General features: G+C 39.3%; 5 protein-coding genes across 12 annotated transcripts in view; 2 read left to right on the forward strand and 3 right to left on the reverse strand.

Moving 5' to 3' along the window:
• The window catches only part of LOC104595075 (P-loop NTPase domain-containing protein LPA1 homolog 2-like), an 8371-nt gene extending 4145 nt beyond the window's left edge, over positions 1–4226 (forward strand). For all 4 annotated transcript variants that reach the window (XM_010255652.3, XM_010255653.3, XM_010255654.3 and 1 more), the window contains exons 5-8: positions 160–576; positions 1487–2215; positions 2463–2573; positions 3598–4226. In XM_010255652.3, coding sequence (XP_010253954.1) covers positions 160–576; positions 1487–2215; positions 2463–2573; positions 3598–3981 — 1641 coding nt within the window. In that variant the 3' untranslated portion in view covers positions 3982–4226. The remainder of the gene's footprint in view (positions 1–159; positions 577–1486; positions 2216–2462; positions 2574–3597) is intronic.
• An 8840-nt stretch (positions 4227–13066) lies between these two features.
• Positions 13067–28423, reverse strand: LOC104595076 (pumilio homolog 4-like). Of its 5 annotated transcripts, none has more exons than XM_010255655.3 (12): positions 28221–28423; positions 27883–27960; positions 27055–27762; positions 21851–22694; positions 21146–21737; positions 20875–21016; positions 20680–20787; positions 17576–17788; positions 17382–17492; positions 14324–14518; positions 13657–13831; positions 13067–13574 (listed from the first exon to the last, which is right to left on the reverse strand). In XM_010255655.3, exons 3-12 carry the CDS (start codon positions 27745–27747, stop codon positions 13546–13548), a joined length of 3102 nt encoding a protein of 1033 aa, XP_010253957.1. In that variant the 5' UTR covers positions 27748–27762; positions 27883–27960; positions 28221–28423; the 3' UTR covers positions 13067–13545. The 5 variants fall into 5 exon arrangements, with proteins under 5 accessions (XP_010253957.1, XP_088754259.1, XP_088754257.1 ...); XM_088898133.1 differs by having other exon boundaries at positions 27055–27757; positions 27904–27960; positions 28221–28385; XM_088898131.1 differs by having other exon boundaries at positions 27904–27960; positions 28221–28385.
• Positions 28424–43805: 15382 nt separating this feature from the next.
• EMS1 (Leucine-rich repeat transmembrane protein kinase) lies at positions 43806–47904 on the forward strand. The gene has a single exon (XM_010255657.3). The coding sequence runs from the start codon at positions 43806–43808 to the stop codon at positions 47748–47750; it is 3945 nt and encodes a 1314-aa protein (XP_010253959.2). The 3' UTR covers positions 47751–47904.
• Positions 47905–48022: 118 nt separating this feature from the next.
• Positions 48023–58030, reverse strand: LOC104595078 (thioredoxin-like 3-2, chloroplastic). Its single transcript, XM_010255658.3, has 5 exons — positions 57543–58030; positions 55314–55388; positions 49786–49852; positions 48381–48398; positions 48023–48290 (listed from the first exon to the last, which is right to left on the reverse strand). Exons 1-5 carry the CDS (start codon positions 57875–57877, stop codon positions 48174–48176), a joined length of 612 nt encoding a protein of 203 aa, XP_010253960.1. The 5' UTR covers positions 57878–58030; the 3' UTR covers positions 48023–48173.
• A 3722-nt stretch (positions 58031–61752) lies between these two features.
• The window catches only part of LOC104595080 (amino acid transporter AVT1C-like), a 10804-nt gene continuing 467 nt past the window's right edge, over positions 61753–72089 (reverse strand). The window contains exons 2-14 of the mRNA XM_010255659.3: positions 71902–71989; positions 71424–71633; positions 70719–71059; positions 67257–67471; positions 65883–65906; positions 65596–65776; positions 64783–65002; positions 64203–64338; positions 63626–63645; positions 63190–63335; positions 62741–62784; positions 62575–62637; positions 61753–62098 (exon numbers count right to left, since the gene is read on the reverse strand). Of these exons, the coding sequence (XP_010253961.1) occupies positions 62003–62098; positions 62575–62637; positions 62741–62784; positions 63190–63335; positions 63626–63645; positions 64203–64338; positions 64783–65002; positions 65596–65776; positions 65883–65906; positions 67257–67471; positions 70719–71059; positions 71424–71605 (1668 nt within the window). The 5' untranslated portion in view covers positions 71606–71633; positions 71902–71989 and the 3' untranslated portion in view covers positions 61753–62002. The remainder of the gene's footprint in view (positions 62099–62574; positions 62638–62740; positions 62785–63189; positions 63336–63625; positions 63646–64202; positions 64339–64782; positions 65003–65595; positions 65777–65882; positions 65907–67256; positions 67472–70718; positions 71060–71423; positions 71634–71901; positions 71990–72089) is intronic.

Below are 72089 nucleotides of genomic sequence, written 5' to 3' on the forward strand. Positions count from 1 at the left end.
AAAATGGCAAATAGTCCTTCCCAGAACTTGTTCGTACAAATTTACATTTGGTGTATGCCATTCTTTATTTAACATCTAATTCACACATTCAACCTGTAGATATGTAATTTCTATGCATTTTTAGTTAGAAATTTGAGCCTTAAGCATGTTTTCTCACAGGGTAGCAGGTTGGGCATCACAACTGTAATTTCTACAGATTCAATTAGGCACATGATGCGTAGCTTTGTTGATGAAAAGCAAAACCCATTACTCTGGGCATCTACATATCATGCTGGGGAGTTCCTGGATCCAGTGGCAGTTGCAGTAGCAAATAGCAAACGGAAAGCAAGGAAATTAGCACATGTTTCTTACTCACAGTCCAAGGATGAAATCTCTAATGGAACTGGACCTGATACCAGGACACCGGATGTAGGTCCCAGTACTACTGAACTGATTGGAACAAAACAAATGGTGATTGGGGGATTTAAAGCACAAAGTGAGATGGTAATTGACAGTCTTGATCGGTTGATAACTGCATGGGAAGAAAGAAAAGAATCAGTAGTTGTTGAGGGTGTTCACTTAAGCCTCAACTTTGTGGTGAGTAAATTCTGTTGGAAATGAATAATCTTTGTACTCCCTTCTCTTTCTTACTGTTTTTCATGTCCCTAAAGGAAAAGGTAGGGAAAGGAAGGGAAATGTAGGGGAACCTTTACAAACTTTGTATAGATTTCCCTAGCTTTCCCTTCCTTTCCCTATATTTTCCTTCAAACCAAACATAGCCTAAACAAATGGTTCTTGAGGGATGAATAGGATAAATCCAATTGTTCTTTTAATCTTATTATTATATTGATGAAACTTTCTATCAAATGGTAGTGATTGACTGATCATTTAGTTGGAATTAAATTATGAATTTCTTCTTTTAATTTTCTATTAATTGGTGAAAAGGGAGATTGTTACATAATATTATTTAGTGCAATTGCTTTTTGTAACATAAAACTATGCTTCTTTTGTTCTTTGAATACTCAGTGGCAAGTACTTGTATAAATATATACCACGGCCATTGATAATATATATATATATATATATATATATACCACGGCCTGCCTTTCAATGAATCACACCTAGAAAATTGGGTAGTTAAGGATGAGCTGCTATTGAGACAACCAATCCATTTCATTCTTTTGGATTGTCAAAGGAAAGAAGGAGACAATGAACAAGAGAAAAAAGATCTGTTAAATTCCTGGTTATTATTATTATTATTTCTTTCCCCTAACTTCCCTCTGTGAAAAAATGGATTCTGTGCATGGTTTTATATCCAACATTATATGGTTGTTAAATATGGTTTAACTTGATCTCCTGGTAGACTTGATTTCAGCCGAACTAAGCCAATTGGGGGGCTGAGGGGTGGGGGTGGGGGGCAAAAGAGATCATTTCAGTTTTCCAGAGTTCTGCAGTAGTGTAGCATAATTTGGATGTTCTGACTGCAATTAATTTTCTGACTTGCCAGATGGGGCTTATGAAAAAGCATCCTTCAATAATTCCATTCATGATTTACATCACAAATGAGGATAAACACTTGGAGAGATTTGCAGTTCGTGCAAAGTACATGACACTAGACCCAGCCAAAAATAAATATGTGAAATATATCCGCAATATCAGAACAATACAAGAGTATCTCTGCAACCGTGCCGATAAGCATCTGGTTCCCAAAATAAACAATACCAATGTTGACAGGAGTGTTGCAGCCATCCATGCTACAGTCTTTAGCTGTCTTCGCAGACGTGAAGCAGGGGAGCAGTTGTATGACTCTGCTACAAACACAGTTGCTGTGGTTCAAGAGGAGTACAGAAATCAGTGTGCTGCCAACTCATTAAGTTCCAAGGGGATGTTTCAACTGATCCAGAGAATAGGGTCTTCTAGGCATCTAATGGCTCTTCTCAATATTGATGGCTCTGTGGCGAAGGCTTGGCCTGTAGATTCAATTGTTGATAGTGGCAAATTGATCACGTCCCCTGAGAAAGGCATAGGAACTCCTATGTATGGACCCTTACAGATTGATAAGGCGGAACCAGTTAACCTTCAATTTGGTAGCTTTGGAATTAGTGCTTGGCCCAGTGATATAGGTGGTACAAGTCACACCGGAAGTGTTGATGAATCAAGGGCTGATGAGACTGGGAGCAGATATCATTCTTCATGCTGCAGCTCTCCACGGATATCTGATGGACCTGCCAAAGAGGTACCACCTACTCTCCTGACTCGGTCACTATTTGTTTTATGCTGGATTATATTTGAATTACTTTCACTTGGAAGATGTAGTGGCATGTGAGTTGTGAAATATGATCAGGCAAACACAGCAATGTTGATCATACATCAATATTGCTGGGGCCTGAGATATAGGTCTTTTGTTAGCCTTCATTTTCTATTACACAATGGTTGTGGATTTAACCTCTTTTGTCCCTTGTGTTCTACCCTCATACTTCCAGCTCAAAGAGGAACTTTCAGTTTCTGGTAGTGATGAAGAAGCTGATGATCCAACTGAAGCGGGAAGTGATGAAGATCTAAGTGATATAGATGACAAGCGAATTGACGAAGAGGTATGCTTGAGTATAATATGATATTCTGGTTTTTTGTCATTTTTTGATATATAAGAGGTTCAAGTCTAGTTCGTATCAGTATACCCCTCTCAAGAAAATGTTGGAAGCATCTCAAAAACTAATGTTTTATCTCCGCTTTGAGATGATCCGTAAGTACCAATTCTTTTTTCATTTTTTGCTGCAATTTTTAATCCCGTACTTTCAGACATTTTTACTTCTTTCCAATGGAAAAAAATAAATAAATGGAATTCTTGTCGAATTCTGTTACTGCAAGTGACTAGGTGTTTGAGTCTACAAGACTATAAGCCATTACCCAAATTTGGTTCCAGCTATTTGGGGTCTTTCGAGGGGTACTGGAACTACAAATTCAGCTTGAGGCAATTTAGCTTACTTGTATGTGGGTCACACGCCATCCTTTTTCTGGTCATCCCAACAGTTTGAGGTCAGACCATTTTAAATCTCTTTCAAGCTTTTTTTATGGTTTTGATATATATCTTTGAATGACCTTAAACGGAAGGCAGCTGATTCAAATGCACATCGGCATCAGCAGCCTTGGTTTATACAACTATATTAATTCGTCTTCCTTCTGTTACTGTTGGGACCTTTTCTTTTTTTCGTAGAAAACTTCTGTGAGTCTCTTTGGTGGCATGATTTGGTTTTCTAGATCGAGTCTTGTCGCTTGAGTGAATTTGCTCCTAGATGTTGGCTGAATATTTGGATCTGATATATTATTGCATTAACCAAGGTTTTAAAAACTGGATCGGACATGGAACCGTTTTAGCCACCGGTTCCTGGACATCCTGTTCTGATTTAAAAAATAAAAAATAATTAAAATAGAAAAACAGTCAAAAACCATTGTCAGGGTCAATGGGTTGATGGTTTGACCACCAACGGTTTTTTGCCCAAGAACGATTTTAGGGTGAAACGAAACCGGTTGCCTGAATGTTTCTGGGTCAACCGGTCTGACCATCCGGTCCGGTCTGGTTTCCAAAACCATGGCATTAACCATTAATTATTTTCTCAGATGGAGGGTTCAGTAGATGAGGAATCAACAAAATCTGATGAGGAATATGAGGATCTTGCCATTCGAGATGGGTTGGAGAATGGATACTGGTCGGATGATGAAGATTCCAATAGGAAACTTGTGCCTCCCCACAAGGACCTAACAACTGACGAGGGAGAAAGTCTAAGAGAAAAGTACAAGAAGAATTTAGATATGTTCATGAAAACCAGTAGTGAGGCGACGGCAGAGCCACCATGCTCTTACTCCTCTATTCTCGTGGAGAAAAACCAGAAGAGCCCACTGGCTGCTGGCAATGCCAAAATGAGAAAACGCTCACTCAGCATTCCAGCTTTTGGAAAACAAGGATCATTGGTCAATGGGCCCATCCTCTCTGGAGCACGATAGATGTAGCGAAATGCTTTTGTTTTTTCTTGTCTTTGTTTTTTAATCTCTGAGGCTTTTGTAGAGAGCTCCCAGCTGGGTTATCGAGGCATCTTAGGTTTATTGTTTTCTTTTTTCACGTTGTAAGTTCTATTATTTTCTATTCTATTTCTTTCTCTACTTGTAAATATAGTTCTGATGTCCCAAGTATGGACTTCGCCCTGTTTATTATCTCGTTTTATTTTTATTTTTTTTTTTTTTTCTAATAACCCAGTGGGCTGGACTGGTATTGTGTTGGTGAGATATTGTGTGCAATTATCATGAACGATGTTAACTAATACTATGGAAGAACGCTGAATAAGCCAAACCACATTTTGTAGCCCGATCTCGGACTGGCCTATTTCTATCGGATTTAATATGTATTTGGGACTGCTATTCATGCGTTGGGATTCTGCCGTACATTGGGACTGCTATTCTACACTGAAAACATGGGAATCCTGCCGTACATTGGGAATCTCTTCCCACGAATTTGACATAAATATGGGGAGATATTCCCAATGTGCGGCTGGGTACTAGGAGATCCGGGTTCGCTATTCATGGTCTTATTGGTTTGGACTTTGGAGCGAGGTATCGGAGATTTGTTACCACGTGGGAATTTTTGGCATTTTTTTCTTAGGAGTTAATTGTTTTAGTTCCAAATAAAGTGTAATCACTTTTCAGAATGAGTTTTGACGAAAAAAAAAAAAGAAAAAGGTTCCGAAGACTTTGGACATCTATAACTGAAAATGATTCTTATATTCACAACTTATCAAAATTAATTCCCTTAAAGCATACTAAATGCAGCATAACATCTGAGATGAAACAATGTGCCGGGTAGTTGTACCGATAGCATTTTAGATGAAACAATGTGGGTTTTCTACTTTCTAGTAGTGTGAGTGGGGACTGATAAGATACAATCATACAAGTAGTAGTCAATAAATCAACTGGTTTCTGTTTTTTTTTTCTCGTCATTTTAGGATTCAAAATATTGGTAAAGTACTAATTTATATTAACAAGGGTTGGAAATGGATTACTATACGTTTTGATTAAGCATGTATACGGTGTAGGATGCAACTTGGGTGGCCCAGCCTAAGCCTGAAACCGACCAGCCCAGTTTTACATGGGCTGGGCTCAGATTTTTAGACCTTGGACTGGGCCCTGGCCTAGTCCTTAGGTAGTGCAAATCTGGCCCAAGTCCAATCCAATTATACACATTCATACATATATGATATATGCATACAGATTCACATAGATGCATATATACATGTATAATTTTAAAACTGGTTCATTGACCAACACAAGCCCGGCCCAGGCCTGAGTCCAACCTGAGTGCATCAAATTACAATGCGGGCTGGGCTTGGGTTGGGAAGACGGGGCTCAATTTGGGCTTAGCCTTAAGCCTAAATTTTAGGGTTGGGCTTAGGTTGACCACAAATCTCACCCAACCTGCCAAACTTGCACCCATAATACGGTGGAAAGATTTGGACATTTAAAGATAGGGGTGCAAGTTGGCCAAGGTCGTGGGCTGGGTTTATGGTCTCAGGCCCAACCCTAAGATTTGGACCTAAGGCCCAAGCCTAGATTGAGCCTGAGGTCAAGCCTGATCTTCCCAACTCAAGCCTAGCCTGCACTGTAATTTGATGCATTGAGGTTGGATTCGGGCCAGTATGGGCTTAGGTTGGTTAATGAGCCCATTCTAAAATTACATGTATGTATGTATGTATTATATAAGTTTGACTATCATATTGGAAAGACATGATACTAGAAAAATTTACAGCCAATCAACCGGTATCATAGAAAAACTTCCTTTTTACAAGTGTTTTTGCAGAAACTCTAACATGTGTCCAGGATGAAGAAGCTTCGAATGGAAATATGTTGAAAAAACAGTCATCTACATTTACTAAAACCCACCCATAGTTTATATTTTATTGAAACCAATTTATTTAATCCTTATGTTAAGAATCCTTTGTATTTTTGTCTAAAAATGGTAAAGTGACCATATAAATAGAGTGGAAAATGTTTGAGGGCATGGGTCCATGCTTTTTTATTCCAAAAGTGTCCTTAAAACGACATATCAGGCTTATAGAAAGAAACAAGGTTTGATTTTCATATCTATCAAAGAATGTTTGGCTTCAGCAGAATGAAAAGAGAGAACAATGGCAACTAGGGTTTCTTTGTCAGCAATTTGTCTTCTTTCTTCAAATAGACAACAAATTTTACCAAATAGAATATGTGTTTGGTTCCGTTTACGTTTTTTCATTCAACGTTTATACTTTATTTTCTTGCAAAACCAAGAAAGATAATAATTACAACCGTTTATGACAAATAGGTGCCACTAGGCTCCACATAGGCGTAACAGTGAAAAAACGCCTAACTGTTTGTGGAAGCTTTAAAAAATAACTTCCCTAAACGGTAGGCGTGCACAAAAACTGAAGTCCACTTTTGCCATTCTCGATGCATATAGAAGAGCAAAACTGCTGAAGTGGCACCTATGTGGCAGTGTTTACTGAATAAACGCCCATGGAACCAAACACCCTAAGAGTTGTTGCCTGCATTTTACTAGGGACAAGAGTGATGTTTCATTTTTGTTTTCTGTAGATTCAATTTGTTTAAAGGGATGTTAAGGTCAAAATTGTTATTTTCCACTTCCATTAGGTCAATTAATTACAAACTATAGGGTGTGTTTTAGTAAAATTCAAGTTAAAGGATAGGCTTTAGTAAATCTATGAAATTACAAGTGTTTTAGTAAATAACCCTTAAGAAAATGAAACAAATATAAACCATTCCGCCAACATGTGATCTGTATCGACCCATATCAACCAAAACAAGTAAAAATACAGTGCGATATGGATGATTTCAACCAACAACCATATCCCTATGATTATATGGATGATTTATACTGAGCATATTGTATTGATATTTTGAATCTTACTCTTTTTTTAAGGCTATTTTAGATCATGCTTTGGGTACAAGGGGAGAATATAAGTAGGTTTTCAATTCATTTGAGATTCAGCTGGTAAAAGTATTATGCTTTTATATCTGGTAAAGTATGCTCGCAATTCAGAAGTCGAACACAAAAAACTTCAGGATTTTTTTCCAGTTTTTAGGAAAATCCATGATCTATTAATACAAAGAAAAAGCATCATATATCCAACAACAAACCAATATATCTATGCGTCTCAAGCATCAAAATATGTAGATTTATAATTTATTATTGAATTTTAAAAGCTTAAATGATTGCATTATTATTTTCCTTTCGGACTCCCATGAGTTTCGACCAATACAAGTTGAATAAGACGTGATACAAACGATTTGGGCACCAAAGCCACTCCACTTATGTGACGTGCCTGTCTCTATTATAATTGATATAATCGACTGAATTAAGTATATAGTATTGATTTAAACCTTGCCTCTTTTAGTGGTGGGGATTGGGGAAGCATGTAATTAGTTTTTTTTTTTTTAATTCATTTGGGTATCAGCTGGTAAAATTAAGACTATTACATAGTAATAGCCAACATACATCTGGTAGACACAGCTCACAGCTCTCCATGATGACATCTAAACATGACAGGGAATTGATGGTGGCCAAAGAGCTCTCAGAATCGGAAGACGATGGAGTCCGTTAGTGATAATGTTTATAGTGGCGACGGGAGTTCAGTCAAGTCACCAGAAGGCAGGAAGCCCACAGAGAATGAAGATGCCCAAACCAGACAGACCTCTTGGGCTTGACGAGGTGGAGCAGGAGGAGAGTGAATCCCAACAGTGTGGAAGGATCATTTCAGATTGGGTAGTGGCAAATATTAGATCAACTTCTTCGGTGTATCTTTCGGACACGAAGAGGAAGTTCTGGCACAACTCTCAGCAATTGAAAAGCATAACAACGGTGAAGGAGATGAAGCATTAAATGCCTTATGCACAAAGCACTAAAGTTGAACATAGAAAAAGAAGGCTGAGATGGACCCTACAAGAGGGGAGCAACAATGGTGGTGTTGGGGGTGGAGGACAAATTACATGATGTAACAAGGTAGAACTAGGGGAGCCAGAAGGGGATGAGGAACTTGATGAGGGCAGATTTGGCCCTCCAGTGAAATTGTGACACCTGGCACCTCATGCCAACTAAGTGTAGCCTCTTGACCATAGGCAGCTCGCCATAGGCAACTCGCCATAAGCAGCTTGCCATGGGCAGCTCGCCATAAGCAGCTTGCCATGGGCAGCTCGCCATAGGCAACTCGACATAAGTAGCTTGCCATGGGCAGCTCGCCATAAGCAGCTTGCCATGGGCAGCTTGCCATAGGCAACTCGCCATAAGCAGCTTGCCACAGGCAACTCGCCATAGGCAGCTCGCCATAAGCAGCTCGCCATAGGCAACTTGCAACTCGCCATAAGCAGCTCGCCATAGGCAGCTCGCCATAGGCAGCTCGCCATAGGCAGCTTGCCATAGGCAGCTCGCCATAAGCAGCTTGCCATAAGCAGCTCGCCACAAGTAGCTCGCCATAGGCAGCTCACCATAGGCAGCTCGCCCTAGGCAGCTCGCCATAGGCAGCTCGCCACAGGTAGCTTGCCACATGCAGCTAGCCACAGGCAGCTCGCCACAAGAAGCTCACCCTTAGCCTAGCAACTTAGACAACTCGGCATTGCATAGGCAGCTCGCCACTAAGCAGTTCGTCCCCAAGTATCGCAGGAAGATCTCCTGCCTGACAACCTGGCCCAGACATCGACCCGCCGACTAACACAGGCACCGACCTGACAACCTGGCCCAGACACCGACCCGCCGACTGACGCAGGCGCCGCCCTGACAACATGGCCTAGGTGCCGACCTGGCCGCCTGACACAAGCGCCAGCCTGACGACCTTGAGGAGTTCAGCACCGTACCCCGGTTCTGACAGGATGTGACAAGTCTTACCGTTTGGAGGCTTTTCACCCACCTAACTCGCGAGGACTCCGGTATATAAAGACCTCACCCCCCAAAGGGGAAGAAGAGGAAAAAGGATTGTAACCCCTGCTCTCTAGCTCTCTCATTTCTCTCCAAGCTCTCTGTAATCAGAATGCTAACTTAGGCATCAGAGAGTCCCCGTCAGGAAAATACCCCCGGGTCCTCTGATTCAGTTCTCGCAGGTCCCTCAGCTCCCGCCGCCTACAAAGGGGAGGAAATCACCTCACGCGGAGGGTAGTCGGGTTGCACTACACCAGGGAGCTCCACCATCCTCTGAGTTGCAGGCCGCCTAGGAGCAAGTCAAGTGACGAGTCCACCAGGCAGTTCGCCACCAGGGAGTTCACCACTAGGCAGTTCGCCACCAGGCAGTTCGCCACCAGGCAGCTCGCCACCAGGCAGTTCGCCACCAGGGAGTTCGCCACAGGCAGTTCGCCACCAAGCAGTTCGCCACCAAGCAGCTCGCCACCAGGCAGTTTGCCACCAGGCAGTTTGCCACCAGGCAGTTCGTCACCAAGTAGCTCTCCACCAAGGAGCTCACCACCGGGCGGTTCGCCACCACGTAGCTCATCACCAAGGCACGTCACCAACGGGTCAAACAACGAGGTACTTAGCCAAAAAATTTATACATCACAAAAAATTGGTACGTGACCAGAAATGGTTACATCAATTGGCGCCGTTTGTGGGAACACGCTACAAAAAGCTAAGTTCTCATCTTACCAAAGTTAAGTCCTTACTTTTTAGAAATTGAATCTATCACTCTATAGTTTACATTTTTTATGAACTCAAGGACTATGCAGGGAGCTAACAAACTAAGTAGCTCTACCAACCTTACTTTCAATTCAGATAATGCCTCATCAGTCCTCTCCGCAAGGTCCCCCCTACAAAGATGAGCTCTTCGTGGCTTCCGTGAGAGTTGACGGCCAACAGACTACATAGGCGCCCTTACCGGTCGAGCCTTCCAAGGCTCCCGTGTGAGCTGACGGCCTAAAGTTAGTAGTGCTGCCCCCGAAGGTCGAGCTCCTAGTAGCTTCTTGTAGGAGTGGGTGACCGGCATTACAAAGTTGATGCAGCACAATCATAGCTCGACACCTCACAGGCAAAGCCTACGGGCCACATTACTGCTTAAGACCCGGTCGCCTCTCCGGCACGGGCAAAGTCAAAAAAGAGTAGACTACGAGTCACTCCCAAAGCCTACGGGCCCCATTACTGCTTAAGACCCGGTCGCCTCTCCGGCACGGGCAAAAGTCAAAGAAGAGTAGACTACAAGTCACTCCCAAAGCCTACGGGCCACTATTGCTAAATATCCAGTCGCCTCCTCAGTAGGAGCAAAATCAGCAAAAGTGAACTATAAATCGCCCCAGAGCCTAAAGGCTACACTACTGAACTGGCGGAGACCCCCTCGCCACATACAGGCAACTCCCGAAGCCTAAGGAATTGGATCGGCACTTACTAACTCATCAACTTACGGGCCAAAATAAATCTACTCCCTTCGCTGAGTTACTCTCAGCTCGGGAGTGGGGGGCAATTGATGAGGGTAGATTTGGCCCTCTAGTGAAATTGTGACACCTGCCACCTCATGCCAACCAAGTGTAGCCTCTTGACCATAGGCAGCTCGCCATAGGCAACTCGCCATAAGCAGCTTGCCATGGGCAGCTCGCCATAAGCATCTTGCCATGGGCAGCTCGCCATAGGCAACTCGCCATAAGCAGCTTGCTACAGGCAGCTCGCCATAGGCAACTTGCCATAGGCAGCTCGCCATAAGCAGCTCGCCATAGGCAACTTGCCACAGGCAGCTCGCCACAGGCAGCTCGCCACAGGCAGCTCGCCACAGGCAGCTCGCCATAGGCAGCTCACCCTAGGCAACTCGCCATAAGCAGCTTGCCATAGGCAGCTCGCCATAAGCAGCTCGCCATAGGCAACTTGCCATAGGCAGCTCACCATAGGCAACTTGCCACAGGCAGCTCGCCACTAAGCAGCTCGAGCTCACCACAGGCAGCTCGCCATAGGCAGCTCGCCACAGGCAGCTCGCCACATGCAGCTCGCCACAGGCAGATCGCCATAGGCAGCTCGCCACAGGCAGCTCGCCACATGCAGCTCGCCACAGGCAGATCGCCATAGGCAGCTCACCCTTAGCCTAGCAACTTAGACAACTCGGCATTGCATAGGCAGCTCACCCTTAGCCTAGCAACTTAGACAACTCGGCATTGCATAGGCAGCTCGCCACTAAGCAGTTCGTCCCCAAGTATTGCAGGAAGATCTCCTGCCTAACAACCTAGCCCAGACACCGACCCGCCGACTAACACAGGCGCCGACCTGACAACCTGGCCCAAACACTGACCCGCCGACTGAAGCAAGCGCCGCCCTGACAACCTGGCCCAGGCGCCGACCTAGCCGCCTGACACAAGCGCCAGCCTGACGACCTCAAGGAGTTCAGCACCGTACCCCGGTTCTGACGAGATGTGACGAGTCTTACCGTTTGGAGGCTTTTGACCCACCTAACCCGCGAGGACTCCGGTATATAAAGACCTCACCCCCCAAAGGGGAAGAAGAGGAAAAAGGATGGTAACCCCTGCTCTCTAGCTCTCTCATTTCTCTCCAAGCTCTCTGTAATCAGAATGCTAACTTAGGCATCGGAGAGTCCTCACCGGGAAAATATCCCCGAGTCCTCTGATTCAGTTCTCGTAGGTTCCTCAGCTCCCGCCGCCTACAAAGGGGAGGAAATCACCTCACGCGGAAGGTGGTCGGGTTGCACTACACCAGGGAGCTCCACCATCCTCTGAGTTGCAGGCCGCCTAGGAGCAAGTCAAGTGACGAGTCCACCAGGCAGTTCGCCACCAGGGAGTTCACCACCAAGCAGCTCGCCACCAGGCAGCTCGCCACCAGGCAGTTCGCCACCAGGCAGTTGGCCACCAGGGAGTTCGCCACAGGCAGTTTGCCACCAGGCAGTTCGCCACCAGGCAGCTCGTCACCAAGTAGCTCTCCACCAGGGAGCTCGCCACCGGGCAGTTCACCACCAAGTAGCTCATCACAAAGGCACGTCACCACCAGGTCAAACAACGAGGTACTTAGCCAAAAAATTTATACATCACAAAAAATTGGTACGTGACCAGAAACGGTTACATCAGAACTTTTTCTAGTAGCTCTTGATGAAGCTCAAAATCATGTTTTACCGAAGCAAGGAGCTGATTTTACATGGAACGATTTCAGAAAGCACCCAATACTATCTAAGCAAAACAAGTTTTTAATCGACAACAGATAGGAAGAACTATCACGAATGGAGAGATTTGAAAACAAGCTATAACAGTTGAAAACTTGTATTTCAAAAATAGAATGAGGTGGGTTGGATCTATCACATAAAAGAGAAAATGTTTGGAGCCAATAAAAAACTGGGCGCCAAAGAGGAATAACAACTCTCACTCTCTGAGTTGGGATAAGGCCGAAGATGAGGTCTCTAGGCTGACTAGAATGGAAGAGATTCTTGGTGGCAAAAATCAATGGTGCAATGGCTAAAGAGGGTGATAAAAACACAACTTTTTCCCACAAAATAATCTACAAGAATTTCTCTTAATCAATGAGTCTCTAAAAGCTTACTTTTCTGAGTAAGATCTATTGAGTTTCTTGAAATAAAGTCTATTCCCCGAAGGAGTATGGTGGTACGAGAACTAGTAACCTAATTGATTTGAATAAGACTGCTACGCAAGTGGTGGCACAAATATGGCAATGATGACTCTGAATGGGCAGTAGCTACCCGTTCGAATTCGTATGGCATTAGCGTGTGGAATGGGGTAATGAAATTCAAAAAATTGTTTTTAAAGGTGAGGTTGGAAAAGCCCTAAAAGGTTCTATTCTGGAAAGATCCTTGGTGCAGCTCTGAACCCCTTGAAGAAGCTTTTCCAGAATTATTTAGTTCTGCTATAAATTGGGAAAGCTCAGTTTCTGATTCTCATGAGATCCTGGGCAATCAACCCAATCTGGGACCTAGGTTTTGAAGAAATTTCCAGTATCGGGAAGCTAAAAGGTTGTTGCTTCTGTGGATCAATTAACCAGAATTTAACGAAGACCAGCGTTTTCTGATGAAATAACAAATAAGATGTAATATGTTTTATGCACAAATAATTTCTCAACATTACAGGAAGATAAGAAAATGTTTATTTATATTTAATAGAAGTAAAAACTTGACAGAGTCGCAGTCTCAGACCTGATAACTGACCGCATGTACTCTGCTCCCTTTCTTTACAATTCCATTTACCATTACACTGATTTTCTTTGTACAGTCATTTCTTACAAAGGCAGATCATCCATTGATCACCCACCTTTGACCTCCATATCCTAAAAACATGGAACCTAACAATCCTCTCTTCGTCATTGTCAAATTACAGTGTGCGGAATATACAACTGGGGGGAAGAGAGGGTGACAAGAAGCAAAAAATCTTATTTCAGCAGCCCTAGATTATTTTTATTTACACATTTATAGCCTAGTAATTTAAATGTGCTACGTCTCTGATACTCCGCTCTGCAGAAGATAAAAAACTCGGGTTCATGAATCCCATCATGACCATTGGCCTTGTTATCTGTACAAACTACAAAGGTGTTCTTTTCCCTTCTCCAATAGAGAATCAAGAAGTTGAGACCCCCATGCGTCTTTCTGCAAGCAACAGTGTGGTGCATAAACAGTATATGAAATAATCACTCTGAGTAACAATTCAAAGGTACAACGTGATTCTTACCTCCAGCTGTTATAAGCTTTTCAACACGGGCAACGATATGTTTACCATATGTGTATCGCTTCAGGGCATTCAAATGGACCTTAATACGAGAGAGAATCAACTCGCGGCTCTGGTCATCACAGGTCTCAAGGACCTTCTGGACAACGTAGTTTGCAAATGGATCTTTCATCATGGCCTGCCAGTTTCCATTTTCAGTCTCCATTATTCAGAATTGAAAAATAGGTGGACGTATGGAAAAAATGCAAATTCAATAGTTAAATTTTCATATGCTGTAATAAAAGCCATCACTAAGAACTGCTAGACAGACCTGAAGTCTGAGGAGGCAGATAAAAGAACATAAAATGTGATCAAATTAATATTTGGGCATTGCAGAGTAACCCAAATTCATTTCATGGATGAGTTGTGTGGTGCTCAAGAAATTAGGGTAGGGGATTGAAAGAGGCATTCACACACACAGATAGCATTATTTACTGTCCTGAGTGTTTCTTCGCTGTCACATGTGTATTTTCGCAAATCCCAGTACCTGGGACTTTGTTAACACATATCTTTTTTATTTTTTGAAAAGTTAAAATGTAATAAGCTTCTAGGTATCAAAATGTATGTAGATTCATCACCAAACTTGTCAACAAACTTGGAATCTAAAATGCACAAGTTTTGTAATACAAACCTGCAAAGGTTCATTCTCATCTGTTGAACCAAGCATCTCATTCACTAGAAGTTGACGTTCTTCAGGACCACCAAAAGTCAAGCACTTCTCCACAACATTGGAAGCAAATTTCTGCTGACTCATCTTTACTATCTGTCCTGCAAGCTTGCTAATTATAGCAGATCGTTCATGTGGTTTACCATGTTGCAGCACATGCTGAAAAAGCAAACAATAGCAACATCAGGGAACACAAGAGAATTGTATGGTGGGAAATAAAACAAAGAGAAGGATTATCATATCAAGACAATGGAGACAAAATGAGCAACGTCTTTAGAAATTAAGGAATAAGATACACCTGATATGAAGACTAATTTTGCATAAACATCATTTTTGTAGTGGGTGAACACCCAAATGGAGTAAGATACACTTGACAATATATCTTTCCCTTTTATTTCTTCCCCATTTTCATATATAATTTAGGGCTGCAAACATATAGGATTGAATTGGATATAAGTAGATCCAAATGTTTTTTTTGGCAAGTAGATCCAAATTTGATTCATTTATATTCAGATTCAAATAAAATCTTATCCATCAGATTCTAGTCAAATTTGGATTGCACTTGGATATTGAATAGTATTAATAAATTAAACTCAAAATGATCAAACCTGGAATCTATGACTAAAAATAACTTTGATATTGTATGTCATGAAAAAATTGAATTGAAAATAACTTGTTTGAAACTAGAATCTATGACTCCTTTTTTTTATCAGTAACAGAAACATTTCATTAATTATGATTTACAAGAATATACAACTTTGAAGATAATCCAATGGAGCAGAGCACCAGCTATCTCCCCTAATACATATATTACAATTCAGCCCAAGGTTCAAAGTATCAATACACCCCAATGGCGCAAGGGGTGAATCGACGGTTTGAACCTTGCACCACTTATTTTTTTAGTTTTTTTTTCAGAAACATGTCAGTGGGCAGGTCTTAGGCCTGTCTACCCCTTGAAATAGGCCAAAACCCCAAAACAACCCTTATTTTATGTATCAGTGACCCATCGATACAATACATATTGGCCAACACATGACAGTTTTGAACCTTGATTCAGCCCAGTAACTCCCCCGCCCACAAATCCTCTCAAATTTTAAATTTATTCCTAGAACAAACATCATATCTTAAAAGATTAGAGAATATAAGAAGGATACCATGAATAGATTTGTAGTATTGAGCGAGAGTCCAGCATCCCATCCAATTTTCTTTATCTCATGAATGCTTACCACCACTTTGTGACACAAGTTTGCTTTCTCAATTAGCAGTTTCCATTGTCATTTCCCTAGCAAATCCACATTCTTATTGTCCGCATTCTCGATCCCCAATCGACCTTGTTCCTTCCTACTGCACACCTTTTCTCACTTAATCAAGTGATCTCTTTTACTCTCCCTTGAGTCCATAGAAAATCCCCTGTTACCTTTTCTATTCTTTTCACTACCGATTGAGGCATTTTAAACACTGACATTTAGTAAACTGGAAGATTACCTAGCATCACATTATAAGAGTTACCCTTCCACCCAATGAGATGTACTTTCTCTTTGGGAAAATCTATGACACTGGAAAGGCATGGTACCAGAAGAACTTTGACCAACCAAAGCACCCCTGTGAATTTTAATGAATACCACCTCATTGATCACCTCTTCTATGATACCAGTTGTTTAGCTATAAGTTTTTCAGGTATCATGTCTTTCCGGTATCATAGTCGAACCCTTTCTCTTAAGACCACCAGCCTCTTAGCAAACCTTTCCAACACCGCTTCCCAAAACATATTAGACCAAGGATTGGCACCTAAAGGGAGGCTAAACAATTCATTGGCCAAGACGTTGAACACACCCCAAGAATTCATCAATTAAGTCAATTTCTTCCTTCTCCATGATTACTCTCACTACCGCACTTTTCCTCCAAATTTACCTTCAAATTTAAGAGTTTTTCAAAAAGCTCAACCACCATTCTCAAGCTATTCAGCCCCAAATCATTATCACTGTCCCTAAAAATGATAATACCATTCGTAAACTGTGAGTGACCATGACAATGTTCCTTCCCACTCTCCAACCTTTGAACATTTGCATTCTATTCATTCTGGAGAAACAGAAACTATGGATCCCCTTGGCACTAGACCTATATAAGCTTCAAAGAAAAGTAGTGGATTTAGGAAAAAGACAATATTCAATTATTGAGAAGTGAATTTAGGAAAAAGACAATATTCAAACCAACTTCACTGATAAATAAATAAATTTTAAGCATATGCATTTAAATTGGACCAGATCCGGTCAGATAGGGGTTGATCCATATTACATATCGATCCAATTACAAAAAGTAGTGGAACAATACGTCTGATACAGGATGTTGCATCTTTGGGTGCCGACACACCTGTTTATATGTGTTTTCAGGAACTCCTTTTTTTATTAAATAATATATACAATTATACTTAAAAATGAAATTGAAAAAAAAAGGTGCATCAGTTAAAGTACCGATACACCTCTGCTGATACAAAGAGGTGTATCAATACTTTGAACCATGCATGAGAGTGGGCCTCAGTGTAATGGTTAGGTTGCTCCACTAAGACCCATGTGACCAGGGTTCAAATCTTGGAAACAGCCTCTCTGCGTATCATGGGTAAGGCTGTGTACATCTTCCTCCCCAGACCCCACGTTGGCAGGAGCCTCTTGCATGGGCTGCCCATTTAGATATAGTTTACAGCCTAATAATTTGACATTATTCAAGGGAGAGAAATTGAGCTAACACACCAAGTCACCAACATGACAGATTATGAACAAAGAGTTTTAAAAAACATGTAAAAGTCAACCAGAGCATCAAATTTAACTTCTCCATTGCTTAAAGTCCCATTGACCAGTGAACATGAAAAAGTAGGTTCAACCATGATACCAGAACATGATGCCAAACAAACTTATAACTCAACCGACTGGTGTCATGGTAACTAATCAACTAGTATTCATCAATTGGTCAAAGCTATTCCAGTATACCCATGAAAAGCATAAAGTTTGGTAAGAAATATACAGACCTGAACAACATAATTCCCATATTGATCTTGTGCCAGTGTACAAACAGATTGCAGGATTTCTTCCATGATGATCCGTTGTGTATCAGCATCATCACAGTGCTCAAGGACCCTCTACAAGCACAAAGGGAATATCTTCAGAGAATGAAATAAAAAGATCTACTTTAAAAGAATGGGAAATGTATATGACATTATACCTGAATGACACGACAACCATATGGATGGGTAGAGAGTGACACAACTTGTCCATAGAAGGCTGAGATAATAAACTGAATCCTATCTTGAGGGACACATTCAATACACTTCTGAATAACATGGTTACCATTTTGATCACGGACACATTTCATGACTGAACCATCAAGTTCTTGCACCATCTGAGTCTGTTGATCCACATCAACCACCTCTAATGCCTGTAAAATTATACCAGCACTTAAACAACATATGCAAAGCGAAAACAGAAGAACACTATGAACTTGCAGGAAATGGATTTTTATTAGTAAATCACATAAAGAGAATATCAAATGCAACTCTGTAGAATACTTGAAACCATTGGCAGTAATGTCTGACATAAAGATTTTATCCACCATCACTGAAATTAGCAGCCAATGGAGTCAAAAGGCTGCAGGTCTAAAAAAGAAGTAAAGGGCCAACTGGCATTACATGCATGCCCAAGCCCAAGCCCATACCCATATCTATGGTCCTATCCAAAACCACAATCATAAAATTAAGAATGCAAGATGTTTAACATTACATTACCTACCTAAAGTAATGCAATTGGGAGAGAAATAAACAGATTAAAGGTTTCACATATTCAACCATTGAGTGCTTGAATATTTATACATGTTATGTTTGATTTCATTTCTACATTTTCACTCAGAATATGTTTTATATGTTATGTTTATGTATTTCAATGTGAGCCAATAGACTTTTTAAAACATTTAATTTATTTTAAAATTCAAGTATGCAATTTTCTGAACTAACTGGTGAATGACCCCATACTAAGTACGGGGAATCATAATGTTAAATTTACATTATGGAATCAATGTAAATTGATAACTAGTGAACTAACTAGTGAATGAATAAAAGTGCTTTTATACAAAGTACTTTCGTAAAAGTACTTTTATTGAAGTGCTTTCATAAAAGTACTTTCCAAAAAATTACTTTTATAATAGTGCTTTCATAAAAGTACTTTTGTAAAAATATACTTTCGTAAAAGTACTTTTCATAAAATTACTTTTATAAAAGTGCTTTCATAAAAGTACTTCCATAAAAGTACTTTCATAAAAGTGCTTTTATGCCAGCTTCAATTTTGACCGGTTTCAAATTGGACAAGGATTTGGCCTCATGATCGGATTATTGGGAATTTGGTTTAGGTCCGATTCAAACCGATAAGAATATGGACCAATTTATTTTCGATTGGCCCAATTCAATAATTATAACGGACCGCCCAAATCCAATTTGATAAGGTTTGGATCGGATTGGATCCAATCCAAAACCGGTCCATTGACACCCTTACCAGCGGCCAATGTCTGTCGAGGTGAGTTTCCACGGTAGTCCGCTAGTAAACATCTATGGTAGCAGTTTTGTAGGCAGAGTTTCCTCAGAATGAAAATAAGCAAGATGGGGCATGGTTATTTTTCATGCTACAAGCTACCTCATTTTTTGTGCTATGGGCTGATTTTCCATTCTAAAAAGAATGTGGCCCATGGCAAGAATTTTGTAACCAAACACTAATGTTATTCATTCCTGCTCATTCTTGACCTGAATGAGAAAGAATTAAAAGAATGAGGCCTAAAGCAGTGAACCATACATGGTTAAATGTAAAGTTACATTAATGGAGAAGTACCTCAAAAACAAGAGAATTTAAATTAAGTAGGAATAGTATAGAATATATGCATTGTAAATTTAATAATAATAATAATAATAGGAGAAGAAATTATGGTATACTTACAATTGAAGACCAATAGATAACTCAATATAACTTCGTGTTACTTTGGTTCTATAATCCATAACAAGGGATTGAGGAAGGTGTTGCCTATAGAATTAGAGCAGGATGGTAAAAATGGAATGGCACATATGTAGTCTTATGTCATAGGAGAATATACTACTTAAGCTAAAAGAAAAATTTTATAAACAGTTGTAAAGCCAACAATGTTGTATGGAGCAAAATGTTGGCAGTGGATGACATGGTGAGAAGATGGGGAGTGGTGGCACGTGGCAGCCTCTTCCATTTTGAAGACTAGGATTCAAGAGCCATGGGTTCCCTCAAGAAGCAACAGAATCAAGATGAGTTTTGATGGCAGCTCACTTGGCAATCCAGGACCTTCAAGCATTGGGGGAGTCTCTATGGATGAACATGGGACGGTGGTGGCTCTTTTCTCAAGCCTTATAGGATATGGAGACTCTCTTCGAGCAGAAATCCCAGCTATACTGCAAGAATTAAGACTGGCCAAGCCTCCAAGCAACTAAATTTAAGGCATGTGGAGGTTGAAGGGGATTCCATGTTGGTGGTGGGATGGACAAATAATAATAGCCAAGGGATCTGGACATACAGGCAGATTTTGAGAGAGATTAGGGTGTTAGCAAGGGAGTAAAGGCATCTTTTAGATGGATTAACAGATCTGCAAATGGGATGGCTGACTCACTTGCCAAACAAGGGGTCTTGAAGGAGCATTTGTTTTGGGCTTCTTTATTGATCGGGTCTTATTCTGGCTCTTTCGTTACTGATCAAAAAAAATATGTTAGGCATCAGAAAAGTAACATGTTCAAAAAGTAGATGTGGCAGAAATGCAAATATTGATCTGGATGAGTAGGAAAACTAAAAAATGAACTTATTCAAACAAACCCAAAAATAACTCCATAGGTGATAAAATGAGGGAGAGTAAGATGGTTTGATCACATGCAAAGAACATCATTAACAGAAACAGTAAGAAGTGACCTGTAGTAGGAAAGGCTAATAATTTAACAATGGATATGCCATTGAACAGAACAGAACGGTCAAACAGGATTCATGCAGCCAACCCCATATACTTGGGACACAGCATAGATGATGATCATGGAAAATCAGTGCAACATTATTACTGATTTTCAAAAGAAACAATACTGTAACAGTAGAAGAAAGTTAAAGATTGGCAACAAATCGCTACAAATACAGATACTGTAGCACAGAGTTCCCAAAATACAAGATAATGTTTTGATATGAAGATTGTGTAAACTTCAAGAAAGCAGATTGTGGAGCAAAGACAGCGACTTCAGGTAAAATGTGAAAGCATATAAAGAAAGCCAAAGCTTAAAGAAGTACCTTCTGAATCACCCTACATCCATACATTTGAAGACTAAGAGGCAAAACATGACCAGTAAGCTGACTAGCTAACTCTTTTCTCTGACTCTCTGTACCATGTTCAAAAAACTGCAATTTCAAACAAAACAACGTAAGAGACAAGTTGAATTGTTTGGTAGCAAATATGATTGATTTCACACATGACAAATTATATACCTTCTGTATGACATAATTTCCAAAGACATCCGTCATCAAGTTGCGAGCTTGAGGAATGATCTCTGGAAATATCTTGTTCTTTTCTTCCTCTGAAGCAGTTTCTAGTTTCTGCTGAATAAAGCGGCTACCATACTGATCAGCACTACATTGAAAGAAAAAGATGAATCAGTTCACATTTCTACTATCACCAATAAAGAATAGTAAATCAACACTACATTCTCACAGAAACATGAGAATAGTAAATCACCAATAAAGAATCATCAATTCATACCTGAATTCAACAACATGACCAACAATTTCTGAAAGTTCAAAAGACCTGGTCTTGTTGTTCTTAAACTCTTCCAAGAGGGATGATGCAGAACTTTCCTCCGCATTTCTACTATCATCTGAATGCCAAGATCCTATAGACCCCCCTACTGAACTTCTTGTCATGGAGGGCAAACGTGACATACGCTCATTCTGCCGGATAGGACTTCCGGCTCCAAGTGAACTAAGTCCAACACCAACCAATGGATTTCCTGGATATGGCAACCCAAGACCAAACCCAGGATTCCCATAGTACCCATGATTTAAACCATCAGATTTACCCAAGAATGGAATGCCATACTGTTGTTTCTGTTGAGCAATCAGTGCCTCAAGATATGCTTTCTGAAACCCAAGCAAGTCTGCCTGAGAAGTGCCCAAGAAATTCCTTCCCAAAGAAGCATCATTCAATGCACTTGCAGTTTGTGCTGCAAGATCAGTAGTTCTTTGCAAGTATTGTAAGTAGAGTGGGTCCATGGCTGGCAACTGATTGCCAGATCCTAGTTGATTCCTACTTCTATTCAGACTTGGTCCTTCTATGTCTCCAGCTAAAGGTGCACCTGGATCCAAAACACATATCAGGAATATGTTATTCAACCAAGATCCTGTATGAAACAAAGCTATCAATGAAAGAAAGAAAGCTAAAGAAATTATCAAGAAAGAAACAAATTACCTGCATCAAAATGATTGTTCGTCACTGAGTTCATCCTTTGACTGATGGAATAGCCATGAGGGATATATCCAACAAAATCATTATTGGGCAAATCTTTATTCTGATAATGAACACTGGATCCTTCTATGCTTGCAGATCCTGAAGAATGCAAATTTGTGTGCAAACTAGCAGAAGAGAATGTTCTTTTTGGCAAGTTGTCGTGTCCATTAAAACCCATCTTAGAAACATTAGGGTCAGTTACAGTTGCATTCTTTGCTAGATCTTTGTACATGGTAGGAAGAGCTAGTGTTTCAGCCTCAGATTTGTCCATGAATTGATGCTTTAGGCCTTGATTAAGACCATTCGGCATATCATACCGGAAACCAGTCTTACTATCAAACTCTTGTTGTAGCTGTGGCTGTACACAACTATCTTCATCTAGAAGTCTATTCGTTGATAGGTTTAAGCCAGAAAATGCAGCTGCAATATCAGCACGATCACCACCAGCAGAGAGAAGACCATTTGAGGCATTTGAACCAACAATATTTTTCTTACCCCCTACAGGGGGGAGACCAGGACCAGGCAACCTCCCAACCAGCTGAGCATCAGGGGTTGTACTTCGTGACAGAGAAGAGCCCAGAGCAGAGGCAAAAGACTGAGAAAGAGATGAACCAAAGCTCTGAACTCTACCCAAACCAGGGGAAGTTGCTCCAGAGTGTAAGCCATCTACAAATTCCACTCCATTACGTAACTGTGCCAATTGGGGATTTGACATGCCCATTGGATCCACAGTATCATCCAAAGCATTACGGCTCACAGGGCGTGAAAGATTACTAGACACAGAATTAGGCCTACTTAGTCCTTCCTGCAATGAAATTGATTTAACATTAGCACAAACAAAGTTATTACAGAGAAATGCAAAATCTAAACCTCCAAAACATCTACTTTAAGGAGGTGTTTGGTACAGTGGCATTGTGTTGCTGTTGCATTTTGGGTTGATCAATACAAATTTGTGAGATAGAGATTTTTCTTCTTGAAATATTTTGAGAACATTTTGAGTTGATCAAAACAAACTGTTATTTCTATCTAAAATGTCAAATTTGATGTTTCTCACACATGCATTTTTCTGGTTGAAAATGGCACTCATACATATTTCTCACAAATTTGTATTGATCAACCCAAAATGCAAGTATGCAACAGCAACACAACACCACTGTACCAAACACCCCCTAAGTGGTTTTGCAGGTACTGCACATCATGCTTTCTGAACAGCAATAACATAGAAAAACTTGCATGCATCAATACATTAGGTCTACTTAGTCCTTCCTGGCGATGAAGTTGATTTAAAATTACCACATACAAAATCATTAAGGATAAATGAAAAATCTAAAACTCCAAAACTACTTTAAGTGGTTTTGCTGCACATAATGCTTTCTGAACCACATTAACACAGAAAACCTTTACATGCATCAATACATTCAATAATAGGATCTTTAAGAATACTGTTACAGAGCAGAAGCAGGGTATTGATGCATGTAAAGAAAGAATGGGGTAGAAAGAAAGAAATACTGTAAAAGTTTGAACCAAAATACTGCTACTTCAGTTCCCTACCCTTTACTCCCTTTCAGGCAACAAAGAAATAGTAATTTCTTCCGTTTTCATTAATAATTCGTAGGATTTGGGATTGAGGAGAGGGTTAAGGGAGTCGGAAATGGAGATGGTGGATGAACTTGTTGCTCTCTTAGGGTTGGTTTATTTGGACCAGTCTTGTTTGGATAGCAGAATTTGGAAACCCTCCCCCTCTGGTATCTTCACTTTTGCTTCTTTTTATAATGTCCTTCAGTCCTCTAACCTTGCAGGGAATTTTCCAACAAAGCAGGTTTGGTGTAGTCATACCTCCAAAAATCCGGGCTTTTTGCTGGGAGGTTGCACTCCAAAAAATCAATACTCTGGAGTTGTTGCAAAGAAAAAGGCCAAACTTTTGCCTTTCACCCCATGTTTGTAGCCTCTACTTGGGTTCTGGTTAGACAATCACACACCTTTTAATATCTTGTCCTTTTGTGTCTTTTATTTGGTCTTGCTTCTCTTCTCTCTTTGGTTGCAAGTGGACCCCTCCCCCGGATGTGGTAAGCCTTTTTGACCCAAACTTTTACAGGCAACCGAAGAAGCGGGGTAGAAGCATGTGGAGAGCTACAAGAGCAGTTGTTCTTTGGTCAATTTGGGAAGAAAGAAATAATAGGATCTTTAAGAATACTAAAAGATCCAAGGAGGAGATTGTAGAAGGAATAACTATTAAGGTTATTCACTGGTTGAAAACAAGTGAGCTGTTTAAGGACTTCTCAGCTGATGACATTTACAAAAGATGGAGTGTGGTGGCAGGTACTACATCCCTAAAGCCTGTGGTACAGGAAATGTGGGCCCCACCAACTTCCCAAAAAACATAGTTGAACTTTGATGGCAGCTCTATGGGTAATCTGGGCCCGTCGGGTATAGGGGGAGTATTTAGAGATGGGGAAGGCAGGATTATTGCCATTTTTTGGGGCCAATAGGAGAAGGAGATTCGTTAAGAGCAGAGACGATGGCTTTACTTCAAGGTGTAAGATATACCAAACATTTGGGACTACATCAAATGGAGATTGAAGGGGACTCTAAGCTGTTAATGGGGTGAATGCAGTCAGGTTGTTTGGGAGCATGGAAATATAGACAGATGATAAGGGAAATAATCAATATAACGAGGGAGATTTGTGTGTGCTTTAAGTGGACAAGAAAGTCAGCTAACGGGCTAGTGGATACCTTAGCAAAACAAGGGACTTTAAGGGTGAACATGTTTTTGGGCAGTGCTGTAATGAATATGTAACTTGGGTCAACTTCATTTTAGGAGTTGACAGATGTACCTTGTCATAGTTTTAAATTTTTAATGAAGTTACCGTTTCCAATAAAAAAAAAAAAAACTCGAAGGGACAAATAAATCAAATTGTTTCTACAACCCTTGAAATAATGCATTTTTGTCAGCTAGTGAGTTATCCAAGGTAGAAAAACATTTTCTAAATGCATGGAACCAGAAAATGGATGTCGGTGCCACTGAGTGAAAGACATTTATGAAATTAAAAGCTAGCACTCTGACCATCTGGGTGATGTTTAGTACCATGGCTGTTTCTACTTAAAATGCTGCCACATCAGCATCACCTAGGCGTTTTGAGTTCAAACATCAATTTTCTGTTTCGTTGAGACTGTTTGAGTTAAAACAATCATAAAACATTTCTGCTAGAAAAGTAAACCAGGGGTGTTGGGGAAACGTCAAATTGGTGTTTCCTCTATCAGTTGCCCATTTGAAGAAACAGTTCAATGACCTGGCTCTTAGTTGGCATCCTATGTGACTGTGTAGAGATACATTATGGTGCATCACATACTAGCAAAGATGGATTATGGATATACACCATTGAATGCTCATAAACCCTACCTCCAAAACAAAGGTTCTTTTTTTTTGGGTTCTATGCTTCTAGAACCATTAGATCTGCATCTAGATGTTAATCAATAAAAAAAAATCATCCAAAAACATTTATCTTTAATTTGATCATTGGATATCAAAATACTACTCAAAACAGTTTTTCAATGCCTAGTCAGCATAAGTACCAACAAATAAGTTTTATGTGAAAATACCTGAGTTGGCGTTTTGACATCAAATGGCAATGGTACCAAACACAACCTTGGTTAGGAAAAAACATAATTGAACATCTACTCAAACTAACTAACAGTAAAAAAGATCTAAACAATAATGAATTTGCAAAGATTAGCATGTATGTAGCAGTTTTTTTTTTTTTTGACCAGTTGCATGTTGTGACATTGTAACAATCATCCAGGCTGACGGACCCTTAAAAGGATAGGAGGTAAAACCGATATAGACATCTCGTTCTACCAAATAATTTGGAAGTGCAAACAACCAACATAGTGGAAGTACATTTAATGTGGACTGTAGAATTAACCAGAGGGATACAGTACTAGAAAATAAGAAAAGAATGAACCAAAGAAAACCCCACCACACATCTCAGCATTAAGTAGAAACTGTAGAGGTTTTTCCTCTTGATTAGTAACACTTACTATATTATATATTAATAAAAAAAGTAAGAAGCATACAGGATATCTCCTCCACAAAAGAGGAAGCGAAGAGGGGGGGGGCACCAACCTGAATGCTGAACTGACTAGAGGCTGCTATAAGTAACAATTCAAATATACAAAAGAAGCCTAAAATTGAAAACATCCCACTCTGAATTTGTGGTGGCATCTAAAACCAGACCTCCCTTACTAGAGATAACCCAAGAGCTCAACAACCACAAGCAAGTTCCCCTGGTAATACATGTGAAATCCCACAAGCAAAAGAAAAAAAGCAAAGCCAATCCTTTACCCTCACTCGCACCACCACCTCCTGCATTTCCACTTGGGGGAAATGTTCACCCTTTTTGGCCACTCTCTCTTCCTCCGGATGTTCCCTTCCTACTTTCATTCTTTTTCTAAAACAGCCAAGTATCCCATTCCCAATATGAGTATACGCGACAATACTAAAACTTTCATCTACACCAATAAGAGATTCAATGCAGATATCTCCTTCCTCCTCAACAGGGTCAGATACCCTTTGTTGATCCTCCTACCTATCCTCCAACATCTGAAAATACTTTCAGGCTCTCATATCACACCACCAAAAAAACACTATTAGCCCTCTACTAAGTTCCCATTGTTTACTTTGCAAACACACCTAGACTGTGGAGGTCTACAAGGTGCCTGCACCTCTGGCGCACCAAGCATTGTGCAAACTTTTCTATGCCTCTGGAGAACCATGCATCATGCAACAATGTATAATATATCGTTTACCAAAAGAAGTGTATAATATACGACCAAAGTTGCATTCTACCATAAACACTAAAAATAATGTTTTAAATTAACTTCTGTAATCAACTAGTAATACAAAACAAAAAAGACCACATCAATCAGGCACTGCCAACAATATTATGGAATGAATTATCAAAAATTCTTATAAACCAACAGCAGACAACATTAAAAAATAAAATGCCTATCTCCCCTCCTACCAAGGAAAAATATATAATGAATGCTAAAGTGTTTGTAAATTTAACAACAAAAAACGGAACCAAAGAGAAAAAGAACAAGTGTTGAACGCACAAAATACAGAGCCTTAAGTATGAAAACAACAAGTTTCAGAATACATTAAGCACCTGAAGCATGTCAGCAAGGCTCTTCCTCCTCGCACCCAACCCCACACCCGCCAATCCAATAAGGCCATCGGCGCCTCTTTCAAGCCATTCCGCGGAAGGTTGTCTAGCGAGGTTCCTTGGAGTGACCTTCTTCGGCTCAATGAAATCCCCTTCACCCTTCTGTACCGGAAGACCTGGCTGCAAAGAGAATAATGACTTGCTCTCGCCTTCATCAACCAAACCCTTCTTCCTTCGATCTCCAATTCCTCCAAACGACGATGTGCCAGCTTGAAACCTCTGTGCAACACGCCAATCCTCCTTCGACAACAGAGGAGGAGGAAGTCTAGGATTGATATTGTCATGGGAATAGTAGTAAGACAGATATGCCGGATGTGAACGAAGCTCTTCATCTGACAAAACTCCGTTGGTATTGGAGTTCCGATTAATCCCAGAAAGGTCAGCACCGAAATCACTAAAAAGGCCGCCTATTGCACTTAAAGATCCCTCAACCGTCGGAGGAGCGCTGCCGCTCCTGTAAATATTGAGGTCCCTCTCTCGATCAATGACATCTCTACCGCGTTGCTCTCGCAGCAAAAACTCAAGCTCCTTCCCTAAACTATCTTCTAGATTACCATTTGATCCTCTAAGACCTTCACCAAGTGTTGGCCGCGCATCTAGATTCGAGAACATCTTTAATGGACTCTCTGTGACCATCTCCAAAACCCTAATCTACCAAATACAAATACAAATCCACACAATTACAAGCCAATATGATGGGAGAAAAAAGAAAAGAAAATAAGCAGATATAATAAAATAAAGAAACCCTAATATCAGAAATAGCAAACGAACCTAAAGGGCCAAATTCCACACCCTTACGTAAATTTTCACATCAATTCTAACGGCAACATCCAGATTACTCAAACGATCCTTCAAAAAACAAAAACAACCACGACATCAGTAAAAACAGAACAAACCAGCACGAGATTGAATCAAAGTCCTGTAATTCTTAGATTTCAACTAATTTTTGAAAAAAAAAGGCTCAAATGATTGAAATTTGATAACAATTAAACAGTTATTGACACGGCTGGTTGCTATTTAAACATCCAAATCCTCAAAAAGCATGCCTCTGCTACGATTTAAAAAAGAAAAAAATCCAACATATAATTCATTAAATGCCTGTAAATTACCGGACAGAGCAAAACCAAGTGATAATTTAGAAGAGTTGATCGAGATTCCGCTGAAATTAAAAAAAGAAAAAAAAAGGCCGAACGAGGAATAAGAGATAGGAGGAGGACGTGAGAATTTTCTGAAACGATGGCGTTGGAGAGAACTAACTACTGCGACGCGTCGACGATAAGCACGAATAAAGGCATTCTGAGCCGTTGGATCGTAGGTGGATGGCCCTAGATCCCTGAAGGCGTTATTCAATGGAGAATATGGTGAAACTCTAGATTCCAACTATGATACCGGAAAGGCACGATACGTGGAAAACTGATAACTAATCAACCGGTAGCGGTATCATAATATGGTAACCAATCATCTGCTTTTCACTAAAGTTCTTCCGGTATTATACCGTTCCGGCATCATAAAAATTGCCCTAAATTAATATTTTTCCTACCTTTCCTTGTTAACGGTTACCGCCGTCGTTGAGTCTTGCTTTTTATTAACACGACACGTGGATTCTAACCTTTTGAAGTTCTGAACATATCGGTAAACCAATTATGATTTTTTACTTTTTTTCGGCTTCATGGGCTACACAACGGGAGTAGCCCAGGTTAGCATTTTGAGCTGCAAACGAGTCGAATCGGTTGGTTATATAAATACATTCAAATTTGATTCATTTATATTCAAATCGAATTTTAGCCATTGGATTTATGCTGGATTCGAATTAAATTTGAATTGCAATCGTGTATTGAAGACTTCGGGTATTGACACTGCAGTTGTATATAAATAGTAACATGTAAATAGTGAAGATGTTCTCAATGTACAATTATAGTATTACGTGGGCAGACGTGTGTAGGAGCTTGTATTGAATAGTATAAATAATTTGAATTAAAAATAATTAAAATATTAATAAAAATAAACAAAGAATAACTTTAATATTATATTTTATCAACAAAATTAATTAAAAATTATTCATATGAAACTTGAACCTATGAAAATTTAGTAAAAACACAACGTTCAAATCAAATTTACTAATAGATACAAATTACAATATAAATCTTCTGTATGTATGAACATGTGTATTTAAATTAAAATCAGATAGTGGTGAATCCATATTTGATCCCATCATAAACAGATTGAATTCAGATCATCCTTAATGGAATTAAGTTCAAACAATCGGATACCATTTACAGCCTTACAATTGGATGATACCAATTGATTGGCCATCAGTATTTTTATGAGACACTTGTTGTACTATGAGTTCGGCTTTCATCAGGGCAATGCCCGTACGAACAGCCTTTACAGTCCTGCATTAGGAATATCTCCCTACTCGTATGCTTTATTTCATGGAGAAATATTCCTAATGCAAGTTTGCAAGAGGCCATTGGAATGGTGTGAGCATGGGCTTGCCCCAGCCGAAGCCAATCTCTCTCTCTCTCTATATATAGCAATTTCTATGACACCAAAAGGGCATGACACTAGAATAACTTTAAATCAAAATATCGTAAGTAGGTCAATAATTTGGTTGGGATTCTAAGGGAACCTAGCCACATATAAATCTGATTTGATGTATTAACATGGATAAATCTATGATGTTAGAGAGCTATGATACTAAAAGTGGCTTAACCAATCAACCCCCTCGTGAATACCACACAATTGGTTACTGCTTTTGGTGATACCAATTGATTTGTTATAAATTATTTGGATTCCAAGTCTCATCATAATCGAATCCTACCTGTATACATGCATAAATATATCATAAGTAGGGCTGTAATTGGAGATTCAAATGGGATCATGGGACCCAACCACATCCAAATATGATTTGGTTTGATTATTGAACATTGAAATTTGGATCCAATCGAATATAGGGATCTTGAATCAGATTCTAATTTAATCAAAGCCCACTCTATATTTCGTTAAGATAACAAAAATTGTTATAAAAAATTAATACTTTTCACATGTATAATAAATTTATATAAATATTAAATGACATTTGGGATTAGATTTGCAACTGAACTCGAATATTAATCAGATGCATATTATAAACCCGAATCCACTTCAATTATGCAAGCATATCATCTGAATCTGAAAATAATTAGATTGGATGTTCGACTGGGTTTCGGACTTTCAAACGTCCGGTCACACACTTCGTGTTTCGGGATCCATTTGGAAAGGTTTAGGTTCAGTCTGGAAGGAGTATAAATTCAAATATATAGAGTATAATATTTGCGCATATTTATATTTCTACCCTTTTGAGCCTTATGCTGAGTTTGGAAGGAGTACAAATGTAAATATGTAGAGTGTCAATACATATAAAATAATCCAAAATATAAGGTTTTGCACTCGATATATTTTTATTTGTACTTCTTCTAAACCGAGCCTTATGCTCCATTTGAAAGAAGTACAGATATAAATATGTAAGGCGCAAAACCTTCTATTTTATATTATTTTGTATGTATTTGTAAATTACATTTTTGTATTTGTACTCCATCCAAATTGAGCCTTAGGTTCAGTATGAAAGGAGTACAAATACAAATATGTACAGTGCAAATACATACAAAATAATACAAAATACAAGGTTTTGCACTCTACAAATTTGCATTTGTACTCCTTCCAAACCGAGCCTTAATGACCATCAAAATTAACTTTTCAGATTTTTACTAAACATTATTTATAGGCTTTTCATGTGCTTCTCATCTCACAAAGCCAAAAGCCAAGACATGAAAATCCAGGCAAAGAAGAAAAATAGATCAATTATGTCCTTCAAGAATCAAAGTCAAATGGATCCATGACATCTATGATTGTTTTAAAAACAAATAGTATTGATGAGGGGTAATTTGGTCCTCCAATGATATCACGACAAGTGACATTGTAGAACAGTAGAGTGACATCTCGGCACCACGTAAGCAGACCCCATGAGCACTTTGGACACTTCACAACCACCCTGATGACCTCAGCACCACTACGGTAGGCTGAACTGCGAACAGCCAAGCAAGGCCTCAGGTTGGCATAAAAGGCAACCTGCTTCCACCCTTCTGACCCGACTTCGGTTAGCGACATGCCGAATGTGTCGAGCGACCTCCCCCTTAAGTGGGCTATCACCTTTGAATTCCTTGGGATCACGACACCACGTTAGAAGAGCCGATTATCACCTCGCCTGCTTTAGGCGGGATTGGATAAACGTTATCCGCTTACGCGGAGTCCACCTCCAGGCGTGAAACCACCTTTGAACCAGACAAGCTAGAGATCTCATACGCGTTTTGTGAGGCTCACAGCAACTCGCCTATATAAGGGCCTCACCTTCAACCTCACAAGGGACGCGTGATTTAACTCTCACAATTCTCTAGCCCTCTTGCTTTCTTACAGACACTCTGATAATCACTTTCTTGCAACTCGACCAAATGACCTACTCAGTCCGGCATCCGAGCTATTTGCCAACAGGGAGCATCAGATCGCACACCATCAATTGGCACCCTCTATGGGAACGCTACACAAAAGTCGTATTCCCACACTCTCTATTTAATCACAAGTTCAATGGCATCTTCCAACAACGTACATGCTGACGGAACAATCATAGGGGGGCAAGACTAGCACGCCATGCATATTGGCGTCCCCTCTGTCACTATCGTCTATAGGGGGCAGTTCACTCTTCCCCTGACCTTACCTGGTGTCCCTATGATGCAAAACCCTAACCACCCTCTACCCACCGTGAACACGCCTCTTCCACCAATCGAGTCCTCTGTGGTTCCCATCAGAATTGATGGTCACCGGTTCAACAAGCTAGTGCAATTTGTTCACGGGATTGACCTACAAATGAGAACGTGGGAAGGCTGTTTTGTTGCATTAGCAAGGATGTAGCAATAGTAGCAACAACAACAACAACAACACAAATAACAGTAGATCGTCGGGCAGAACGTCCATCAGAATCAGCAGCTCGGATACCATAATCAGCAACTGGACCCACCTCACCACCACGATGACCATAATCAGGTTCCTGTCATGGAATCAACACGAGTTGTGGCATCCAAGCCCACCAGCTCCATTGAGGGGTCCCAAAGGAGGCGTTATAAAACTTAATGTGGGGAAGAGCCGCATCGCTCCGAGCGACAACGAGGAGGTGGACAAGAAGGAAGAAGACAAGAAAAGGGTGAGATGGATCGCCACCTCATCAGTGCAGTCGGTGACTCGCACCTCGCCACTAGCCGCAGAAATCCTCATGGCCCCTCGGCCTAGGATTTCAAAGCCCCTAGCCTGGAGTCCTACGATGGAACCACCAACCCGGTTGACCACTTTGATAGCTTCTAGGCCTTAATGCAACTACACGAGGCCAACGATGCGAGCCTTTGAATGGCCTTCCCGACCACCTTTCGGGGCACAACACGGATGTGGTACTTGTTAGACAGTGTATGCTCTTAGCTCCAATCAGAATGATGTACATTATGACATTTATTGTAAATGAATAAAGTATGGCATTTATTGTAAATGAATAAAGTACATATTTGATTCATGTTATTATGATGTGTTTCTATGTAATACCCTTAAACTGGACACATATGAGACTCGTGTTAGTTTAGAATCTTCACAACCATTGGATAGATCTGGGGAGATTTATCTTGCCAAGGCTGACACTGATGTGCCGCCAAGTTGGTTGGGGTGGCTTGTCTCAGCTGCCAAGGTGAGTCCTGAGGTACATGCAGTGTGGGTTTTCTTGAAACCCTGAACCGGACCAGAATTCCAGTATTACCCTAAACCTTGGAGATAGATGGGCAAAACTGGAATGTTACACTTGACCCCTAGACTCGATTATGATACTACACTAGGTGTTGGATTGGGCTGTCTTTGATATGCCAATCAGTGAGATCCTTAGAGGGGGTCAAAACCTAGGTATGATGGGACAGTCCGAGAATTCATCTGAGTGGGTGATCATAGTGACAGGATCAACCCCTTTGTCAGATAAAGTGAATGATCGGAGATGCACTCTCTTTGATGGAAACCTAAACTGCCGGCAGTTGATTTCAACCGTTGAAATTTGTTTTGCAAAATATATTTATATAGAGATATACATATATATTATGGTTTCAAAATGTTCGCAAAAGGTTTTAATTCCTAGCATCCATGTGACTAGAGAGTGCAGCACTGTACCTTGCAGTCGAGGGATAAGTCCTCTCTTGTCGGGCAATGTTTGATCATTATGGGCTGAGAGGTTAAGTGTAAGACCATTGAGGGTAATACCTGATGGGTTAATCTTGCATCTGCCCACAGTCCTTGGGTTTTTATAAGATGGATTGACCCAATGACCATTTAGTGTAAATGTTGGGCCCATTAAGAGCCCATGGTGATGGGCTCAGGGGTTCACTAACTCCTACAGAGAATTCGATCAGGCCTTGTAACAGAGGTTGGGCTGAATCCATGTGATTGATGTGTATATCAATGTTTGATTCCCACACCATACAAGGATAACCAACTAGGCAGCAAATTGAGGGGATAGTGAGCACATAGACTTAATGGGCCTAAAGCCCAATTTGAATAAGATTAATTAAAAGAGGGTAGTTATGGGATTTAGATCGGCAGATAGGATAAGGGACTATCCCTATCCACTCAAAGAGTCTAGATCCAAATAAAGATTTGGATCAGAAAACTCTTAATTTGATTAGGAAGACTGATTTTTATCTACACATAAAATAAGGGATTATGCTTATCTCTTAAAGAGAGTTCAGATCCAAATAAAAGATTTGGATTAGGAAACTCCTAATGGGATTACGAGATGCTCTCTTTAAAGGCTATAAATAGAGGAGCAGGGTGAACTTCCAGAACACAATACTCAGTTCGCAGATTACACAGAGAGAAGAATCTGCAGTTTGATTGCTCCTGTCTTTTGCTCTTCCTTGCTTTTGCCGCCCCTGTCAGTTCGATCTCCACCTGTGGGAGTGATCAAGAAAGGTTCTTGATATTACCTTTTGGTAGAAAAGGTAATTTGAAGTCGTGCTCACCAGCCCTCCATCACATTCTAGTTGAAGAATTTGATTATTGCTGAAGAGCCATCCTTCTAATTCTGCTCCACCTCACACTGTGTCATTTTCAGTGAAAGCAGTCTTTGGTTTTCTTCTTGGGCGTGAACACCTTCGTTAGGAGTTACTGTTACTCCATATCAGGTATATCCCTCTCTTACCTTTTGGTTTCAGATCTGGTCCGGTTTGGTTTCAAGATTGATCTTTGAAAATGTAGTTTTCTAAAATAGGGAATGCGATTCTCACATGGGAGAGAGAGAAATTTTTGAAATTTCGCCCAGCCTTCCTACAGGGTTCGGCCATCCATATGATGGATCTCTCATCCCTTCAGTACTCGGGGCTGGTTTTGGGCTCCATTAGGAGTTTGAGTCAATTTGTCGACCTCTTCACCACTCACTTCGCAACAAGCAAGCGGTGCTCGAAGTTGGTAACCTATTTACTGAACGTCATCCAGTGACCCGATGAGAAGCTTCGGGACTACATCAAGTGGTTCAACCTGGAGTGGCTTCAGATACCTAACCTCGATCCGGTCGTATAACTCGTTGTGGCAATCAACGGCGTTCGACATCTTGACTTATGTTGAGAGGTTTGAACCCTCCGACCTCTATATGGAGGAGTTCCTTAACTAGGCCACCAAGTTCATGAAGGCCAAAAAAGTGCTTGGGTCTCAGTTAGAGCTGAGTGGTAAGCGAAAGAGATTGGAAGATTGAATCCGGAAGCAACAAGCAATGACGGAAGAGCAAGTCACCAAGATGCAACAGGTCCCTACGTAGCCGTTTTAGCAGGTCACCACAAAGAAGGGGCAAGCCCCCTTGCAGAGGCAGCACGCCCTCAGGCCAACATTCTTGCACTCCTCCATTCCAAAATCGCAACTACACAGCACTGAACACGAAGATGGGAGAAATTCTAATGCAAATAAAGACAACCGAAGAGTGTTATCTCTCATTTGATGAGCCAAAAAGGTACTCGAGTTCACCATCCTTTCTAACTAGACCAGAGCCCAAAGACGAGCTAAAACTCTACCTCTCAACGAGTGATGAGGTAGTCAACTCAGTTTTAATTTGCAAGGTGGATAGGGTGCAGCGACTTGTTTACTATGCAAGTAAAGTCCTGCATACTGCCAAGATGAGGTACCTGAATATCGAAAAGCTGGCCTTCTCGTTGGTTTTAGAAGCTTGTAAACTGTGCCTTTACTTTCAGACCCATACTATTGTGGTCCTGACCGATCGACCTCTAAGGCAAGTCTGAGGCAAAGCCTCGGGAAGGTTAACAAAATGGGCAATCCAGCTTAGCAAGTACAACATCCGATTTGAGCTACGCCTAGCGATCAAGGTCCAGATCCTGGTAGACTTCATTGCCAAGTGCACATTCAACACAAAAGTAGTCAAGCCCGTGACTACCTTGGAGGCATCTACTAGTGCGACACCAAATCCGACTTGGGATAAGGAGCCCTGGATCCTTCATGTGGACGGCTTGTCCAACCAGCACGAAAGTAGAGTTGCGCTAATCCTCTATGGCCCTAGTGAGGTGAAGCTGGAGTACGCTTCACATTCCAAGCTTCGAACAATGAAGCTGAGTATGAGGTGCCGATAACCTGGCTATCACTGGCAAAGGAGGTCGGCGTGAAACATCTTGTGGTGTCTAGCGACTCTTAATTAGTGGTGAACCAAGTGAATGAGTAGTATGAGGCTTAGGAGCCTGCCATGTTGGCCTAGTTGGCCAAGGTTAGAGAGCTCTTGCCCGACTTCCACTCTTAGTACATCCAACAAGTTCTAAGGTCCGAAAACACTGAGGCCGATGTGCTCTCGAAGCTAGTTGGTGCAATGAACATTATGAAGAGAGCGGTCTACATTAAAGACCTACCACGACCTAACATAGAAAAGGTGGCAAAAGAGGTCGCTCCCATTTTGGTTGCGGAATCGAACTGAATCGACATGTTCGTTGACTATCGGCACCACGGGACTCTATCAGCGAAACGCAATACAGCTTGGAGGATAGAGCGATAATCAGCTTGTAATGCATGTAATAATAGTGCATTCAGTTATTGTTTCTATGACTGTTAAAAGGATATTTTAGATTATATGATTGGATTGTTTTTGGGTTTGGGGTGTATTATATTTGTGGGGTTTCTTCAAGTGGGTTAAATGTATGTTGTATCTGGTAGGTCTAATGACTCTAAAACTAAACCTGATATTTTCATTGTTTGTTTGTGCTCTAAGGCGATCAGTGAGATAAGTTGGAGATTCTAAGCCTATTTGTTGCAAAGCAACTAATGAGGCAGCACATACTCAACCTTCTAAGTATTTTCCCCTTAAAGGAGAGGCGGGTAATTCAAATGAGATATGGAATTGGAGGCAATGAATAGAAATCATTGGCATAAATCGAGTCTCTGTTTGGGTTGTCAAAGGAAAGGATACGACAACTAGAGAGGCTGCACACTACACAAACTCAAGCAGTGCCTCTCTAGCCAAGGTGTTGGTGCTTTTGTAGATTTGCTTCTTTGAAAGTACAAATTTTTACAGCCATACTACTCAGCTGTGAAGTTGGTTTTGGACAAGAGCAAAATGGAGACTTCTTCAGTATGGTTGACGTTGAATTTGTTGTATGTTGACTATTGTATATATGAAATTTCTCATTCTTATGAACCCAACAATGCTTCTCTAAATTATTCATTGGAGCTCTTAACCAAGATAAGTCTTGGTAAACTACAGTTAAATCTTTGAGGGATTTATTGATGCAATGGTAAAACCTTGCGCTGACAAGTGTGAGAACGCTGGATCAAGTCTGGAAGTGGTCACTTTGTGCAAATAAAACGTTAAAGATTTGATCCATATCCAGCCATCCATCTCATGATCATTGGACAACCAGAAGGCCTGGGACCAACATTGCATAATGGCTCCTCTAGAGAGTGTTTTTGTCTTTCTGTAAATATGGGTCCATGAAGTTCACCAGGTTGTGTAAGCTAGCTTCCGCAAAACTTTAGTTGTTTGGGAGTTTTTTCGTGTATGCGACACAATACCCCCATTCAATTCTTTGCTTATAATATAGATTAGCGGGGAAGCCCCTCGAGGGGCAAAATTTAAAAATGCCATTTGGAGATACATTTTTTTATGCCTATTTGGAGAGATATCATGGTTTTAAAAAATGATTCGGAAATAGAACCTTTCTGGCCATCAGCTTTTGGGTTGACGGTTCGACTGTCCGATTTGAATGGATGGTCCATTATGATAAAAAAAATTAAAAATAAAAAATGGCAAAAAACTGTTGAATGGGTCGATGAATTGACATTTTGATCACCAGGGTCAAGGGGTCGTTAACTGATTGAATGGTTTTTGGTCAAGGACTGGGTTTGGGGTAAAATGGAATCGGTTGCCTAAACGGTTCCCGGGCTGAACGATCCGACTGTCCAGGTCAACGATGATTCAAAAATCATGGGAGATACAATAATAAATTAGGTTATATTTTTTAAAATAAAATAACTATAACTATATTATTATGAATAATAAACAACCACGTAGAACCAGTCTTGAACCGATTATTTAATTGGGATCAAATTATAGACCTCATTATATTGAAAACAATAGTCAAAATAATACTAATTTATTTTTATGTTAACAAGTTAAACATTTTTAACTAATATTATCTTATTTATTATTTATCAAATTTACTATTTTAAGCATTATTTCATATGATAGAAAATACAAGAAAGATAAAAAAATTATATATTTCATAAAATGTTTGGTTCCGGACCTGAATCAATTATGGACAAGTAAGAGTGAGAATCACTACAATAATTAATCAAGACAAAATCATGGAACCGTTATAATTATGTTTAGTAAATTTAGCTCCATCAAGATAGACCCAACCCATTGGTTTAGCCCTAGTTTTTATTAAATAAATTAAATAAATAAATAAAAGTCTATTGGGACGGGATTGGTATAGGCTATCTCGAACCAGACCTGGCTCGTTGACAACACTAAATATTGGGCTTAAGGGGAGAGAATAATTTGTTAGTAAATTATTTGTAAATAAATAAATAAATGTTTATTGAAATCTATCTCTTAATGTCACATCTCTTTTATTCTACCGATTTATTTTATTAAAATAAATAATTTATCTAATTTTATTAAATAAATAAATGTTTAGATAATAATAATAAAATAAAAAGTTGAGATAGAGAATAGGAGAGAGAGAGAGAGAGAGAGAGTTGAGAAAGAAGAGGAATGGCATATTATTTATAGGATGTCATAATCGTAAATAATTTTATGTGGCACTACTATAGTTTTCAAATGCTATTAAGTCAATTATATAAGGATATTTGTCTTATATGTGGCATTGTTGTAATTTTTGAACATTATAGAGACAATTATATAGGGAGGTTTGTCTTATATGTGTTATTCTTGTAATTTTCTAAACAAAGAGAGGTGGGAGAAAAGAGAGAATAAAGAAAAGAAGAGAGAAACACATTGTAAGTATCAACCTCACAATGCTGCCTACACCCTTCTAATGCTTTAAGTATATAGATAGATTGCAAATACTCTTTTACCCCACGCCCATGGTAACATGCCGTGCACAAGAAGCTCCCAAACAGCTAAAGTTTTCTGGTTGAAACTTGTCTAATTAACATAGAAAATACGTATAGTGCTACGATGGCCCGAGCTTGCATCAGGCCTCCAAATTTTATGGGTTAGGGTTGGGCCCAATATACTTTAGGCCTAGCCTAGACCTGGCCTAGCACACACATATTCATTTTGTATATGTAAATATTATAATATAATATTTTATTTATATAATACACATTATATATGTATAAAATATATTATTATATTATATGACATATAATATAAAATAATATATATATATATATATTTAATATTTTATTTATAGAGTTTATAGGGAGGCTGGAACCTCTCCCAGCCTATGTCGGTTGAGTAGGTCCAGGCCTGGGTTTATGTTTGAGGCTGGCTGCGCCACCCCTACCAAGGCTACCATATAGCATAGGAATTTGGTTACTAAATGTGGATTATTGTCTTTAATTGGCTTAAATATAGGGCATGAAGCTGCCTGAATGAAAAGCCTGTTTGGTGTATTAGTTCAACCAAAGTGAGTTATGCAACCCTTAAAATATCATTCCACTTTAACTGATCATTATGCCGCATGGTTTGGGGCATGCCTAACAATGATGTTCATCGGATCATATGGCCATAGCATTCTCCTTCTAGGGAAAGGAAATGAAAGGAAAGAAAAGGTTAGGTATGAAACCTATGCAAATCTATTCAAACCTTGAATAGCTTTTCATATGTCTTCCTTCCTTTTCCTACCTTTTCCTTCAAAGCAAACACAACTTAAATTTTGCAATATAGTCCTCCGTGTGTTTGGTGGTCTTCCCCTCCTAGATGGCTCGAATAAAAGCTGGGAGGATTCATCTAGACATGCAATTAATTTCGTTTTAACAAAAAATGAAAAAGAGGATTCACGAAACAATTATGATTCAACGCCAAGCAGAAAAAAAAGAACTTTTTTTTTTATTATTATTATAATTCAACTCAGACTATTGATTGCACATATAATGAACAAACATGAATGTATTTGTTTCGTAAAAAATTCTATTCGATGGCGTAGAATAGTTATGGAAAACAAACATTTTCCTGCAAGAGACTACTGATTGTGTTTCCTTCTTTTATATATATATATATATTGTAATTTCTGTTTCATTTTTTGGTAATTTGTGTTTTCTTCTAAAGACTCAGCTATTCCGGCTTGCTTTGGAGGTCATGGGAGATATGGATGCCATTTTCTTCATTAATTTTAGGGTAAAATATAAAACCGTCCCTCTAAGGTTTCGTTTTAATAAAAATCTCCCTTGCAGTTTTGAAAAAGACGGGAGTTACCTAAAATACTCCCAAGTCCCAACCAAAAGAACTTCTAAAAAAAATTTCTGAGGCCAAATTAAAAAGAACTTTCAATAAAAATCTCCCTAACATCCGAATTCAAGAATTTGGACTTTTTTAATTTTAAGGTTATATCTTTTAAGTAACATAAACTTGGCGCAACTATACTCATACATACATACATACATATCTATAAACTTGAACTTAGGCCTTAAGCCCAAATTTTAGGATTGTGTCTGAATTTACCCTGTCTAATTCGCCCTACTTGCACCCTCTACCCACTCCCCTTAATTTTACCAATCAGGATCTCAAATCCACAAGAATCTTACCTATACGTATCTATACAAGTACAACACTACAGCCGTACATCGAGAATATCGCGCGGAGATGTTCTTAACATGCGGCTGTAGTGATATAGTGATATGTATGTAGGTGTGGATAGCGTTATTGTGAGTAAGTGATCAGAACACTAATTTTACGTGCAAAGAATGTGATCTATAAGCAGTGAATTAATAATCCCACTCAGAAACTCCCTGAATGACAGACATGAGGCAAGTACGGCTACTCATCAAGCAGCAGAAGGAAGCTCATCAACGTCCATTCTCCGATCTCCATTGATAGATGGATAATAGCTTGACGACCCACTTCAATAGTCCAATAGTCCAATTAATTAAGAGCCAGAGCGATAGAGACAGACAGACTACCCTCCGTGATGCGAGAAGTGACCAATCAATTCAAAGATCCCCATCCTCCCGCTCGGCTGGCTGCCTTGTTCGGCGAGTGCAAGCATGACGCCATTATCATCACTAAAATGCTCTGAGGGAGAGGGAACAGTTGGATCAAGATTCGAGCATTCGGCGCTGCGCTGGGGCCTGGGGAGTTGCTTTTGCACGTTAACGAAGCGGTGACGGGTGCGCGTCTTTTCTTCCTCCAACACAAGCAAACGATAGCTTGTCCGTCGGTGAAACCCAACACCAGCCTCGGCTTGGCCTCGGCCCTCGGGAGAAGATGTTGCAGCACAGGAGATTATTTATTTAGCTACACGTCATTTGCCTACTGCTGCTTATCGGTCATCCGACGCTATCACCCACTCAGATTCCCATCCAACGGTTTTAGCACTCGAAAGAGGAGGAGGAAAGTCGAAGAAGAAAAGGAAAAGCTCTGGTTGGTCATCTTGGTTAGGACTTAGGAGTCAGGACTCAGGAGTGGAGCAGGGAAACGCGACCCGAGATTGCCGAGAAGAGAAGGAGAAAGAATGAGGGAGGGGAGATCAAGATCACGAATCACGAATCACGAATGACGATGCAATAAGTCTCAATTCCCGATAAAGAAGTAAAACTCAGGATCCACGGAATCGAATCGCCATGCCTGTCTGCCTTTGCCAGTCGCACGCGCATACGCGTCAAACAGGCATTGGATGTACGGACCACCCACTGTCAGAGACATAGAAACGGAAACCGAGGGATTCGTTAATAAGTGAAGTAACCACCACCCACTAGTGTGCGTGCAATCGTTTTAAATCCAGAGTTTATGAGCTGCTGCTTGCTGCTACTTCTACTGTGGCGTTATGCGTGCAATCGTTATGAGCTACTGTTGTGATGTAATGTACCACCTAATATTTACTCTTCTTCATGCCAACCCCATCTCTCTCTCTCTCTCTCTCCGTGACGTCTGTGTCTATTAGATTTGGAAATCAGCACTAGTACACAGGCGTAGTCAGTAACAATTGAAAAGGCCATATTGACCACGTTTGAACTACTGAAATTTAAATATTTAGGCGCTCTCTTACTAATAGATTAACCATGTCTTCAAATAAGCAAGAAGTGGAACTTGACAACTACTTTCAATATAACCATTGATTCATACATTTAACAGAGGATCAGGACCCACCATTTCATTCAAATAAGCAAGAAGTGGATCTTGACAATTTGATTGCATGACTGTAACCTATTAATTTACTATAATTATTTGGGTGGTTTAAAAATAGCTACTACAACTGCAAAACTACACCCACAAAATGAGAGCGATAAAATTAGTCTAACAATTGCTGATTCTTTGTGCATGCAATAACCTCCTATCTCTTTTCTTTTTCTTTATAGATCAAAGCACATATTTGAAAATTATATTAAAATTGAAGAAACAAAAAGAGGAGCCCCATCTCTTAGCTTTTTTTTTATAGATGCAATATCTTAGCTGAGACCTATTAAATGGTGGGTCATCATTCTTTATTGCATTGGTAATGTAAGGTCTATAGCTAAGTTATAGTCACTCATTTTAGCTAGAGCTTTCTGCAACACTTCTCTTTTATTTTTACCAGTACCACCTACTCATCAGTGCTAACAGTAACACCCATTTAGTCGTTAGAGAAGCCTTGGTCGTGTTTATTTTAGCACAAAACCATTATTTCTTATTTTTGTTTTCAGAACCTTGTGTTGTCTTATGTTCTGTCCCTAACTAGGGCTACCCAACTACCCATATAATCTCCAAAGGGTTCCCATTTGCTGTTCTCATGATCTCTAGTCCCTACAACAAGTACCCAATACGATCACAAGTCCCCTCAGGTCATTTCCCAAAGAAACAAGACCCTTGGTTTGTATGGAACTGGGTAGCTAGAACAGTGAACGGCATCATTTGAATGGGTTGGAAGCTTAAAATGGATAGGTAGAGGCCATCTCCACGTGAAGTTGGAGAAGGGCTAGTTAGTAGTTAGTACAGACTACAGAACAAGCAGTAGGGAAACTTATTAGTGATCATCTTTATTCCTTTTTCCCTCTTTTGAGACAAGGGCTTTGTGAACTTTATACTGTGCATGTATTCACATTTACAATTTATTGGGGGTCATGTTCACCAGGACTGTAGGGGCCACCAGTGTCTCGTTATTGGGGTCCCATTTATCCAAACGAAGAAACTTGGGGGCCCCAGCTAATCAGAAAAGGGAATAAATTAAAGGGTCTGTCAAAGCTAAAAACTCTCAAAAGTAGCACCACCACTACTGACAACACAAGACACAACTCCTTCCCTCTCTGCAGCAGCAATGGTGACATCTCTTTCGTCTTTTCTTGCCAACCCCCTCTTTCTCTCTCTCTCTCTCTCTCTCTCTCTCTCATTCATTAGCATTTAGCAACTAAAAACTCTGTTTTACTTATTTTCTTGCACAACAGTAATGCTACACTCTTACCGGAGAATGTCTTTGGTAATATAAGTTGAGCTTGTCTTTCTGACTCACACATCTGAGCTGAGACACTTCTGCTTTGATCCCCCATCTCCCATGCACTGCCCCGCTGCTTGGCTGTGCCTTACATTGTTTAGTTGGCTTTACATGACGAGCTTTTATTTGAACACTGCGAAGTTGTTCCGACAATCCAAGCGAGTTTCCCACAGATTCTAGGCTCGTCCTTGAGTGATCCTCCTCACGCAGTTTGCTGAAATATGGGTTTCTCTGCATGACCACCACTCTCCTATTGTCTTCCCACCAGTAAGTTGCTCCGTAGCTGGGTTTTAATACCTCTTTCTTCTTTTCATTTTCTTGTTCTTGTGAGGTTCTCTTGACGATGGCTGTATTGTTGTTAATGTTGACATTACAGTATACTTGTGATATAACATGGTGTGTTTAATACTCTGAATCCTCCTTTACCATTTCTTAGTATTCATTCTGTCATGAAAACTTTCTGGAGTTTGTTTCCTACTGCAGATTAATTTGCGGAACTTAATGCAGGTAAATCTGTTTTTATTAAGCTTCAAAATGGCTTCTGCAAGTTCCATGTTGAGCCTTTTCTTGGTGATATCGCTGTGCTCTTCAGAACTATTATCAGCCAGTGCTTCAGATTTGCAGGCACTGATGGCATTTAAATCGGTTCTAAGGAACCCAGAAGGAATAGCTGATTGGGGAGAGGGTCCTTCCCCTTGTACTTGGACAGGGATCACTTGCGGAAATGGCAGTGTTGTTTCCATTTCTTTGCCTCATCTGGGTCTGCAAGGCACTCTTCCTCTAGAGCTGGGATCACTGTCAAACCTTGAGCTACTTGACCTTGCGGATAATGAATTCTCTGGTCCACTTCCTCCTCGGCTCTGGAAGCTCAAAAAGCTTAAAACGCTTAACCTGAGCTTCAATCTCCTAAATGGGACCCTTTCTTCTGATGTCCAAAACCTAGAACATTTGCAGAAACTGATCCTTGGATCCAACAGTTTGTCAGGCAAATTGGACCCAGCTATTTGTTCTTGTTTAAGCCTTGAAATTTTGGATTTAGGTGCAAATTCCTTCACTGGGGAAATCCCAAATCAGATATCATATCTGTCTAAATTACAGGTGCTGGTTTTGGGAGGAAATGGACTTTCTGGTCCAATTCCATCGTCCATTGGTGAGCTTTTCAATCTTGTTTTTCTCGACCTTGGTGATGGCTTTCTTTCTGGATCCATTCCCACCAGTCTCTGGCAGCTGGAAAAGTTGCAGTCACTGGATCTATCTAACAACTCAATTAGTGGACCGATTCCTTCAATTATTGGCAGACTGTCAGCACTGAGGGATCTCCATGTAGGTCATAACAGGTTCGAGGGTGCCTTGCCTCGTGATGTTGGCAATTTGAAAAACTTGCGTAACTTGGATGCACCTTCTTGTGGGCTCACAGGCCCAATTCCTGATGAAATTGGCAATCTACAGAGCCTTGAGATGCTTGACCTCTCAATTAATCCATTACAGTCACAAATCCCCCCGTCCATCGGAAAACTGCAAAATCTGACAATTCTAAACTTGATTAGTGCAGCAATCAATGGGTCAATACCACCAGAACTTGGGAACTGCCGGAAATTGAAAACCGTGATCCTTACCTTCAATGACCTCTCCGGACCTCTGCCAGATAAACTTGCAGGCCTGTCGGATTCTATCATCTCATTCAGCATTGAACGGAATCACATTTCAGGACAGCTTCCACCTTGGTTTGGAAGATGGGTTTCGGCTGATTCGATCTTGTTGGCGTCTAATGAATTCCATGGCACGATCCCATCGGAATTTGGCAACTGTACATCCCTGACTTATCTCACCCTCAGTCATAATCAATTAACAGGAAACATTCCTTCAGAGCTCTGCAACTGCAAGTTCTTGTCAGAGCTTGACCTTGAGAACAATCTCCTCACTGGGATGATCAATGACACATTTCGATATTGTCAAAACCTTACCCAGCTTATTCTAGTTCAGAACAGGCTTACTGGGGCTATTCCAGCATATTTATCTGATCTTCCACTTCTGAGTCTTGAACTCGATTATAACAAATTTTATGGAGAGATTCCAGTGGAGATATGGAGTTCAAACTCCTTAATGGAGTTCAGTGCAGGCTTTAACTTCCTCGGGGGGACATTGTCTCCAAGGATTGGTGGCCTTGTTACCCTTCAACGTCTTATCCTGAATGACAACAGATTGGAAGGAAGAATACCAAAGGAGATTGGGGAACTTCGGGACCTATTAGTGCTGTCATTGAACCACAACCAGCTATCAGGAGAGATCCCTCGAGAACTATTCAGATGCAGGTCTCTGATGAGCTTAGATCTCGGGTTCAACAAACTCAATGGAAGTATTCCAAGAGAAATAAGAAATCTGACACAGCTGGAATTCCTAGTTCTTTCCCATAACCATCTTTCAGGTGACCTTCCCCTTGGAATAACTGAAGGTTTCCGCCAACCCTCAATTCCTGAAACAAGCTACTTCCAGCACCGCGGAGTCTTTGATCTCTCTGGGAACTTGTTTTCTGGCAAGATTCCTCAACAACTAGGTAACTGCATTGTGATTGTAGACCTGATACTTGGTAATAACAACTTCTCCGGTGATATTCCACCATCCATTTTCAAGCTCCCAAACCTCACTTCCATTGATCTTTCTTCAAATCAACTGGAAGGGAAGATTCCAAATGAAGTTGGTGATCCCTATAAGCTTCAAGGTCTAGATTTGGCATACAACCGTTTTCATGGTGAGATCCCGACTGAGATTGGAAAGCTCAAGAATCTGGTTAAATTGAATCTGTCAGGGAACCTGTTTACAGGATCTGTTCCTGCTTCGATTGGCAATCTTGGAACTCTTTCTGATCTGGACCTCAGCAACAATCATCTCTCTGGTATGCTACCACTATCCCTTTCCATGTTGACAAAAATTGTTGGCCTGTACTTGCAACAGAACCAGATCACAGGTGACATCAATGGAGTGCTCATGCAGAGTGGTTCATGGCGACAAATTCAGACTTTGAACTTGAGTTTGAACTTATTATCTGGTGAAGTTCCAAGCTCAATAGCAAACCTGTCATATCTAAATTACCTGGATCTGCATAACAACAGGTTCACTGGAACAATTACCAGATACCTCGGCAATCTTTCACAGCTTATGTACCTGGACATGTCCAACAACTTGTTTCATGGGCAAATTCCACAGGAGCTATGTGACATTACTGATCTTAACTTTCTTAATCTTTCAAACAATCAGCTATGGGGCCCAGTTCTGAATTGTGGGAAGTTTACAGGTAGATCATTTCTGAACAACAGTGATCTCTGTGGATCTTCAGTAGGGCGTATTTGCAAATTTGGACGAAGACAGAGGAGACGGTTGCTTGACACACCTGCCATCTTGATTCTATCACTGAGTACCTCTTTTTCCTTTTTCTGCTTGTTTATTGTCTTCCTCAAATGGAAGACTCTCTTCCAGGATAGCATGAAGCCTCTTCCAAAGAGCATGGCGAAAACCAGAGTGGCAACCATGAATGACATAGGAACCAGTTTTGAGCAGCCTCTTCTCCAGCTGACACTCTCAGACATCCTTCATATCACAAACAATTTCTCCAAATTGAATGTGATTGGTGATGGTGGATCAGGAACTGTATATAGAGGAATCCTTCCAGATGGGAGGATGGTTGCAATCAAGAAGCTTGGGAAGGCACGGGACCAAGGAAGCAGAGAATTCCAAGCAGAAATGGAGGCAATAGGAAAAGTGAAACATAAAAATCTAGTCCCCTTGCTGGGATACTGTTCTTTTGAAGACAACAAGATTCTGATATTTGAATTCATGGCAAATGGAAGCTTGGAGTCCTGGTTAAGGAATAAAAGTGAATCACTGAATGTATTAAGTTGGAACAAAAGATTAAAAATTGCAACAGGAACAGCAAGAGGGCTAGCTTTTCTGCACCATGGTGTTATCCCACGTGTTATTCACCGGGATGTGAAGGCCAGTAACATTCTTCTGGATCAAAATTTTGAAGCACGGGTCTCAGACTTTGGGTTGGCAAGAGTAGTAAGTGCATATGACACCCATGTGACCACTGAAATAGCTGGTACATTTGGGTATATTGCACCAGAATATGCTCAGAGCTGGAGGTCCACAACAAAGGGGGATGTGTATAGTTTTGGGGTTATACTATTGGAGATGGTTACAGGAAAAGAGCCAACTGGTATCTGTTTTAAGGATGTTGAAGGGGGAAATCTGGTAGGCTGGGTTAGAGAAATGGTGACAAGAGGAAAGAGTGTAGAAAGTTTAGATGGAAGAGTCTCCAATGGAAGTGTTTGGGTTGCCCAGATGGTTGAGGTGCTGCATCTTGGACTCGTCTGCACAAGTGAGGATCCAATGAAGAGGCCATCCATGCTGGAGGTGGTTAAGTTTCTCGAAGATATTGGTGGAGAATAAAAAGGTTTCTCATTTGTATATGGAGGCTTTCAGAAATCAAGCTTTCCCTACATTTAATCTCCACATGTATTTCATTAGTTTTCTTGTTTTCAAAGGAAAGTATTTATTGTCCAGAATCTATCACAATAGACATGGCTCCTTGGTTCTTATTTTATTTTCCCTTTGTAAAGAAAGCAAATTTATGTAGATATTTTTACAAGTTCAGTGTGAAACAAATAGTAGTGTGAATAACTCATTCTCATCGTTTCATGAACCTCGCAAACCATCAAATGTGCTTTGTGGCCTCCAAAAACCTCATCTTGCTTATTGCTTTACTTCCATGTTTGGTTTCTTAAATTCTCTTTGTAAGGAGAAGCAGATTTACATGGATATTCACAAGTTCAATGTGCAAAACAAATAATAGTGTGAACATGAAAAAGTGAATCAAACAGCAAAATTTATGTCCAACTCATTCTCAATTATTTCATGAACATCGCTAACCACCAAATGTGCTTTGTGGCCTCCAAAAACCTCAGCTTGCTTCTTGCTATCCTTCCACAACTGTTACGAGTCATCTCTATTAGCATTAAGAAGAAAAATATTGACATAGACAACCAGCAAACAAATGTGACAAATATATGCATATGGTACCTGTATGGTTGGCATTTTCTATATAGGTTTTCCAGGTCCCCAAGTTTGAGATAACATGAAACAGCACAGAAATTGTCAAATACGATTTTTAGCCTAATAAGTGACAAATAATTATTTTTTCAGGACTTGAGATAAAATCGTTGAATAGATTTTCTTAGTTGCTGGCTGTACATGGAGCATGCTTGAAAGATACTTGTATTTTCAGCAGAGATTAATACAATACAAAAAAGATTTTCTTATTTGGTTGAAAAAGAAAGAGCCCATGAAAGGGATTTACTACTTTCACATGCTACAGGTTTGCAATAAATGAATGCTTCATAAAATTCAGATTCAGAAAGATGAAGCTAGAGCAGCAGGAAAAGTTACCTTACCATCTTTAATTTATGGAAAAATGATACCTATGGAAAATTCCCCGTTGGTTTTTTTGGTATTAATCACTGCTTGACACCCGTATAGGGGTCATTACTCTTTTAATTGAAGAGTACAACATCACAACAACTGCCTCAAGTAATCACACAATTCTTTTCTTACAGAGATGATAATAGCGGGATTTGAAACTGGACCACCGCTGGGGCAATTCATCCTGCGCACCAACTGGGCTACCCGTCAGTTGGTTAATTCCCCGTTGGTTTGGTAACAAAGTATGAAAAGTAATATCCAGACATAATGGCACCTATATAACCTATAGGCTTCTCTACAGGGAACATTTATTCCTGATTCATGTCAAAGAGGTAATAGGTCAAATTTTAGGAGCTTTACTTGGTTTTGAAGTCATTGCATCTAATAGGTATGAGGTGAAGAGTGTTAGGAGTCTTTAAATTGGGGAATATATCAATATAAGGCCTATAATATCATTGAAAAAGAGAATTGTAAGATTGAGATTTTTACCTTTTGGCTTATGCAGTTTGAGTATGATGCTCAACAAATTTTCTTAATTTTTCCAATGTCCTATCTTTGCTACATTAGTTCTTCTTGCCTTTGAGTGTACTGCTCAAGAATTCTTTTTGACCAAGATAGGAATGACTCCTCTATCTATCTTCTTTTCTCAATTCTGTATGTGTTCCATTACTATTTGTGGGAGATTAATTCATTATTGCAAGTCTACTACATTATGACTTTTGGAGAAAGGAAATATACATTTACTTCTCATAACATAATCCATTACCATTTATATATTAATACTGGACTGATAGTATGTATTACAGGATCTTACAATAGTAGTTCTTTACATTTTTTTGGAACTGGTGATCCGTCATGTAAAGAAAAGTAGTTAGTTGTAACTTGTAAGGAAACTGAATTGATCATTCATAAATAAAAAACAATGCATATGAGATCACAATAGTATTATTTGTTCACATACCAGAAACAGAAAATATAGACTTGACACACATTTAAAGAGTCTTACTGTGATTCCTGCATGAGCCACAAGTCTGTATGGGATGATGTTGACATCAACACAATAGAACCGGATTCTGCATCATGACATAGAACAGATCTATTCTCAATCACATCACGACCAATCCATATTAAAGAATAATCTGATTTTAAGCGCCTGCCAAATAGACTGCAAAGATGGTATACCAATGACCCACTAGAAAGTGGTGTTAGGGCAATTCCTCACAGGTAGCCTGTGTGTGAGAGGAGAGCTCCAGGAATTTATTGGGTTCTATTGAGGTGAACCTTTTGTGCCAAAACTGACCCAATAAAATGACACTAATCATATGTGAACTACTGAACTATATGAGAACAGGTAAATTATTGGGTTCTATTGAGGTCAACCTTTTGAAGTCATTTTTTAGCATTGTGAGATCCACCAGGTGGTCCAGTTGTACTCATATTGCAGTGAGTCAGTGACAGCCAATTTGGTACCAAGTCATCTTGGTTTTATATGCAGGTTGTTTCATGATAAAATGAAAATGATTTCAATTTAAAGTTTTGATGAAGGATAGGTTCCAATTATGTACACGTTAGCAAGTCTAAGTACTAGATGGTTAACCCAAAGTTCCCAGACGGAGTGACGAAGCGATGGAGAAACGAAGCGACGAAGATTTTCAGGCAGTGAACAGGTGGAAGTCTGAACTGAATATCGAAGCGAAGAAAATACTACTTGAGAGTGGAAGGGCCAGGGATACCGATCCCAGTCCAATGGTTGCAGCCTGTGTAGGAGAGGAAGGGGTAAGAGATAGAAGTAGAGATAGGGAGGGTCAGGAGAGAGAGGTAGGAAGAGAGGAGGAAGTAAAAAGAATTAAAAGAATCCTGGAAATCCTTGAGAGCCTGTTAACTGAAGTTGAGGAGAATAATTTACAGAAGGAAGGGGCAGAGGGGGTTAGTATAGAAAGAAATGAGGAGGGAGGAGGTAGAGGTGGGGAAACAAGTCAGGAAGAAAGGAATAGAAAGTTGGACAAAAGAGAGCTGACTAGTGATGATTCTGTGGCAACCTTTGTGCAGAAGTTGGGTGTAAATTGAAAGATCCAAATGACCTCAAAGTGTTTCTACAAAAAAAAGAGAGAAGACGTTAAGGTAAAAAGGAGAAAATTGAGTGAGGCTGAAAGACTGATGAAAAATGTGGAAGGAGAAAAAAGTTTTGGTGTTAAAGGGGAAAGGAGGAAAGGTAACAAGTGAGGGCAATAGGTGTAAGGGGTGGAAAATAGAGATAAATGAGGATCATAAGCTGGAATATTAGAGGATTGGGAAGTGCAAAAAAGAGAGCAGTAATAAAAGAGGCCATCAAGAAAATAGATCCAGATGTGGTAATGTTGTAGGAGACCAAAAGAGCAGAATTTGGCATCAAGTGGGCAAGGAGTGTATGGAGAGGTAGGGGGATTAGTTGGGCGGCCCTGCCTTCCTGGGGATCTGTAGGAGGTGTTGTGACAATGTGGAAGAATGATGTACTTGTAGGTATGGAGGAGTTGATAGGACAATTTTCAATTTCCTTGAAGTTTAGGCACGTGGAGGATGGATTTGAATGGGTGTTAACCAATGTTTTTGGGTTAAATGATTATAGAGAAAAGAGGAAGTTAAGGGAAGAACTAGTGAATATAAGGGGGTTGTGGGAAGGACCATAGTGTTTAGAAGGTGACTTCAATGTAATCGGATTCTTGGAAGAAACAAACAGTCCTAGGCAGAGGTCCACTACGAGTATGAGGAAATTTAATCAATTTGTGGATGCCTATGAACTTAAAGAGATTCCATTGTCACACATCTGTTTTACTTGGTCCAATATCTAGGTGAATCCAATTTGCTCCAAGTTGGACAGATTCTTATTTTCAAATGATTGGGAAGAACATTGGGGGAATTTAACCTCTAAAGCACTTCCAAGAGTGACCTCCGACCATTGGCCTATTGTAATTTATAAGGAGGAGGTGAGAAATGTAGGACCTGCACCATTTAGATTCGAAAACACGTTAGGACACCCGAACTTCATTAGAAAGTTAAAGAGTGGTGGTTAGAGAACAATCCAACAGTGGAATGGAGTGGAATGTGGTTTCACAAAAAGCTCCAATATTTGAAAGTTAGAATCAAGGAATGGAATCTCTTAGAGTCTGGGATATTAGAGGAAAGGAAGCAAACTATGACTGCACAAATTGAAATCCTGGATAGCAAAGAAGGGAGGGGATGCCTTACAAAAGAGGATAAGAAACAAAGATGGAAACTGCGCAAACAGTTAGAGGACTATCTTCTTTAGGAGGAAATAAGTTGGAGGCAAAAGTCAATATGCAAATGGCTGAAAGAGGGGGATAGGAATACCAAGTTTTTTCATGTTGTGGCAAGTGGAAGAAGGAGAAGAAATTTTATCTCAAGTCTAGAGATTGAAGGGGCATCAGTTTCCATTCAAAGAGAGATTGCAGGGGCCTTTGTGGATTATTTTAGGTCTATATTTAGAAGACTCCTAAACAATAGGGTGTGGCTTGAGGGGTCGGAATGGCCAACATTGAAGCTAGAGAATAGGGAGTGGCTGGAAAGGAAATTTGATTTGGAAGAGATAAAGGAGGCGGTGTTCTCTATGGATAGATCAAAGGCACCAGGCCCAGATGGTTTTACGATTGATTTTTATTAGGATTGTTGGGAGATATTAAAGGACCTAAGGCTGGTTGGTATTTGATGAATTCCATACTAGAGTGATTAACCCTGGGCTAAATTCCACATTCATTGCCTTGGTACCCAAGAAAAGAAATGCAAACCATTTGAGGGATTATAAGCTGATCTGCCTAGTTAACAACCTTTATAAGATTATCACTAAGGTGTTGTCAATTAGAATTAGAAAGGTGATCCCAGCAATCATAGCAAATAACCAAGGAGCTTTTGTGAAGGGGAGGTAGATAACAGATCAAATACTTGTAGCAAATGAGAGTTTGGAGTATTTCAAGAGATCCAAGAAAAAAGGGGTGGTCTGCAAATTGGATTTGGAAAAGGCTTATGACTTGGTTGATTGGTCTTTCCTACTGGAGGTGATGATCAATTTTGGGTTTGGAGAAAATTGGTGCAAGTGGGCAATGGGTTGCATTAGGAATTGCCATTACTCCATCTTGGCGAATGGGACAATGGTGGATTTCTTTCCAGCTTTGAGAGGGACTAGACAAGGAGATCCTCTCTCCCATTTTTTATTTACTTTGGTTGTAGAAGTGTTGGGGAGACTAATTTCCAGAGCAGATTCCAGGGATTTAATAAGAGGGTGGAGAGTTGGAAGGGAGAACATATCACTCACACATTTGTAATTTGCAAATGACACAATACTTTTTTGTGAAGGAGGGGATCTCAATAAGATCAGAAACTTGAAGCTCATCATACAACTCTTTAAGCAAATGCCAAATCTTAAAGTGAATTTCGAGAAAAGTTGTATAGTTGGGGTTAATTTGGGGGAGGGGGAGGTATCCGAGTGTGTAGACACTTTGGAGTGTGTAGTGTCTAATTGGCCTTTAAACTACCTTGGTTTGCCATTGGGAGATAATACTTAGAAAGGTGGATTTTGGGTTCCGGTTGTGGAGAGATTTGAAAAGAGACTTGCCACTTGGAAGAAAAATTACTTGTCTCTTGGAGGGAGAATTACTCTAATTAGGTCTACATTAGCTAACCTTCCTATATATTTCTTATTAGTCTTTAAGATTCCGGTTAGGGTGGCTAGCAGGTTGGAAAAACTAATGAGAGACTTCCTCCGGGAGCCGGGGGAGGAGAAAAAGGATGGTAGAGTTAGGTGGGAGGTGGTGTGTAGGAGCAAGAAGGAGGGAGGTCTAGGTATGGGGAACATAAGGAATAGGAACTTGGCACTACTAGGGAAATGGCTGTGGAGATTCTCATTGGAGAAAGAAAAACTTTGGGTTAAGATAGTGGATAGTATTCATGGGACTGCAGGCAATGGATGGGACTTTGGGATTCTAGCAAGGACTACAAGAGCATCTCCTTGGAAAGCTATTCAAGTTATTTTTCCCTTGTTCTCTCCCTGGATTAGGTATGACTTGCACTCAAGAAACCTCATTAAATTTTGGGAACATATTTGGGTTGGGGCTTCCTCTTTAAAAGACCAATTTCCAATTCTTTTTGCTATCTCTACCCTTAAAAATGAACCGGTATCCTCCTTCCTTGTACTTTCTAACTCAACTTCTGGATTTGGCTAGAACTTGGGTTTGAGAAGAGACATCAGGGACACAGAGTTAGGCTGTATTTCAATCTTATTATCCATCCTTCAAGGGGTCTTCCTAGAGCCAACAAAGGCAAGCACTAGAATTTGGACACTCATTCCCTCGGGTTCCTTGACTTGTGCCTCATTCTTTAAAGCCCTAATACAACCTTCTTCTGTTGGACTGTCCTTCCCTATTAAAGAGGTGTAGTGTCAACCTATTGGAAAGAGTTAATACAGGAGATTTACTTCAAAGAAAAAGACCCAATAGTTGTTTGTCTCATCACTGGTGTGTTCTCTGTAAAGCTGACGGTGAGTCTGGATACCATTTATTAATTTCCTGTTAGTTTGCTAAATTCATTTGGGAATGGGTCACTTCTCTGTTTGGGTGCAGGTGGACTCCCCCATTGAATGTGCAAAGCTTATTCACTTCCATGCCTAACTGACCAACAAAAAGGGCTAAGATTATGTGGAGATGTGCTAGGGCTGTAGTTTGTTGGATTGCTTGGGAAGAGAGAAATTCACGAATTTTTTCAAATAAGGAGAGAAGCTTGGAAGTAATATTGGAGGTCATTCATATTAGGGTGATATATTGGTTGAAAACTTTGGACATGTTTGCAGATTTCTCAGTTGATGAGTTGCTAAGAAATTGGAAGGAGATTGCAGAATCAACTTTGGCTAAGAAGGTTTGAGTTCTTGCTGGACCCCTCCACCTCACAGTTTGACTAAACTGAATTTCGATGGCAACAAAATGGGCAATCCAGGGTCCTCCGGAATAGGGGGAGTTATAAGAGATGAACAAGGGAATATGTTAGCTATGTATTCTGGTCCAATTGGGGTGGGAGATTCCTTGAGGGCTGAGATACTAGCAGCTATTGAAGGGGTACAAAGGGTCAAGGACATGCATATTAATAAATTGATCATAGAAGGAGACTCTAAAATTGTGGTGAACTGGCTAAAAGAGGACAACTCTAGGCTCTGGAATTACAACAATGAAAAAAGGAAATTTAAGTGGCTGACTAAGGACATTGAAATTCAATGTACATGGGTAAAGAGAAGTGCAAATTCATTGGCAGATGGTCTAGCTAAGTGCAAATTCATTGGCAGATGGTCTAGCTAGGCAAGGGGTGAATAGAAACTCTATTTTTTGGGCTGTGTTGTAATTGCTTTAATTTTGGGTGTACATTGGATGTATTCGGGAGTTAAGAATGTTTAGCTCCTTTGCTTTGTAATTTTCAATCCGTTAATAAAATTCACTGTTATTGATAAAAAAAAAGGTACTAGATGGTTAACAGAGGAAACTGAAAAGTAGCTCCAACCTTGAATGGTAATATGCTGCCAATTTTTCCAACTTGGGTTTCAAATATATAAATTTTCTGCACCAGCTTGCCATCCTACATGTCCATATAATGAATTAGATCTTTGAAAAGAACTGCATTATTTCAAAAATCATCAAATAATGTACTAGGGACTACATTGCACATTAATCATGGGATCTCTTTTCAGATAAAGCCAAATAATCTTGTCTAAAGTTCAAGTACACAGAAAGGCCTTTTTTATGATCAGTAACATAAGATGGATTTTATTAATTATAAGGATACATATTGTCATAAAACACACGTTTCAAATTTACTTGGAATCGAAGGTTGAAAAGCATAACAAACAGTGGCAGCTGTCACAACCAGCACTATAGAATTACAGTGAATAACATGTTTCTTCCCAGGCCTGATGATCCCATTTCAACTCATTTCTGATGATTCGGGTATCCACCTGAATGCACAATTCAATTGAGAGGCCGATATCTTTACTTGTCACAGACCTTAGTGACCATGGTCATTTAATCCCTACAAAGAACCGGATTATAGCTACTTTGCAATATCTTCCAACTAAAATGCAGCTCCAAATTGCAGCATGTGCTAGTTTAAATCCTTGAAGAAATGCAAGAAACTCAGCCCTCAAGGAACTACTCAACAGGGGCCTCAAAAACTTAAATACTATATTTCCAGCATGATCTGTAAAAGTACTCCCCAGTCCCCACACCATATTTCCCCAGGTTGCGTGGGAGAAATCTGGTATCTTAGTAAGATCTTTCTACTACAACACCTAGCAACTTTTCAACCTCAGAAATCTGGTGTTCGGCAGTACCTCAAAGGTGTCTTTTTCTTGTTTGGATTTTGGACAGCTATACTCAACAGATGCTTGAATAAGGACAAATTGCAAAGGAGGGTTGTGGGGCTGAATGGTGATATTTGTGTTATGGAATGCCTGTACAGAATCAGTAAATCATCTGTTTTTCACTGCAATTTTCTGAGAGGCTATGGACTTGGATGAAGGTTTGTTTGGTGTGGAAGGATGTACTCTAGAATTGGTTGAAACCTTCTTTCAAAGCTGGCAATTGAAAGGCTTGATCAAAGGCAAAGCAGGGGATAACGCTTTGAAGATAGCCCCTTTTTCTGTTTTTTTGTGCCACATAGACTAAAAGAAACACTCAGATTTTTTATATAACAAGCAAGAATCAAAACAAATAGTGACAAGGAAACTATTCAGGGGAAAACCATACAATTCTTATTTTGGTACAGGAAATCTTTCTGTATAAACAACGGGGAGGACATGATGTAGAATTTTGTACATTCCCATTGCACAGTTCCTTGGTGTACATGGGGCTGGTGTACTTGTCCCTAGTCAGTTTCGTACTTCGTTTATACTTTATAGTTTATACAAATCTATACTCTATCTTCTTCTTCCAAGAAAGTCATATTTTATTTTCCCCATCTCAAGCGCCTCCCGTGGCTGAAGAAGAACCAGTCCTTCAGAAGAAAACCATCCACCAGAGCAACCTCTCAAGATAGAGTACATCGAGATTCCTTTGAACTCCTTAATCATCATCAATGAGCCACTCTCACCGTACATAAGTCAACGAAGGCATTTGGGTCCTGACTATTGTTTTCAAAAAATCATGGAGTTAGGTACACATCACAACTCCAAAGTATGGCGGCCCTTGCATAGTGCTAAAGAATCTTGCTCGTGTGCAATGATCGGGTATAGATATCAATGTTCAGGTCCAACTTCTAGCAAAGAGCTTGAAGTTAAACATAGTAGTCAGATATGTAAGAATATTTCAGGTGGTCCACTTATTGAATTTCTACTAATTTTCTAAGTTCTTTTTTATTATTTTTGGGTACATAGTTCTTCTTCTAAAAAGTCTTAAGAATTTAAGCCAAAATTCTCATTCAAGATAACCCCTCAAACATCAAATTAACTAAACCGAATTTCACATTCACCAACCCAAAAGCCGAATTAACAAACTAACAAATCGAGCTTTCAATACAAATTTTTTCTACCTGGAACGTTTTGGGTACAAATTGGTGAGCAATATGTATTTGTCACATCACAAATGAGGGTCACTTCAGCTAGAAAAATGCATGTGTGGGACTGACCATTCAAGTTTATAGTATAAACAACAATTTGTATCCATCAACCCAAAACTTTCCAGGTAGAAAAAAATATCTCTCACCAAGTTGTTTTAATCAGCTAGAAATGAAACGAACCAGACAATAATAACCGATTCTTCGAGCTGTTGCGCCTCGGCAATGATCTGGTCAAACTGCTCTTCGCTGACGATGGGCTGGAGCTGGATTGAAACGGGTGCATCGAGGTCCTCCTGCAAAGGACCCTCCGCGGTCCAGACAGTTGGCATTGTAATCTTCCTTTCAAATTTGTTGGTCATATCGGGAAGACCCAAAGAAAATTTAGTAAAAGCAGCTATTTCGGTTTCTGAGATTGAGAAATGATGAAGAAACCTCACATGCCCAGATGAGGACTCATATGGTTTTCTTAGCTGCGAAGATTGGATGCATGGAGAGATCGAAAGGGTGCCTGACATTTCCAAAAGGATTATTAAAATTGAAAGAAGAAAATTGGCAGAGAATCTACGGGCGGACGGGCAGTTGAAATCAGAAACCTCTCTCTCTCGAAAACCCCGCAAGGCTCTCGAGTTCTAATTTCTAGCTCGGGTGCCGGGTGCGCATGTCTTTAACTCTTGATCCCTTCTTAGTTCTTATACGGTCAAAGGTGAAAACGACGTAGTTTTTTTAGCTCGGCTGCGTGTCTTGATCCCATTTGATTCGTCATATCAACGGCTATTAAGCGTTTGTGAACTTGATCTTGGGCATATGATAGGTGCTATCGTGTTATATGACTTATGATGCGTCGTGCTAACTCGGACCGGGCCCAGCCGGCTTGAAGTATAAGCAGTAAGCTCGGGCTTTGTCCTACACTGCCTAGATTTTAGTTTGTTTTTTGCTCAGTTAATACAAATATGGACAATGCATGCTATCATTGTTTGTGTTGGTTCATGGGCTACACAATGGGGTACCCCGTCCCCCAAACCCATACCCCCCAACGGGATTTGATCTTATGTCTCTAAATCCAGTCAAAAACTGAGCCGTCCCAGCATCAGTTGCATGGGTGGAGTTGGGGATTTTCAGAAATCTTTTTTCTCCCTCTTAATCTATTAGTAGCCTCCTCTATAAATCACATCCTGCCCGTAAATTTGATATCGATCCATAGATAAAAATCAATCCACCCCTAAGAAATCCTAATTTCACATAGAGGTGGACCGAATCATTAAAACCCCTTATTTTTATTTTTTGTCCGTGTGTAAGGGACAGATGAACATAGACGGAGTCAGGTCAGGGTCAGGGCATAGTGAGAATTCCGGGGCATAGGGAGGCTGAGGCTCCCGGAGTCCTTGGCTTTGCCTATGCCTATGATCAGTTGTTACTAGGGGTGTTAGATTGGAAGGTTCAAATCGTAAAATCGAACTAAATTAAACTAAATTTGTGGTTTGATTTGATCTGTACCTGGTTTGACTCATTTTGATGTTTTGTTGAGTTGTAATTTATGGTTTTGATTTGGTTTATTAGATTTTATAAATCAAACCAAATTGTAAACCAAAATTATAATTTATAAATATTATATATAATATTTAAGTCGGATGTATACAATTATAAATGTATAATACTCTTTTGTTTTATATAAAATAATAAAATAAAAATCTTAAATTTTAATTTTTAGAGATGCTATTTGGGTCTTCTAATTAGGTTAAGCACAATTGAATCATATAATGGTCCAAAGTCCTCAAACTGTATTAAGAACTGCACCACACAATAATAAAACAGTTTAGTTTGATTTTGTTTCCATACCAAAACAGTTTGGTTCGGTTTAAAAAATTTTCAAATTATAATTTATTGATTTTGTCTAAGATATTTTCAAATCACACTGAATTGGACTGTGAACACCACTAAAGCACTGATGACATTTTACACCGAACCAGAAAATGGCCGTTACATTTTTGAAAATAGTGATGGGTGGAAGAGTAAAGTTTTACATCGATAAAACCGATGTAATTTTTACATTGATTATCGATGTAAAACTTTAGAAGCAATGAGATTTTACATCTATTATCGACGTAAAGCTGTACTCCATCCAAACGCATGCAAAATTGAATCGAAATATAGTATTACGTTGATAATAATTACACCCTCTTTCCGAATGCATATAAAACCAAACCGATATAAAATTTAGATTAAGGAACTGAAAAATTACTTAAAAGGTTAAACCTCTTTTTTGGCTTTAGCAAATAATTAAACTTCTCTTTGCGATAAGAGTCTGGATTTGCCATACATAGCTGTACATGGGAGACCACTATTGTACTTGCTTTCCTTGGTGGAAAGATGTTCGTATAAGGGTCAGTGACTGTATTGTGTGTAGTGAGTAGCATGTTGGTAGTTCTTCTGGGTAGCAGATCGGATTTTCTAAAAAAACTTTTTTTCTGGTTTAAAATAAGTAATCAAAAGCGCCCCTTCCATTAACTATCTTGCAAAACCCTTCATCATGAATATGAACAATGAACAATATTATCCTCTTTAGATTGTACTAGTATAGTGTTTCTATTAATAAGAGGCAGGTTTTGATCAAGTGAACAATGAAACCTAATGAATCACCTTTTGGGGGTAATTTAATAAGTCTCAATAATTTTTTTTCACTGGTAAAAACGGGATTTTGAAAACATTAAAGAATTATATAAGCAATTTTTCAACTAGACAATTAATGAAAGGGTGTGTTTGCATATTTATTTGAAACATGATAGAAGGTTTTTACGAAAGGTCAAAATAAAAATAGATGGGAGGTTTAAGAAATTTTCCCTTGAATATATTATATAATAATTATATAACATATAATATACACTTAGTAAAATATGAAATGTATAAAAAATTATAAATAGTCTAATAAATAAAAGGCTAAAACACAAAAACCCTGTAGTTTTACTTTAGTAAAAACCTCCCCTGAATTTTTAAAGATCTTGACAAAAACCTTCCTTCCGTTAGTGATTCAGACGAAAAACTGATAAAAATACGAAATTCCCCCGATTAATTGTCAGGGATTCAATAAAATATTTTAAAATGTCAGAATTGCCCCTACTTCCCCTTCTCTCTCTCTTCTCCATCCTCATTGTCCCCACTCTCTTCCGTTGAGTTGATTCCAACATTTCAAAATATTTTATTGATTCCCTAACAATTAATTAGGAGCAATTTCATAATTTTATCAGTTTTCTGTCTGAATCACTGACGGAAGAGAGATTTTTGTCGAGATCTTTAAAAGTTCAGGAGAGGTTTTTGCTAAAGTAAAACTACAGGAAAAGTTTTTTTGATTGTCAAAAACTTCAGGGGAGGTTTTTGGCCTGATGTGAGTACAAAATGGGCCTCGATACAAAACGTAGGCTCAAGCCTAAAACTTTGTGGGTTGGATTCTCTTGAACAGGGTAGGAATGATCAACTCTGCGACTCTACCTCGACTTTGGTCTCTTACCCACAAGAACTCTACCCCACACCTACCCACAAAACACTACATCTGTGTATTTAGATTATCTCTCCATGCATAACAACATGTAAGAGCATGAAATGTTCTTCATGTGTGGCTGCGATCTCATGTGGGTAGAGTCATCATTTAGGGATCCGGACTCACCTACCTCTTTGATTGCAACCATGGTTAAACATAGGATATGAAAATCAGTTACTATGATCTTGATATAATATTTGGTTTTGGCGCTATCTTAGATGAGACTCATCTATTGATGGATCTTGTATTTACTTACAAGGCATGCTGAAATTTTATCTTTGCTTATGTTCATGCAATAACATTTATTTAATTTTAATACTGTATGTTCTTCAAGGATCGCTAGTTGGTATAACGGGCAAATAACATATTAAAAAGAAAATTACTTCTTTTAGATAAAAAGAAAAATTCTATAAAACATTTAGGCCAGTTATACTGCATGGGACAGTGTTAGGCAGTCAAGAAATAATATGTTCAAAAAACCTGTGGCAGAAATGTATATGGCTCTATGCTGACATGGATAAGTGGGAAAAATAGATTGGATAAGACAAAAATGAAGTCATTTGAAAAATCTAGGAGTGGCTCCAAAGAAATGAGAGAAATTAGACTAGTTTGGTCATGTGCTAAAAGACCACTTACAGCACCTATATGAAGAAGCAATCTATAATAAGTTGAAGGGGCTAAAAGGGTTATAGACAAACCTAAAAGAACTTGACTTGGAGGAATAAGAAATGAGTTAAACGCTCATAATTTTACAATGGATATGACGTTAAATAAAACAGAATGGCAAAACAAGATAAATGTAGCCAATCCCAAATGATGGTGAAAATTATAAACATGCTAATGTCTGAAAAACACTTCTAACTAACAGTCCTCTTTTATTGATCAGCATGCCTATTCAAATAAAGGGTCCAACTACAATATTGCTCACTTATCAAAAATAAAATTACAATATTGCTCACGTCTACTATGGAATCAACTTAATAGGCATTGAAAATGAATAGAGAAAATTGAATGAACAAAAAATAAAAAAAAAAGGAAAAGGGAGGACTACTAAATATGGTGTACACAATCATGATATCTTTTCTGTTTGTTGGGGAACCTCCATGCTTTAGCTCAAATTCTCTATAATTTTAGAGAGGGCTGAAAATGTTCCATAGCCAGAACATATGACACCTACTATAATAATCAAAATACACATTGATCCCTACAAAAAATAAAAAAGATGTTAATATGTACTGGCAATCAGGGAAAGGAACAATTAACCAACTCAAAAGATAACCATCAAACGAAAAAATAAATAAAAAGAAAAATATATTTTTTTCTTATTGCTATTAAGTTTATGTAACTGCTCCATGGACTTGAGCTCTGGCTATAGAGGTTCTTGACATCTACTTCTTACGTTAATTCACAGCAGGGGGATATAAAAACAGCCTTTTCATTCCATAAAGAAATGGCACACGTTAACAAGAAATAATCTACTGAATAATCTCCTGAGTTCAAACCAGAAGCAGAAGTTATTCATTGATTAAGACATATTTCTTGATTAAAAAATGTCTCATAATAATATATATAGCCAGCCATCAAAGTAAGATTTGAAAGAAGGGGGGCAACACAATTAAGCTAAAGATAAAACAAATACTAATTTGGATACAGGGAGTGAGGGGGAGTGTTAGAACATACCTGAAACATGGTCACTTTACCCCTCAAGATCCTCAAAAAGCAAGCACAAGGAAGTATCAAAGACTGCCAGACATTAAGCAATGAGTAATCTTTTTTTTTTTAATGCCAAACATTAAGCAAAAATTTTAATAACAAGAAATTGAAAAAAAATTAATAGAAAACTTACAACAAGCATGGTGAATAAAGATCCAACCAGTGCCATCACGAAACCTGAAGGTGATAAAAATGGAATTAGCTGAAAATTGGTCCAAATATGCTTTTGGTTGCTAAAATGCAAGACATGTTTGAAACTACTGGCCTATGAGATCAACTATAACCCTACATTTAGTCCAGTTACCACGATATGCTTTTCATTTATCTTCAGGTGGGACACATTAAAATGGTGGGTGCACTGCCCCCATTATATTATAGTTTCATGGATCATATGTTACACCCCTGGGAGGGACAGACTCAGTGGCAAAGGAGGCAGGACCCTGTCCGAACAGTTAAGCTATAAGGCTATAACTGGGCCTGAAGGGACTCACTCTGTCTTCACCAAAGAGGACAAAACAGATATAATCATTGCTAATGCAGAGATAGGTATACTAAATTTATCAATAATGTTGTAAGACATACCGAAGAAAGGGACGCTGAGAGCCACGAGCAAGGTAGATATCACCAAAGCTGTTCTAATGAGGATTGCGTACATGTGAGATTTGAGATGGACTGAGGGTATCAATTCCTCGAGACTCAATGCCACCGGCATCATGGTTAATGCATACGTGAATTGCAATTAAGGGAAAAAACACTTTTCTTTCACACACACAAACATGGAATACTCAAAAAGAAATAATACGACTTAGAAGATTTTTCAGCAATTAAAAGCCAATTATCATCAGTAAACCTTTACCTATGTTTGTAAGTAAGAAACATGATAATCCAACCAACTACAACTAATATAACGGGATTAATTATTCCTATATGAGAATTTTACTTTTGTCTTGCATAAGAATTTAACTATGTTACCCACATAAGTATTGTATATGATCCAATAATCTCAGGAAAAGGATATTTGGTGAATGGATTAACCACCTGCAAAAGAATGAAAATGACAGACATTAAACCCACGGAATTCTATATTTATTTTTTAATACTAATATATATATATATCATTTTAAGTATTCTAGTTGTGATCTTATAAGTGTTCAAAACATTTCAAGAGGAATACAAAATATATTCTTGATTGGCATATAACGAAATTCTTAATTTAAAGAACTACTTGTTAGTTGTTACAGCATATAATCTGCAAATTAAAATTTAGCATTTGGAGGAAGGAAAATTTTCTTTTATTCTAAAACACAAGTGGCTATTAGACATTGAAGAAGGAAATACACATTGCCCTGTGATCTTAGCCATTATGATGGTAAACTATATAACTGTTCATCAGAATGCAAAGGTGAAAAAATCTACTCAATTACAGTAGCACCAATTATACTCCAAAGTAAACCTATCTAAGGCACAAAACCTACATTATATCTAAGTGAAGAGGAAAAATCATAACAAGAGAAGAGGAGGAGGTGAGAAATGTTCTAATCAAAGACTTTAATTAAGAATAAAAAATTGTTTTAGTAAGGATTTTAGTGTTATACCGTAGTCCAGACAGCTATTTTTGAAGCTACTAAATCATGGGGCATGTTAAGAGTGAACTGTGACTCTGTTGTTTCCCCAAACATTGTATATCCAATCAGAGCAGCTCCGGCATACAACAAAGTGCAAATGGTAAACCTGCAAAACAACTTAAGAAATTAGGACTTTAGAAGGAATTACAAGAGAATGTCATGAAAATTTAAAAATAGTGGACAATAGCTACTACCAAAAACGGAAAAATAACAAAGAATATCTTTCTCCGTAAAAGGAGAATACTTGATTAAATGGGAAGGTTTGATTAGTACTCCTGGTTCTGATAAAAAGTGGTGATTAGTCAAATATCAACCTGGTCGAGATATCATAAAGCTGTGGAATCTGCAAATATTTGGTTTTGTGGTAGAAAACCTTTATACAGAATTATAAATTTTTAATGGTTGTATAAGATTTGGTTATGACACCGGGATTGCACACAAGGACAGAAAGTAAACCTGAAAACCGAAAAGCTTATATGAAAGCAAAATCATCTAACAAAGTGCAGTTTTAAATTTGAAGAGTAAAGATAATGCAAATTATTCAACTTACGTTGTCAAGAGGACTGATGGGTATTGGCTTGGTTTGGCCATTGAAGTGTAGATGTTTGGGAAGACAGCATGTCCAGAGTAGCAGTAGCCATAGAGCCCAATGGCAACTGGAAGGGTTGTCAGATTCAGTGTAGTCCCTTTGTTATGAAAGCCAACTTGATCCACCAGCCCAATCCAGAACAAGCAGAGAACCACCAATATCGATGCAATGACTCCCCCAGCTGTAAAGAATAAAAAGGGCAAAGTGAGAGAAAAGAAAACACCAATCAAAGTTTCCAAGGGCCATCACTGTTATTGTACTATTAGTATTAACATAAACAGGCAACAAGTACTCTATAAGTCTACTTGTTTTTGTTGGGACAATACTCATTTTACATTGTAGTTCAGACAATCTATCAATTCACTCAGATTGTGCAGTTGCTTTAATTTTACCAAAATAAAACGGGACTCAGCCATATCCTATGTAGTAAAGAGATTCCGTGAGGCGTCTACAGGAGCAAAAAATGGGTAACAAGGAATTAAATTTGAGCAGTTCTCTATTGGATTTGCTCATTCTTTTTTACAGCTTTGTTATTATATATATATTTTCATTAGTGATGAAAACGACCGACCATTCCTAGAACCAATATGTTTGATTATGTCTATTAATCAAACGTTGTTCTTCCTTCTGGTAAGCACAGTTTCTGACTACGTAGATAAGACTTAAGAGATGTACACCATTTGCAATGCTGTAAAATAGCTCTCACCTGAGAACACTAAGCTCTGAAAAATTCAGTATTCATCAGAACCGGGAGGAATCGTAAATAGCTCTCACCTGAGATGTAACTAAGAACACTAAGGTCTCGAAGCCACACAGTAGGAAGAACTGCAAGGATGAATATTAACGCAAAAAGATGGTGAGAGTCCAACTGCAACCCGCCAAAACTTAAATGTGCGTTTGGGAAAAACGACGATAAATTATCGCTTTCCAAAATGACGTACTCGACGCAGCAAGCCTGTAACGTCAGAGACCACAACTGTTCTCATATTAGGACTATTCTAAGAGGTAAAGAACTAAACATGCGTAGAAACAATGAATCAGTTGAAAGAAGCAGTACTTACGTAAAGTTCCACGTATAGAACTATCTGGCACCCAAAACATAAAAGAAGCGTCAGCTATTTTGTTCAAATAGTACAAATGATAACATTTTCTGAATTGAGTTGTCATAAAATCTAAATATAAAATTACTCTTCGTGTCACAAAATTCACAAAAAAATTTCTCTGTAAGCAAGCTAAGTTTAGTCATAGGTGCTAAAAGTGCATCATACACTCAACAAAAAACTAATCCTAGGGAAATGGTTCTGTTCAGCTTATGTCCATCGTTAAATTATGGGTCTTCAAATCTTTCCTTAGTACTTCAATATTCGATTCACGTCTTTTTTGACCTTGCCCCTAACTCTTATAGGCTTTTCAACATGCAAGATGCAACAGAGCATCAGACGCTAGCCATCAGGTTTTATTATGTGTGAACCCCACATATTAGGCCCCGTAAATATCTATGACTTTCAGTGGGCATCTCCTATCGTTTGATAATGGTTGAATAGGTTCAACTGAATCACTACTTTGTCTTTGATTGAACAAGTTGTTTCATAAGGAGAGTTCCTTGATGGCTGAATGGCATGCTGTTGTGATAGCCACTTTTGCTTGTTTGCAGTGCAATTTCATTTACTGAGTGTAAATGAGATTGAACATGAAGCAAATTAGAACTAGAAGCAAAGTAAAGTAGAACATGAAGCAAGAGCAAATTAGGATCTATATTCTTATTTGCACTCGCATATAATTGTATTAATAAAAATGAGTTCACATTGCAAACATGGAGTAAAACATTCTTCACTGGAAAGAATTTTTGAGATTGCTAAAACTTTGAGCCTACAGCTATATAGGTCCTACCCGACCCAGAATATTGGTATAAGCATGTGGTGTGGTTAGTAGGGGTGCAACTTGACGGGTCCAACTCAATCTAGACTGACCCAGTCTGCAATTTCATATGAGTTGGGCTTGGATTCTTTGTCCTTGAGTTGGGCCTGGGCCCAAAAGTTTGGATTTTTTATATTTTGAGTTGGATCTGGGCTTGGACTTTAGGTTTGAGGTAGTCTGTATCCGGCATGACTATGTATATACATACATAAACATATGTTTATATCAAATTTTAGCATTGACTGATTGACCAATCCAATCCCAGCCAAGGCCCAAACCCAGCGTAAGTTCATAAAACTTCAGTTTAGACTTGACCTTGGACTCAGTCCTTATATCCAATTCTTAGAGTTGGGTCTGGGTTGAACTCAAACCAAGCCAGCCCGCCGATTTGCAACCCTGGTGGGTAGAAGTTAGAACGCGCCGTTAGAATTTTGGAACGGTTTGAGTGGAAAAAAGGTTCCGTGGGTTAGGCCCAAGACAGACAAAACTTGGTTAAATTGCAAAAAACAGAAACTTACGGATATAAACAAACGGCCGACGGTACCAAAAGCAGCCTGGCCAATGTCCGGATATGTCTCAAGTCCAGGTTCGCTGTCTAGGCATTTGCGTAACAGGATTCCAGTATACCAGGAGAGCATGGCAATTATGAACAGTATAGAGAGGCCAAGCCAACCTCCTTCCTTGGCTGCATAAGGAGTAGACAGGATTCCAACCCCGCAAAGAACATTAATGCCTGCATTTTACATTTGTGGAAAAATTAGCAAATATAATGAGAACGATAGTATCGCTACTAATACCTAGCAGGAAATGATAAAGCAAGCCCAATTTCCATGCCATAATTGAATTGGTTTAATATTCCAAATCTATAGCCCATAGCTCAAATGATATGCTACTGTTGTTAATTCTTAACAGTGAGACTGAGAAATTTGTCATACATGTATACTTTGAACATGTAAAAGTATAAATTTTGGGACGGCCTACAGGCCCTTAAATACCTAACTAACGCGATCAGGCCTCAGCAGAAGGCAAATTGGTTAACTGAAGAATCAAACCCTCATATCTGAAGATGTTTCTTAAGGCATTTGTTTGTGGTGTAACTCTGAATGAATACAAATTTTGCACCATTTTTATCTTATTCAATTCCTTCTCATATAAAGTGGGGATTAAATCATCTTGGTTCCTATTCACTGTGATACAAAAAAAAACCCTCCTCCTACCATAATAACATTAACTGTGACCATTGTTGCAGAACAATTCAGTGACCTCCTGGGGAACATGCCACCATTTGAAATTAAAAAAAAAAAAATCAACCGATGTAATGTATTGAATTTAATCAACTTATTACAAATGGTGGTGTATTTATTTTTCACGGATGTCACTGATTGTTCATGAGAGCTCCCTCGTCCCTCCTACCTACATTCTCTTTCATATAAGGTGGGGATCATACCATTTGGCTTCCTACTTTAAATAAGACAAAATCAAATATAAAGTTAGCAGAAATAAATCGAATTGTTCACTGGGGGTTGCTGAATTGTTCATGGGAGCTCCCTCCTACCTACATTCTCTTTCATACAAAAGTGGGGACATTATGACGTGTCTTCCTATTTTATTTACCATAATAAGTAAGACAAAATCAAATATGAAGTTAGCAGAAGTAAACCATAATTTATTCAGCCTATTTGCACTCCCATTCATTTTCAGTGATGCAAATCAAATTCACATACAAATAAACTGAGTCTAAATTTCTAATTTTTTCCTTTACTTTCCAAGTCCAGTAATGTGCCCCTCCATTTTCTGCTAATTAAATATGACAACTTAGAAATTCATATTAACTTTTATTTATTTATTTATTCTGGGGGTGGGGAATAATCAAATATGTTTTATTCACATATTCATCTAATTCTAGGACAATATTATCCACTGATAATATTTATACAAATACAGGGTAAATTACATATAATCATCCTGTATGATACTCTTGATATGCAAATTTGTACATAATGAGAATTTCGACTATTATATATATGTAATTAATAGTAAAGACGGTATTTTTTTTGAAATGCATAAAGTCAATTTGAATGCTGTATATTTATTGGAAACTTGTAAGTCTAATACTAAAGTTATTTTTAATTTATCCAATCCAAGTCCTATGTAACTACGCATATCCGATTCACTCGGATCCTTTTGCAATCTTATTAAGACTTAGGAGCATGTACCTATGATCGCGAAATCATCACCCCTAGTTCCAGAGCACCCTGTAAATTAAGGTAATTTTTGGCCTCTACCTGGTCGGAGGACATGGCCCTCACGGACCATGTGCTTAAATGAGGTATAAAGCAAACATCCTTTAGTTCAGTACCCTACTTTATATTAATAGTACTGTTTTCCCTCAACTTCATTGTTGCATCTATAACTCAACATTAGAGTGTTAATCGAAATTGAAGATATCATCATCTCAACATTTTTAAATGTCAAGATTGCAAAGAGTCATTTTACATCCTGCTTCAATAGTGGGTTAGAATCTACCCTAACCCACATCAGCCCACCTGCTTTGATCTGTATATCTACCGCATTTAATATTTTTCTCAAAGCACAAAAATTGATAAAAATTTAAAAGAGTATATAACAAAAAAGTCAAATTAAAAAAGACATAAAAATGATATGTTTTTTCAATAATATATTTCAACCAAAAAATCAAACTTGCAGAAAAAAGTAAATAAAATGATAAAATTTTCAAAAATGGCAAAACCTATAGAAAAGCAACAAAAATGATAAAAAACTCAAAAATATATATTTCAATAAAAAGTAGAAAATACTTAAAATTCATAAATTCAAAAGTTATACATAATTCAACAAACTATACAAAAATTGTAGAAAAGGAAGGACAAATGTAGAATCCAATTTATCATTCAAATGGTCAAAGTTGGATATTTTGATAAATTTACCCGCTTTTATCATCTCAAGATAAAGGAGGGGTGTAGATGTAACAATGTTAGAAAGTTCAAGGGAGAACATTGTTATTAGCATAAAGCAGAGATACATGAGAGGTTTCAGCAATTTACCCATTATAGAAAGTAGAGTTGAGGAGTGGACTCAGTAATAATTGACTTATGTAGTTTTGCATGGTTGCAGTCCCATATCCACATACTTCATAATTGGTATTTGCTACTAATAAAACGCTCCCAACACTATCCCAACAGTCCACACATTAGGAATGCCTCCCTTCCCATTCATGGAAAGATGTTTCCAGTGAATTTGGATCTGCTACCAATAAATGCACCCACCACTGTCCCAACAAGGCACTACAACCACTCATCGGAAAGATCTCCCCATATATGACAAGGGAGGTGTTCCCAATCTGTGAATGCAGTTGCCTGTTGGAACAGTGTTGGGAGCATTGTATTGGTAGCAGATCCCTAGCCATTCCCAATGTACAACTATGATGGTTGGTTGGAACATTATTGGGACTGTATTGGTAGTTGATCTAAATTCCAATGGCACTCGGAGGCCAACAATAAAAAAAATGTTTCAAACCGTTCCAACATGATCTGTGCCCACATCACAGATAAGGTGGATTCTAGACTTCCAGTCTCTTGGTGCAGACACCAATCATGTTGGAAGTGTCTTGGGACTTGGGACAGCTTTTGTTGTGAGCAGATCCCGTCACCGCCCAACTCGGAGGAATCGGGGTTTATCTTCACAACATCTCCCTGTGAATAACAATACAAAATATTGGGAGCAGATCCGGACTCGACTCGGAGTTGAGCCAGGAAGAGGGCTGCTGACTGGGTGCTTAGTAAGTCCTCATTCAGTCAGTCCGTCCCGACTCCCATCCATCACACTCACGGCACATGGCACATGGGCACAAGCAAACGGTCCCGGCTGCCGTGAGAAGGACTGAATGAACGAGGACTTACTATCTACCGCATGCATAGAAAAAATGTTGTAAATATAGTTGGATAGAGCGTCAGGCCGCTTACCATTGAGCACAGATTGTCCGTAGGAGCACTGGCGAGGAGCAGAGGTTTCATGTGAGACCTTGTGGGGTTTCTGATCGGGGGTTATTTTCTTTGCAGAAGGTTTCTTTGTAGGAATAGGAGGAAGTAGAGAGTGAGAGCTCTGCCTCTGCTGTTGTAATTGTTGTTGCTGGTAATCAGTTACTGTGGGTAACAGAGGCTTCACCAAGGTGGATAGTATCTCGGGCGTGTGTCTCCTTTTTAGCGAGGATGAATGGAAAGAACTGCTTAAACTGGGCAATGTAGGAGTTCCCAGAAACCCAATATTGGGTGAAGTCACGCTGCTGTAAATATCCATAGATTGCCTGGAAATTAACCAAGAGCAAACATTAATAGTGTCATTACATTAACTATTCAGTGAAGAAAAGTGGCATTGATTGAACAAATCTGATCCAGAACAAAAGGAATTGATGAGTCCTGCATCCATGGTCGATAGGGAATGATCCTGTCTTGCTACGTGGCAGCCATCCTGGTCGTTGGATTTGGAAGAATATCCAGGTTGGATGGATTTCGTCTTTATATATATATATCATCAACAGAAGAGTGAGTCTAAGACCAAAGTTTTTGATCCAAGAGGAATATTTTTAAGTAATGGATATTGGAAAACAGTGCAAAACACTTGGAGTGGAGGAACCAAGAGTGGATGCAATGAGACATCTACCGAAGTACCTGTAACTCTGTGGCCAGGTAGTGTTGTAAGAACTGGGCCTGTTTTTCTGTTGGCTTCCAACCGATGAAGCATCGGATGAATCTGAATCATTGCCGTCGTCAGCTCCCTTGGTATATGCCTTCTCTTCGTCTTCATCTTCACTCTCAACGTAGAAGCTCTGCTCTGAAACAGAATTTTTCATTTCTTACTCTTTGATAAGGTCCTTTTCCCTGCAAAAGATTCTAAGCTTTCTTAGTCCTTATATGGAACTTCATCCGACTCTGTGTTAATGGAAGAAAGAATTTACTAACGAAATTAAGTTCTTAAGACTGTTCTTGACTTCAATCTCTTGGAGTTAAAACCAAAAGTGGAGGGAAATGGACCAAAACACCGTAGAAACTAGAAACTGTGCTCTGAAGTTGTAACAGAAAGCTTCGGCAATCGAATATCACCGAAGAACTCCAAATAGATACTCAAGAGCTTTTAGATCTGGCCTACCTTTTAGAGTCTTGCTTCAATCTCTCTACGATCAAGTCGTTCTGGAAGCTTTCCTGGATTGAATATAGCCTAGAGAAACCTGGTAAAACTGTAAAAATTATACTAAAATCAGACATCGACAATTAACAAAGAAGGAGAGATCCACAATGTTAGAACACAAGACAAAATCAGTAGTTCACGGGGACAGG

Source organism: Nelumbo nucifera, chromosome 2 (genome assembly GCF_055504915.1).
Source record: "Nelumbo nucifera cultivar China Antique chromosome 2, China Antique-T2T, whole genome shotgun sequence".
In the NCBI taxonomy this organism is placed as follows: domain Eukaryota; kingdom Viridiplantae; phylum Streptophyta; class Magnoliopsida; order Proteales; family Nelumbonaceae; genus Nelumbo; species Nelumbo nucifera.

What these genes read in the sequence shown, in the direction of transcription:
- LOC104595076 (XM_010255655.3), bottom strand. Translation starts at nt 27,747, where the DNA reads ATGGTCACAGAGAGTCCATTAAAGATGTTCTCGAATCTAGATGCGCGG. An exon ending in GGTCATGTTGTTGAATTCAG is followed by an intron (nt 21,017 to 21,145) that starts GTATGAATTGAT and finishes CTTTCAATGTAG; the next exon opens with TGCTGATCAGTATGGTAGCC. An exon ending in GAAATTATGTCATACAGAAG is followed by an intron (nt 20,788 to 20,874) that starts GTATATAATTTG and finishes TTGAAATTGCAG; the next exon opens with TTTTTTGAACATGGTACAGA.
- EMS1 (XM_010255657.3), top strand. Translation starts at nt 43,806, where the DNA reads ATGCAGGTAAATCTGTTTTTATTAAGCTTCAAAATGGCTTCTGCAAGT.
- LOC104595078 (XM_010255658.3), bottom strand. Translation starts at nt 57,877, where the DNA reads ATGTCAGGCACCCTTTCGATCTCTCCATGCATCCAATCTTCGCAGCTA. An exon ending in GAATCGGTTATTATTGTCTG is followed by an intron (nt 55,389 to 57,542) that starts GTTCGTTTCATT and finishes ATGGACATGTAG; the next exon opens with GATGGCAAGCTGGTGCAGAA. An exon ending in GCAGCATATTACCATTCAAG is followed by an intron (nt 49,853 to 55,313) that starts GTTGGAGCTACT and finishes GTCATGATGCAG; the next exon opens with AATCCGGTTCTATTGTGTTG.